This window comes from Martes martes, assembly GCF_963455335.1.
Source record: "Martes martes genome assembly, chromosome: 8".
Taxonomy (NCBI): domain Eukaryota; kingdom Metazoa; phylum Chordata; class Mammalia; order Carnivora; family Mustelidae; genus Martes; species Martes martes.
This window is the reverse complement of record NC_137895.1, coordinates 129,329,196-129,401,284: the sequence shown is the minus strand read 5'-3', so window position 1 is coordinate 129,401,284 and position 72,089 is coordinate 129,329,196. Positions and strand designations below refer to the sequence as shown.

General features: G+C 37.5%; 1 protein-coding gene across 1 annotated transcript; it reads right to left on the bottom strand.

The window, feature by feature from the left end:
- Nucleotides 1–30,454: 30,454 nt before the first annotated feature.
- Nucleotides 30,455–67,228, bottom strand: RAB18 (RAB18, member RAS oncogene family). The gene is made up of 7 exons (XM_080811756.1): nucleotides 66,972–67,228; nucleotides 61,565–61,620; nucleotides 40,974–41,035; nucleotides 37,542–37,614; nucleotides 36,000–36,118; nucleotides 35,861–35,927; nucleotides 30,455–32,427 (listed from the first exon to the last, which is right to left on the bottom strand). Exons 1-7 carry the CDS (start codon nucleotides 67,037–67,039, stop codon nucleotides 32,252–32,254), a joined length of 621 nt encoding a protein of 206 aa, XP_080667882.1. The 5' UTR covers nucleotides 67,040–67,228; the 3' UTR covers nucleotides 30,455–32,251.
- Nucleotides 67,229–72,089: the final 4,861 nt, after the last annotated feature.

The following is a 72,089-nucleotide window of genomic DNA, read 5'->3' as shown; positions in this document are numbered from 1 at the left end:
AAAACAGCCATTAGGACCCTCAGAGAGATGAGAGGCTATCACAAGCCAAAGTTTGTAGAAAAAAGTGATCAGAGTGGTTGAAACGACTGTCATCCCTCAACTCCACAAATAAATTTCAGTATGTGAGTTGGAATTAATAGAAATAAGTAAGTAAACTGGTAACCTGGAAATGCAAGCTGGGGATTCTTCTGGAATAGAGTGCAAAATAAAAAGTAATGAATTATGGGGGAAATGTTAAGAAGCAAGGAAAATAAACATAAGAGCCCACTGAAAGTCTAGGAGGAGTTGTGGGGGTGGACAGCAGACTAGATATAGCTAATTGAAAATTTTGATGAGGAGAAAGTTATTTAGGTGTGAAGGAAGAAAAGAGAAGGGAGGAAGGAAGAAGGGGGAGGAGGGAGGTAGGGCAAACAAAGTGCGAAGTTACTTATTAAAGTATATAAGTACACTTGCCTAAGACGATATATCTTCAAGGAATCAGAGTAATATTATCTCTAGTAAAATAATTTTAAATTTAGGATCAAATATAAAACCAAACCATCATATAATTTTAAAGGTCAAAGAAAAAGATATTTTCAAATTACAGAGATTCTGAAAGTTTACTTCTCATGGAACATATTCCTAAGGAATTACTAGATACTATACTTCACTAAAAATTAACCAAAAAAGTTGGAAAAAAGCCATCATGGCTTTTTTATATAATAATGGAAATAATGGAAAGAAACCAGTAAAATTTTTTATGGCATTTCATTCTATACTATATATACTTAAGAAACCACTTCCCTAAAAGTAGAGGAATCATGGTTTTAAATAATAAAACTCTGCAACTACAGTCTCACAGAAAGTAAATGCAGTGGGTAGGCAAAGGGGATATTGAACTACACTAAGATCCCTGACTTTTCAGGCTCTAAAAGAGGCAGGTAAAAAAGATGGATTCACAATGGTGATAGAAAAATCTAAGGTTACCAATTTAAAGAAGAAGAAGATATATAACTTTCAAATCACAAAAGTATTTTAAAAGGAAGGACAAGAGTGATGAAGAGATGGGGGAGAGGGAAAAAGGAGACAGGATAAGAAATAAGAGCACTTGATTGATAGGTTAAAAAGAAAGTACAATAAATGGGAAACATACACCAAGGTCAGAGCTTTAAGACTACGTCAATCACTGCAGTAAAAATGAATGGGTTAAATGCAGAAAAAAAAAATTCTTTGACCTAAAAAATAGAAACAAATTAAAATCAGCTGTATGCTGTTTACAGAAAATGTGCCATAAATCAAAATGACACAAAAACGGATAACAGAGTTGAAACTGATAAACGAGGTGAATGCTCACACTCTGGCACTATTAATGTCAGCCTAAACATAATCAAAGCAGAAAACACATTTAGTTCAAAAGATACAAATAAGAGAAGTGCCTTCTGTGTAACATGGAGAGTCATAAAGTAAAAAGAACAGGAAGCTCTGTGGAACAAGTTACCAGTGGGCGAATGAGGACAAAAAAGTGAGGAGTTATCCACACACCAGTGGCACACTAGGAAGGTTCCCACTGCGGGGGGAGGTGGCTGAAAGGATATAGGCAGATAATTACAGACTATGTCCTGCTAAGGAATCTAGGCTGAGCAGTTTTACGTGAGAAAAGAGAGACATCACTTTTTTCCTGAGGTCTTACTGATTTGTGTGTTTCTTCTATTGAGATCACTGAAAACATAGTCTGTAAGATTTCATTCTCTTGAAATCCACTGAGACTTGTTTCATGGCTCAGGATATGACCCATTTTTGGTGACTATTCCATGTGGGTTTCTTTTTTAAGATTGTATTTTGAAAGAGAGTGCACATGCGAGTGGGGGGAGGGGCAGAGGGAGAGAGAGAAAGAGACTCTGAAGCAGAATCCATGCTAAGTGCACATGCACAGCCTGGTGCAGGGCTCAGTCTCATGACCCTGAGATCATGACCTGAGCTGAAACAGCTATAGAATAGAGACAAATGTAAATGAAAACAGAACATACCAAAATCTATGACACAGTGAGAGAGTGTTAAGGGGGAAATTTATATGTATAAATTATATTTATATAATTATATAAATATATAATATATAATTATAAATATATAAATTACATATAATTTATAATTTATACATATAAATTATATTTATATGTATAAATTATAAATTATATGTATAAATGCTACCATTAAAATATACAAGAGGGGCACCTGGGTGGCTCAATCGTTAAGCCTCTGCCTTCATGATCTCAGGGTCCTGGGATCAAGCCCTGCATCAGACTCCCGCTCAGCGGGAAGCCTGCTTCTCCCTCTCCCACTTCCTCTGCTTGTGTTCCCTCTCTCATTGTCTCTCTGTCAAATAAATAAATAAAAATCTTAAAAAAAAAAACTGAAAAATACAAGAAAGATCTCAAATCAACAATCTAATTTAGAAGGCACTTCTCTTTGGAGAATTGGCATTAAAATAAAAGCAGGGAGAGCATTATCAAAATACTGTAATTGTGTATATTTACTCAGATGAAACTTATCCAAGAGCTGGAGCTCAAAGTTGCTGCTGGTGCTGCAGAAATAAACTTACATAGAACTTCTCTACTAGATGTTCTCTTAATAGAACTACCATTTAAGAAACTAAAAAAAAGAAGGAAAAATTAAACACTGAGCTAGCAGAAGGAAATAATAAATACTGGAGCAGAGAACAATAAAATCGAGAATAGAAAAAAAAATAGAGGAAGTCAACCTAACAAAAAATCAGTTCTTTGAAAAAAATCAACAAACTCGACAAACCTTTGGCTAAATGGGCTAAGAAAAAAAGAGGGAAGACTCAAATTATTAAAATCAGAAATGAAAGTGGGAACCTCACTACCAATTCTACAGAGTACTATGAATAACTATACAACAAACTGAATAACCTAAATGAAATAGACAAATTCCTAGAAACATAAAACCTACCAAGTCTACCTTATGAGACATAGAACATCTGAATAGACCTATTACTAGTAAAAAGATTGACTCAGAATCCAAAATCTGCCAAGGAAAAGCCCAGGAACAGATGGCTTCACTGGTGAATTCTACCAACATTTAAAGAACAACATCAGTACTTCTCAAACTTCTCCAAAAACGTGAAGACACTTCCAAGCTCATTCTGTAAAGCCAGCATTACTCTGACACCAAAGTCACATAAAGACACTACAAGAAAACTACAGAACCATATCCTTTATGAACATCGATGTGCCTATCCCCCCAAAATACTAGCAAACCACATTCAGCAGTAGAGTAAAAGGATTATACACCATGACCAAGTGGTACTTATTCTTGGGTGTAAAGATGTTCAGAATACAAAAACCGATCAATATAATATACCACATTAACAAAATGAAAGACAAAACCCATATGATCATCTCAACTGATGCGGCAAAAGCTTTCAAAAAAATTCAGTACCCTTTCATGAGAAAACACACATGCTCAACAAACTAGGAATGGAAGGAAACTATCTCAACATAATCAAAGCCATCTGTGAAAAATCCACAATGAACATCATACCCTTGAACAGGAACAAGGCAGAGAAGCCCATTTTTACCACTTCTGTTCTACATAGTACTGTAAGTTCTAGCCAGAGCAATTAGGCAAAAATAAATAAGTAAATAAATAAATAGTATTCAAATTGAAAGGAAAATAAAAGTATTTCTGTTCACAGATGATATGATCTTCTATGTAGAAAACCCTAAAGATTTTACACATGCACTCACACACCAAGCTATTAAAATAAATGAATTCAGTAAGGAGCTGAATAAATGTATAGAGTTAACACAGAAAGCAGTTGTATTATATGTATAAGCAATGAAAAATCTGAAATGGAAATTATAAGAACTATTCCATTTTCAAACATCAAGAAGAATAAAATTCTTAGGAATTAACCAAGAAGATGAAAGACTTGTACAATGAAAACTATAAAATATTGTTGAAAGAAGATAAAGATATAAATAAATGGAGATATATTCCATATTCATGGATAACAAAACCTAATATTATTAAGATGACAATACCACCCAAAGCAATAGACAGATTCAGTGCAATCCCCATCAAAATCCCAAAGTCATTTTTTTGTAGAAAAAGAAAAACTTATCCTAAAATTCCTATACCACTCAAGGGACCTCATGTAGCCAAAACAGTCGTTTAAAAGAACAAAGCTATAGGACTCACATGTCCTGATTTCAAAGCTTACTACAAAGTTATGGTAATCAAAGCAGCCTGGTACTGGCATAAAAACAGACATGTAGAATAGAGAGCCAAAAAATAAACCCTTGCATATATGAGCAAATGATTTTTGACACAGCTGCCAAGAACATTCAATGGGGAATAAAAGTCTTTTTTTTTTTTTTTAAGATTTTATGTATTTATTTGAGCAAGAGAGAGAGACCATGGACACAAGCAGGGAGAGGAGCAGAGGGGAAGGGAGGAGGATGGGGAAAGAATCTCAAGCAGACTCCCTGCTGAGCAGAGCCCAAGGTGGGGCTCAATCTCACCACAAGCCTGAGATCATGACCTGAAGCAAAACTGAGTCAGAGGCTTAACTGACTGAGCCACCAGGTGTCCCAAAACAGTCTTTTTAAATAAATGATGCTGGGAGGGATGCCTCGGCGGCTCAGTCGAGTAAGTGGCTGTTTTCGGCTTGGGTGGTGATCCCTAGGTCCTGGGATCGAGTCCCACATCAGGCTCCTTGCTAACTGGGGAGCCTGCTTCTCTGTCTGCCTGCCGTTCCCCCTTGCTTGTGCTCTAACAAATTAAAAAAAAAAAATGGTGCTGCGAAAATTGGATATCCACATGCAAAAGAATAGTTGGATCCTTACCTAACATCATATACAAAAATTAACTCAAAATGGATCAAAAAGCCTAAATGAAGATCTAATACTATAAAACAGAGAAAAAAACATAGGGCAAAACCTTATCAACACTGGATTTGGCAATGATTTCTTGAATATAACACCAAAGGAAAATATGTAAATTGAACTTTGTGAAAAATTTAAAAATTTATGGATCAAAAGACATTATCAATAGAGTAAAAAGACAGCTGACAGAATGAGAGGAAATATCTCCAAGTCAAAAATCTGATAAGGAGTTAATATCCAGAATAGATTCTGAACTCCTAAAATCCAACAATATAAAAAGAAACAACATGATTCAACAATGGGCAAAAGACTTGAATTTACATTTCTTTGAAGAAGACAGACAAATAACCAATAAACACATGAAAATAGGGGCGCCTGGGTGGCTCAGTGGGTTAAAGCCTCTGCCTTCAGCTCAAGTCATGATCCCAGGGTCCTGGGCTCGAGCCCTGCATTGGGCTCTCTGCTCCGCGGACAGCCTGCTTCCTCCTCTCTCTGCCTGCCTCCCTGCCTACTTGTGATCTCTCTCTCTCTCTGTCAAAAAAAAAAAAAAGTTTGAAACACATGAAAATATGCTCACCATCACTAATTATCAGGGAAATACAAATCAAAACTGAGATGCCACTTCACACCCATTAAGATGTCTAGTATTTAAAACACAGGAATTAAGTGTTGACAATGATGTGGAGACATTGAAACCCTTGTGCATGGATAATGGGGAACAGCCATTGTAGAAAACAATACAGTGGTTCCTCAAAAATTAAAAATAGAATTACCATATCTTCTAGCAATTCCAGTTCTCAGTATATACCCAGAAGAATTGAAAGTAGGGTATTAAAGAGACATTTGTAGACTCATGTTAATAGCAACATTACTTACAATAAGCTAAAACTTGGAAACAACCAATGTGTTCACTGGCAAATAAATGGATAAATTTAATGCGGTATACCTACATAATGGAATATTACTCAGACTTAACAAGGAAGGAAATTCTGTATTGTGCTTCAACATGAATGAACCTTGAGGACATTTTGCTAAATAAAATATGCCAGTCAAAAAAAGACAAATACTTTATGATTTCACTTATGTTAATTAAATTAGTCAAAATCATAGAGATAGAAATTAGAATGGTGATTGCTAGGACTGGGGAAAGTGGGTTGTCGGGAATGAGGAGTTACTATTTAATGGATATAGGACTTCAGTATTATAAGATGGAAAGTGTTGTGGAGATGAATGGTAGTTATGTTACACAACATTGTGAATGTAATTCATACCACTAAACTCTATACTTAAAAAGGGTTAAGTTGGTAAATTTTATGTTATGTATATTTTGCCACAATGAAATTGAAAAAGAAATTTTTTAAAATGCTCAATTTCCTTTATAATTAATCAAATATAACAAAAACAAAAAAAGCTAAAGATCAAAAACACCGTAACAGAAATAATGCCTTTGATGTGTTCATGAGTAGACTAGACACTGAGACTAAATTCAGAGAAAAGAATCACTGAGATTGAGGATATGTCAATAGAAACTTCCAAAACACAAAAACAAAGAGAAAAAATAATGAAATAAAGTGGAACTGTGGGACAAATAAGTATAACACACACATAGTGGAAATGCTGTAGGAGAAGAGAGAGGGGTACAGAAGAAATATCTGAAACAATAATGACCAAAACTTCTCCCAAATTAAAGTCAGACACCAAACCACAGATCAGGAAACTCAACAACAGCAGGCAGAATAAATGCAAAAATAAAACAACAATAACAAAAGCTAACTACACCTAGCTGTATCATTTTCAAACTGCAGAAAATAAAAAAGAAAGATAAAATCTTGAAAGAAATCAGAAGGAAAAACCTTACCTATAAAGGAACAAAGATAAGAATTAAATCAACTTCTCCTCAGAAACCATGCGAACAAGAAGATAATAGAGCGAAATATTTACAGTGTTGAAAGAAAAAAACACCGCCCACAATTGTGTATCTTATAAAATTATCCTTTAAAAGTGCTGGGAAAATAGAACTTTTCAAACAGAAATTGAGAGAATCTGTTGCCAGTAGACCTGCCTTGCCAGAAATGTTAAAAGAAGTTCTTTAGAAAGAAAGAAAAAATATTATGGGTTGAAAACAGATCTACAGGGTTGCCTGGCTGGCTCAGTCAGTACAGCATGCCACTCTTGATCTTGGGGTTGTGAATTCAAGCCCCATGTTGAGCATAGAGCTTAAATTAAAAAACTAAGTAAGTAAGTAAGATCTACATAAAGAAAGGAAGAAATGAGAGAATGAATACGTGCAGGTAAAATAAAAACTTTCATTTTTTTATTCTTATTCTAATAGGAACATTTGTTCAAAATCATAATAGCAACAATGTATTTGATGATGTATGCTTCTGTGTATACTTGTGTTTAAGTGAAATGAATGACAGCAGTGACACAGGGATGAGAGCAAAGAATTGGGAATATTTTGTTTTTATAAAATACTTGTACTACTCATAAGTGGTACAATATTATTCAAAGGTGGACTTGGATTAGTTGTAAGTGTATATTACAAACTCTAGGGCAAACACTGAAAAGATTTTTTTACAAAAGCATAATTAGGGCAGCTGGTTCAGTCGGTAGAGCATGTGACTCTTGATCTCAGGGTTATGAGTTTGAGCCTAGTGTTAGGCACAGAGCTCACCTAAAAACAGTAACAACAACAACAAAGAGTACACTTATGAGGAGCACTGAGTAATGTATAGTCCTGCGGAATCACTACATTGTACACCTGAAACTAACATGACACTGTATATTAATTAGACTGGAATTTAAAATAATCTTTTAAAAAAGTATAGTTGAGGGGCGCCTGGGTGGCTCAGTGGGTTAAAGCCTCTGCCTTCGGCTCAGATCGTGATCCCAGGGTTCTGGGATTGAGCCCCACATCGGGCTCTCTGCTCAGCAGGGAGCCTACTTCCTCCTCTCTCTCTCTCTGCCTGCCTCTCTGCCTACTTGTGATCTCTATCAAATAAATAAATAAAATCTTTATTTAAAAAAAGTATAATTGAAAGGCTAAGAAAGGAGAGAAAATGGAATCATATAAAATGTTCAATTAAGCCCACAAAAGGCAGAAAAAGAGTGAAAAGAAAGTAAGAACAAAGAGCCAGGGCAACAAATAGAAAACAGTACAAATATAAAGACATTAAACTGTATCACTAATTGCTTTGAATGCCAATAATCTAAACGTACTACACAGAATTGTCGGAGTGGATCAAAAACAAAACCCAACTTTGTGTTGTCTACAAGTGACCCTCTTTAAAGGTAAAGCCACAGGGCTGCCTGCTGACTTGGTAGAACATGTGACTCTTGATCTTGGGGTTGAATTTGAGCCTCACGTTAGGTGTAGAGATTACTTAAAAATAAAATCTTTAAAAAAGAGAGACATAGCTAACACTAATTAAAAAATGGGAGTAGCTTTATTAATTTCAGACAGATCAGTCTTCCCAGAGTAAGAAAAGTTATTAAGGATAAATAGAGATATTAAATAATAACAGGGGAGTCAGTTATTTAAGAAGACATAACAATTCTTAATGTGTATGTACCTGACAACACCACATTGAAATGCATAAGCCAAAAACTGGTAGATTTGCAAGGAGAAATAGATGAATTCACAATCACAGCGGAGCTCTCAGCATCCCTGCATCAGAAATAGATCAGCAGGCAGAACACAAAAAACACAGCTGAACTCAACAGAACCATCAATCAACTGGTTATAACTCACTATAACAACGAAATACATATATTCTCCTCAAACTTATGTGGAACATTCACCAACTTAGATATTCTGAGCCACAAAAAGAGACCATAACAAATCTGAGAGAACAGAAATCATATATGCTCTCAGATGACAATGGTATTAATCTGGAAATCAGTAATAGGAAGGGCGCCTGGGTGGCTCAGTCAGTTAAGCCTCTGCCTTCAGCTCAGGTCGTGATCCCAGGGTCCTGGGGCCGAGCCCCATGTCCTCTCTGCTCAGCCAGGAGCCCACTTCTCCTTCTCCTTCTCCCTCTGCTGCTGCTCCTGCTTGTGCTCACTCATGCTCTGTATCAAATAAATAAATAAAATCTTAAAAAAAAGAAGAAGAAATCAATAATGGGAAAACAGCTGGTGTGGGATGTTGATAGGGGGAGGCTGTGTATCTGTAGGATGGGGCCTGTATGGGAACCCTGTTCTTTGACTCAATTTTGCTCTGAACTTACGAGTGCTAAATAAACAAAGTCAACTTCTTAAGAGTAGAGGGAAGAGTTAATACAGAAACAGAAATTAAGTAGAAATGTTACTGATAAAAAATGTAGACGTTATCAATAAAACCAACACCTTGAAAGTGGCAAGTTGATCAAGAACATTAATGGAAAAAAGACTTCTAAGGCATCTAAAAATGACTCTACCATTATGAACACATATTTATATCAAGCACGTCTGTCATTACTCAGACCAGAAATAGTGTCATTTAAGCAAAGTAAGCAGAGAAAGAGAGGTAGTGCCAGATTCTGATGAAGAATACAATGACAGAATTGTCTCATAATTTGAAACATTTGGGGAAGGAAGCCTATTAGAATTAAATGTATTCAATATACTGTAGTCAAAATCATTGAACAATTTAGTTTTAAAAGTTTGGTGGAAAATGAAGTGCAATTTTAAATCCTTTATTTTAACTGAGTGTTTCCAGAAAACAGTTCCTTCCTCACAAAAAGACTAATATAATATAAATTTTAATCTCTAAAATTATTTTAAAGCAAAAAATATAAAAGTAAATAAATCATTTTAAAGCCTTAAATTAACTGTTTAACAAAACATCGATGGCATCCACATTTTATCTGTAATGCCTCTATCTAATCCTCAGAAACTTCTCTTTAAAAAGATAAATGCATATCCCCGGAAGGAAGCAATCCTCTCCTCTAAAATGCAAGATCAATTATGTTCCCATTTTCTCAGTCTCCAGCCAAGTCAACCTCTGTGGATGCTGAACTGTATGTAATTTGGCCCTGAAGACTGTTGTGAAGTCTGCCTGTTGACTTCCCATAACTAGGCCATTTCAGAAGAGGAAGGCTCAGAGCTAATAAAAAGGTGATCCATGGCTGAATTTGCCCCCCCCCCCCAAAAAAAAAAAAAAGCAAGAATGAGAAAGAGAGACAGAGCAAAGAAAGGACAAGAAAAGAAATCTGGCAACAACAAAAAAGCGCAACCTGTAAAAATTCTCAGTTGGACAGTTAAAGCCTCCTAAGGGTTTGAACGTGACCGGCCCGGCAGGATTTCTCAGATAACTGAAGGGCTGCTGCCACCTCGTGGACAACTGGAAGATCTCATTTACAGATCTTGATGCTGCCGTCACACATTTACATATCGCCTCTCCTCTTTTAATGAGCTCTTTCCTAAAAAAGCAACCACCACAAACATTTTCTTTTTTTAAGATTTTTTAAATTTATTTGACAGGCAGAGATCACCAGTAAGCAGAGAGGCAGACAGAGAGAGGAGGAAGCAGGCCCCCCGCTGAGCAGAGAGCCCGATGTGGGGCTCGATCCCAGGACGCTGGGATCACGACCTGAGCTGAAGGCAGAGGCTTTAACCCACTGAGCCACCCAGGTGCCCCCACAAACATTTCTTATAGAAAATGCCCATTCTTCTTGATAAGTAATTTTCCTTTAAAAGTAACTGGTTCCAGGCACCTGGGTGGTTCAGGTGGTTAAGAGTCTGACTTCAGCTCAGGTCATGGTCTTGGGGTCCTGGGATCCAGCCCCATTGATGGGCTCCCTGCTCAGCGGGGAATCTGCTTGTCCCTTTCCCTCTCTCTCTCTGACCCTCCTCCCACTCGTACTCTCTCAAATAAATAAAACTTTAAAAAAAATTTTTTTAAATAAAATAACTGGTTCAAATTTTGATGGCCATAGTTACATAGTGTATACAAAAGAAAAGAATAAAATACTGAGTCTCACTTTAAGTTACCGTTCCTTGGATTTAGATGTATCATCAAATTCTGTTCTCTAAACATGACTATGCAGAAAAATTGACATGGCAGGCTACAGTTTTGCCCTGAACACACACTTTACAAATCTTAATAGCTCAGTTTCAAAATTTAGAGAACAGCAAAGTCGAAATTATCTTGGTGCTCCATGTCTACCCTCCCTGCAACATCCTCACTGAAAACCTGCTATCGTTCCTTACTTTTTGTATTCTGTCTCTCCAGTTTTGGGTTTTATCTCAAGCCATGCAATCCTAGCCATAGAAATGGTCAGGCTCAAGAGTTAACATACAATAATAAATTCATTTCCAAGAAACTTTCCTGTTTAGTGGCATGTGGCAAACAGTGTGCCCTTTTTTGCAAGAGAACATGCAATAGTGTGGATTTTGATAAAGAAAAAAGTGATGTCAAAGCCCAAATGTACTTTTTTAATCGTTCCTCTTGTCCCATAAGAATATAAATTCCATGAATGTAGGGAACTTGTCTGTCTTGTCCTGGGTTATAGGCAATTAAAAATATTTCTTAAATTTTTTTAAAATAAAAAATTAAAATATTTGTGAGTGAGAAAATTAAAACTGGTTTACACAGGAACTGCCACTTTTTTTTTTAAAATCCAGCAACTGTTATCTTCCTCAGATCCCCATGTTTATCAAAACATTTGATGCTATGGGGATGGAAATTTCTCTACCCATCCAAAATATAAGATTGGCTTTCTTTTAAAATCAAAAAGAATCTAGAATTCAATATAGCTTTCGAATCTACTGCATTTATTTCAACTCTGTTTTCAAATACTAACCTAGGAACAGTAATATTTATCCTTTGTAAGTCAAGACCCATTCTTGGAAAAAAAGAAAAGTTTTTTACTCCATTTTATTGAGGTATAATTGGCTAATAAAGATATTTAAAGCATACATCATGATGAGTTGGTATACATATACATTGTGAAAGTATTCCTATTTAATTGACATATCTAAGATATAATTTATAGAAATTACATTAATCTGTGGAGACTGAAATGGTATTTCCAATAGTTGCATCTTAATTATTTGGAACTAAGTAAGTTTCATTATTTTTATGTCCTTCCCTTTGAGTGTTTTAACCACTTCCTTTTCTCCATTAAATTTGTATATAAAAGTAAGATTTTTATAATATTGTTCACCTATCTTTGACCTCGCTCCTAATCCTGTACACTTTTGAGCTCATTTAGACCTGAAACCCGTTTGAAAACAAATCTTAATTCCTGTATTTTGCATGTTCTTCAAGTTTTTCCAAACTTGGAAGCAAAAATCTAAAGGTAAATTCCTGCTTTTGATTTTATCACCAAGGCTGATGTTTACAAAAATTGGAATTTCCAAAATTAAATTATACTTCCACACACACAACTAGTAGGACTTGAACATGCATTCATATTATTCTTTGTAACATAACTACATTATCTAGATTCTTTATTATGAAGATGGAAAAAAAAAGTAATGAACTAAACATATAAGAATCAGATCAAATCCGCCAAAACTCAAGACCTCAACTAACTAAACAGGACAAAAAGGGAGTATTACACAAGGATAATAGATAGAATCATAAAGATTATATACATTGTGTTTCCTTAAAACTGAGCATAAAGCTAAAACTTCTAGAGTTAGTTATAGGAACTTGCTAGAACCATCCATCATGATAATATATGTAATACGACTCTTAGAATTTGACAGCTCAAATAGACAAAAGAACAGCAATGCCATAGAAGATGTGAGTGATACACATCTTACTTAATAGAAGCGTATGTATAAAACTTTGTTTTCTATAAATTATTCTAAATATCTTATATCCATGAAATATTTTTAAAAATCAGTTAAAATCCCAACTCTCTTATTAGCTTTGTGACCTTGGAAGTTACTTAATCTGAGTTTCCATTCCCTTCTCTGTAAAATAAAAAATTTCACACCTACTCACTGGATTTTAAGAGTGTAATGGTTTGTTTTTCTAGTGCTCCTATAAACATCTTTAATACACGTGTTTTAACATAATGTATTCCATACAGTACACCGTGGTGAACACAATTAAAGGCCTAATGATTAGTACAACCGAAAGCCAAGCACGGGAGTTAGCATCTCTGAGACAGTAAATTGTAGAGTTTTTTCTCTCTGTAATTATGTTTCTTCTTGGTCTCCATCTTCCCTGACTTGAGTACTAAGCACCTTTTGGTCCCTCTTCCTAGGACAGCTCTTCTCTACTTAGAAAAACTTCAGATGCCCCAAACTGAACAACCCAACAGAGTGCATCACTGCAGCATGCCAGATGACCTAACTGCTCTTGCCCTTGGCTGCCCTGGTCTATCCAACTGCAAGTTTAAAATAGTAATGATAAAATATAAACCAACCAGAAAAAATAAGTCAGATTCTCGGTCATCAAGAAAACCCTAATGAATTCCAAAAAGTAAGAGAGATTTGTATATTCTACATTTAGATATAGAGAATATTTCTATATTCTCTAACCATAATTGAATTGAAAACTAGAAGTTTACAAGAAGATGAAAAAATAACCTCCAGGGAAAGAAAGAAAAGAGTCCTTAAATATGAAATCAAGTCACACTCCTTGAACTAGCTCTTACCCAAAGACATAATTAAAACTAATATTACAAATAAAAAGAATCCTTGATATCAAAATAAACCATCCACAGGAGAAAAGAGCTTACATGTTTCTATTACTTAGAGATTGCCAATAAAATAAGTATGCAACTAAAGAACAGTTTTAAATATTATAACAAAACAGAGTCACAGAGAATTATGAATCAAGGAGAATGGCAAAGCACCCACACTCTTTGACACTTCCATCCACACAGAGTGTAAACAATTGTTCACGGCAGCATAGCCTGAAACTGCAAACGACTGAAAATGCCCTACAACAGGTTAATAGATAAACTGTGTACATGCATACTATTACTACTCAGCAAGAAAAAGGAAAAAACTGCTGATACCCACAACAACTCACGTAGATGAAGGACCTATGAAGAATGAAAAAAAAGCTTATCTTAAAAGGTCACACATGATATGAGTCCATTTATATAACATTCTTGTAATGACAAAATTCTGTAGATGGAGAACAAAGTACTGGTTGCAAGGGGTCAGGGGTGGTGGGGGAAAGGGGGCAACTATGACAAAACGGGATAGGACAAGAGAGATCTTTGTAGGATAGAATTGTCCACATCTTTGATATGGTTTCCATATCCCACATGATAATGTAGCATAGAAATATATACACACGCATTTAATCGATGTAAATCTCCTGCTTTAGATATTGTACCATAGTTACGTGAGATATAACCACTGAGGGGAAACTAGGTGAAGGGTACAAGGGACCCGTCTGCACTATCTTCACAACTACTTGCAAATCTATAATTATTCTAAAACAAAAAGTGTAAGAAGAAAAAAAAAGAATGAAATTTTAAAATAGAAAATAAAAATAAATTCTTGTTCTTTGAAAATACAAATAAAATAAATACCTAAGTTGGGGCGCCTGGGTGGCTCAGTGGGTTAAGCCTCTGCCTTCAGCTCAGGTCATGATCTCAGGGTCCTGGGATCGAGCCCCGCATGGGGCTCTCTGCTCAGCGGGGAGCCTGCTTCCTCCTCTCTCTGCCTGCCTCTCGGCCTACTTGTGATCTCTCTCTGTGACAAATAAATAAATAAAATCTTTAAAAAAATAAATAAATAAATACCTAAGTCTGACCAAGAGGGAAAAAGGAAGTAAATAAAAATATACAATTAAGAATAAGAAATAAGAATAACAAACAAGGTATACCCCCAAATATAGAAGGAATTAAGAGATCTTAATTAGCAATTAACTTGAAAATTAGAGTAAAATGATCTACTATGAGTCACTTTTCTATAGAGGGTTTCTCCGGATAGCCATGGAGTTGCGCTCCCTGAATCCATTTCCATAAAACACAATGGAATACCTAGAGGTCTACAGGGCAGAGGAGAGAAGCTTCATTGAATGTATGAACTGCCCTTTTCAATTTTCTAAAGACAGATACATTCACAAGCATTATCCATGTCTTCATGTCGCTTATAGATGCAAAAGTTATAAGTAAACATATAAGTTGAATCCAGTAGAGTATTTTTTAACAAAACACTTCTGACAAGTAATACATACTCCAAGACTATAAAGATGGTTTTGCAATAGGAAATCTTCAACATAATTCATTATATTAAACCAAGCAACAACAACAAAATTTACTTATATTACTAGGTGGTTAAAAAAAAAAAAAAGAATTTGAAAAAAAATTCAGCTGCCATTCCAAATAAGATTGAGGTAAAATATTAAAAGAATGAAGCTGCATCAACATTCTAAAATAGACTGTTTCTTGAAGTAAAAAAGCAAATAGTACATTAAAAGGCAAAACAGTAAAGCTATTGCCATAAAATCAGTAACAAAATTATCTTTACTCACACATATAATTATGAATCTAGAAATACACTAAGGAGAGAATATTAATAGCAAATTTGGTAAGATGCTATTTATAAGAAATATATGCACTGATTTTTATTCATTACTGAGAACAATTAATGAAAAATGAAAAATATTAAAAATACTTGGTACACTGTAGTAACAATAAAATGATGAAATGCCCAGGAATATATTTTTTTAAACTTTTTTGAAGATTTCCTTTATTTATTTGACAGAAAGCACAAACAGGGGGAGTAGCAGAGGCAGAGGGAGAAGCAGGCTCCCTGATTAGCAGGAAGCCTGATGTGGGGCTCGATCCCAGGACCCTGGGATCATGACCCAAGCCGAAGGCAGCCACTTAACCAACTGATCTACCCAGGCACCCCTGCCCAGCAATATATTAACAAATGTAGCTAAAGGATATATATGAAGCAGATTCTAAAATTATACTGAAGGATATAAAATAAGAACTGAAACAATGGAAAGATATGCCATGTGTCTGGGTAGGAAGACTTTTTAAAATGTGAGTTTATAAATTAATACATCTATTTAATACAGCTCACGTCAGAATTCCAAAAGATTTTATTTTGTACCTGGATGAAATGATTGGCAAAATAAGTTGTTATAAAAAGCAGTAAGGGGGAGAACTTGATTTACATTCTGTAAATCTAAATGGTTGACTTTGGCATAGCACTACATCGTTGGAACAGAATCAAATCTAGAAATAGATTAAACTGTTTATCTATTGACTGAAAAAAAAATCCACGATCCATCTAGCATCGTGGCCTCCCCATCTCCAACCATCTATTCTTCCACTCCCCTAGGTGCCCACACATGGTTATAATTTTGATTTACTCCCCAAATCTCAAAGTCAAGCATTTCTCTGACATTGCCGATCTTTCTAGCTCACTTACCTTCATATGCCCACCTCTTGATTCTACCTTTTTATTTTCCTGTCAACAGTTTCTTATTGACCTCACTAGTTAAAAGACCAATGACTACTCTAGCTTAGGAGATACACGTACAAGCACATGTTTCTGTGCCCTCTCAAGAACATCTTAAAAATAAAGGAATTAGGGGCGCCTGGGTGGCTCAGTGGGTTAAAGCCTCTGCCTTCGGCTCAGGTCATGATTCCCAGGGTCCTGGGATCGAGCCCCACATCAGGCTCTCTGCTCCGGGAGCTTGCTTCCCCCTCTCTCTCTGCCTGCCTGTCTGCCTACTTGTGATCTCTGTCTGTCAAATAAATAAATAAAATCTTTAAAAAAAAAATTAAAAAAAATAAAGGAATTAAAGAATAAATCTTAATACTGAAGGCAGTGAAGTACATTATCATATTTCTGCAGATCTATGCAAAATGGAGAAAAGCTGGATGACTTTAATGGATAAAAGGAGAGGAAAAGGAAGTCTAGAATATCCAGGTATAGACTATAAGAGAGGCCAGAGTCCATCCGCCTGGGGTCCACAGAGAAAGCCCCGAGCAGCACTGGGTATGGTAGAAGTGGGAAGAAGAAGGGAACCAGACATTATATACAAGAGGAACTTTTGGTAATACACATGTTCCATATCTTTATTGTGATAGTGATTATACAAGTGTTTGTGTCTATGAAAACTCATCAAAATGTGATCCTAAAATGAGTGCTTTTCATATTATGTAAAATATACTTCAATAAGCATTTTAAAAATTGATTTAGGAAGCTACCCAGAGAAATGAAATGCATAGTCATTCACTGTCCATTCATGGGCCACAGGTTGAACAAGTTGTCCAATCTGTAACAGAGTACTGGCAACCATTAAAAAAAAGAGAGAGAGAGAGAGAATGAGGAAGATCTCCATGGACCAATGATATGTAGAAAGATTTCTTCAGGTTACATTGTTAGGTTAAAAAGGAAGATTCAAAAGAGTGTATGTTGTATGCTAACTTTTCTATAAGAAATGGCGGGGGTGTGCCTGGGTGGCACAATGGGTTAAGCCTCTGCCTTCAGCTCGGGTCATGATCTTGGGGTCCTGGGGTCGAGCCCCACATCGGGCTCTCTGCTCAGCAGGGAGCCTGCTTCCCCCTCTTTCTCTCTGCCTGCCTCTCTGCCTACTTGTGATTTCTCTCTTTGTCAGATAAATAAATAAAATCATTTAAAAAAAAAAGAAATGGGGGTAAAAAGAATACTGCATAGAGTATTAAAAGAAACACTGGAGGAATAAATCAGAACTTAGTGATAATGACTACATATGGTGAGGGCAAGAGATCAGGATGGCATCCATAGGAATAGGAAAAAATCAAAAGAAAGATGAAAAAGAAAGCCCTAAAATTGAATATAAATAGGAGCAAAGGAACTTGTATCAAATAGATAATAAACCTAATCCCTAATAAACCAAAGAGGAAAGTATTCAAGTAATGTGAACACTTGATTGTATGTCCTTGGCGAAATTACGCCTAAGGACAAAAAGAATGCGAATGAAGCTCTACTCTCTCTTACTCTCTCTCTCTGACTGGTAATTCTATTGGTATTGTAACTCCAACCATTTTGTAAGAGTGATTTAATTGTATTTCCATTACTGTGAAGTGAGCTGTGCAAGAGGTAAGTGTCAACAGACAAGTTTATAAATGTACATGGTTAAGTTATCTGGTACAAGATTTATTAGTGTTGGGGCACCTGGGTGGCTCAGTGGTTTAAGCCGCTGCCTTCGGCTCGGGTCATGATCTCGGGGTCCTGGGATCGAGCCCCGCATCGGGCTCTCTGCTCAGCAGGGAGCCTGCTTCACTCTCACTCTCTCTGCCTGCCTCTCTGCCTACTTGTGATCTCTCTCTGTCAAAATAAATAAATAAAATCTTTTAAAAAAAAAAAAAAAAAAAAAAAAAAGATTTATTAGTGTTGTGTTACAGAAAACTTGGATGTCAGTTGTGTTTAACCTAAAATAGGTGGTATGAGTGTGACATGTGGGAATATTTAACCAGCTTAAAATTCCTAGTGAGGAAATTATAGCTAAAGGAACATGAAGCTAAAAAGAGCAAATGTCTTGTGGCAGGAGGCATGGCAAGTTGAATGCTTGGAGCTCCTGTGGTGGGTGTAGACACATGCGATGTCATGTAGCCTGAGGGGAGGCCTGTCAATAGAAGGCCTCGATAGGCGTTGGCAATAGAAGAACCTGGCAGTGTTCCCAGTAAGTACCTTATCTGCATTTATCTACTCTACCTAGAAATCATTATATCATTTATTTCCCATTCACTGTCGTAGACTACTGTTTTGCCTGTTTTAAAAGACCACAGAGGGGCACCTGGGTGGCTGAGTTACGTATCTGCCTTTAGCTCAGGTCATAATTCCAGGGTCCTGGGATGGAGCCCTGCATCAGGCTCTCTGCTCAGCAGTGAGTCTGCTTCTCCCTCTCCCTCTGTGATCTTGCTCCCTATTGCTCTCTCTCAAATAAATAAATGAAATCTTAAAAATAAAAAAAAAAAGACCACAGAGACAAAATGCTTGCAAAACAATAAAGGAAAATACATATGAATGAGAAACTGTAATTTCAGAAAAATAATTGTCACATGAGTATGTCCAATTTTGTTCCAAAAATTTTTTAACCCTCAAAAGAAAAAAAAATGTATTGTTTTCTCTCTGGGAAATATAAAAATTGACTTAAGGAACAACAGAAAAACTGAGGCAGCTAATAACCAGGATACGCTATGGTAAGAGCTAACACTCACTGAACCACACTGTGTCAAGCTTTGTGCTCCGGAGGGGAGGAGCAAGATGGCAGCGGAGGAGGAGGCCTCATATCATCGGTCCCAGGAGTTCAGCTCGATGGTTATCAAACCATTCTGAGCAGCTACACACTCAACAGGAGATCAAAGAGACGAAGAGCAGCAATTCTAGGAACAGAAAAGCGACCACTTTCTGGAACACAGGACGTGCAGAGAAGAGACTCGGAGACGTGGGGAAGAGAGACCGTGGGGGGAGGGGCCGGCTCCCGGGAAGCGGTGGAGCCGCGGAGCACAACATCGGAACTCTGAGAAGTCGCCTCCACTGAGGGACTTCGCTCCGGAGGCTAACCAGGGGGTGGAGCCCTCACAGGGACAGCGTGGTCTCAGGTCCTGCCGGGTCACAGGAAGACCAGGGGTATCTGAGTGTGACAGAGCTCCCAAGCATCGGAGCGGGGAAGCTGGCTACAGGGACGGAGCCGAGGAGGGGCTCTCAGCTCGGGCTTACCTTCAACCGTGACCCGAGGCACAGTCCAGGCTGCTCTTCGAGTGGCAGATCCGGGGAGACTCACCTTCCTTCCTCTTCCGGGAGGACAGCATGAAGGTGCGGCAGCAACGGGCTGGGTTTGGAGACTCCAAATGGGGCTGTGCTGGAGACAGAAATGCTTGGTCACAGGCTGGGGGAGCTCGGAGTGTGGCGGGAGACCAGGGAGCTGGGAAGGATTGACGGCTTATCTCTGAGGGCGCACTGAGGAGTGGGGCCCCGAGCTCTGGGCTCCTTCCGCGCCGGAGACTGGGCAGCCGCCATCTTCCTTCCCGTCCTCCAAAGCTCTACGGAAAGCGTTCAGGGAACAAAAGCTACAAGACCAAAACCTCGCAGATTACTTAGCTTGGCCCCTGGCAAGGGCGGGTCAATTCCACCTCAGGCAAAGACATTTGACAATCAGGGAAATAGGCCCCTTCCCGAGAACATCAGCAAGAACGTCCAGCCGAGCCCAAATTCACCAATCAATGTTAGGGGAAAGCAACACATAGAATTCATGGCTTTCTTCCCCATGACTCTTGTCTTTCAAAGTTAAATTTTTTTAATTTTATTTTTTTCTTATTCAATTTTTATATTTTCCCTCATTCCTATTTTAACCTTTTCTTAACTATTTTATCTTATCAATACCTTTTTAAAAAATCTTTTTAAATTTTCATGGTTATAGTTATAGTCTATCCTTTCATTGTATTTAACCTTATTTTTTGTATACATATAGGTTTTTCTTTCTTTAAAATTGTGAGATACAGTTTCTTCTAATACATCAAAATATATCCCAAGTCTAGTGCATGGCTTTGTTCTAGTTTCCAGCCTGATCACATTCTTTCCTTTTTTTTCTTTTTTCAACCAACTTAGCAATTCCTTTTTTGAATCTTTTTAAATTTTCATCTTTACAGTCATATTCCATCCCTTCATTCTGTTTACTCTTATTTGTGTGTGTGTGTGTGTGTGTGTGTGTGTGTATATATATGTAAGATTTTCTTTCTTTAAAATTTTGGAGGTAGTTTCTTCTAAGAAACTAAAATATACCCAAAATCAAGGGTGTGGCTCTGTTCTATTCACCAGTCACGTGTGTGTGTGTGTGTGTGTGTGTGTGTGTGTATTTTATAATATAAATATTATGTTATTTTTTTTTCCTTCTTTCTTCTCTGCCCAGTTTCAGGTCTCTTCCAGGTTGGATAGTATATATACTTCTGCGGTTGTTGCTACCCTTTTAGTATTTTGTTCTCTCATTCATCTATTCTTATCTGGATAAAATGACAAGGCAGAAACACTCACCTCAAAAAACAACAACAACAACAATAAAAAAAAAAACCCAAAAACAAAAAAAAAAAAAAAAACAAGAGGCAGGACCAACGGCTGGGGACCTAATCAATACAAATATTAATAAGATGTCAGATCTAGAATTCAGAATGATGGTTATCAAGGTGCTAGCTGGGCTCAAAAAAAGCATGGAAGATACTGCAGAATCCCCTTCTGGAGAAATAAATCCATCTCTGGAGAAACAAACAAACAAACAAAAACAAAATCAAACCAGGCTGAAATAAAAAAAGCTCTTAATGAGGTACAATAAAAAATGGAGGCTGGGGTGGCAATCCTTACATCAGATAAATTAGGTTTTAAGCCAAAGACTATAATAAGAGATGAGGAAGCGCACTCTATCATACGTAAAGGGTCTGTCTGACAAGAAGATCTAATAATTGTAAATATCTATGCCCCTAACAAGGGAGCACCCAATTATATAAACCAATTGATAACAAAATCAAAGAAACATATCAACAATAATACAATAATAGTAGGGGACTTTAACACCCCCTCACTGAAATGGACAGATCATCTAAGAAAAGAACAACAAGGAAATAAAGGCTTTAAATGACACACTGGGCCAAATGGACACCACAGATCTATTCAGAACATTCCATCCCAAAGGAACAGAATATACATTCTTCTCTAGTGCACATGGAACATTCTCCAGAATAGATCACATCCTGGGTCACAAATTAGGTCTCAAGTGGTACCAAAAGAATGGGATCATTCCCTGCATATTTTCAGACCACAATGTCTTGAAACTAGAACTCAACCACAAGAGGAGAGTTTGAAAGAACTCAAATACATGGAGGCTAAAGAGCATCCCACTAAAGAATAAATGGGTCAACCAGGAAATTAAAGAAGAGTTTAAAAAAATCCATAGTAACAAATGAAAATGAAAGCACAACTATTCAAAATCTTTGGGACACAACAAAGGCAGTCCTGAGAGGAAGTACATAGCTATACAAGCCTTTCTCAAGAAACAAGAAGATCTCCAGTACACAACCTAACCCTACACCTAAAGGAGCTGGAGAAAGGACAACAAAGAAAGCCTAAACCCAGCAGGAGAAGAGAAATCATAAAGATCAGAGCAGAAATCAATGAAATAGAAACCTAAAGAACGACAGAACAAATCAACAAAACTAGGAGCTGGTTCTTTGAAAGAATTAATAGGATTGATAAAGCCCTGGCAGAGTTATCAAAAAGAAAAGAGAAAGGACCCAGATTAATAAAATCATGAATGAAAGAGGAGAGATCACAACTAACACCAGAGAAATACAAACAACTCTAAGAACATATTATGAGCAACTATACACCAGGAAATTTGACAATTTGGAAGAAATGGATGCATTCCTAGAGACATATAAACTACCACAACTGAACCAGGAAGAAACAGAAAACCTGAACAGACCCATTGAAGCTGTCATCAAAAATCTCCCAACAAACAAGAGCCCAGGGCCAGATGGCTTCCCAGGGGAATTCTACCAAACATTTAAAGATGAATTAATTCCTATTCTCCCGAAACTGTTCCAAAAAACGGAAATAGAAGGAAAACTTCCAAACTCATTTTATGAGGGCAGCATTACCTTGATCCCCAAACCAGACAAACACCCCATCAAATAGGAGAATTACAGACCAATATCCTTGATGAACACTGATATGAAAATTCTCACCAAAATACTAGCCAATAGGACCCAACAGTACATTAAAAGGATTATTCACCACAACCAAGTGGGATTTATTCCTGGGCTGCAAGGGTGGTTCAACATCCGCAAATCAATCAGTGTGACACAATACATTAATAAAAGAAAGAACAAGAATCATATGATACTCTCAATAGATGCAGAAAAAACATTTGACAAAGTACAGCATCCTTTCTTGATCAAAACTCTTCACAGTGTAGGGTTAGAGGGTACATATGTCAATATCATAAAAGCCATCTACAAATATCATTCTCAATGGGGAAAAACTGAGAGCCTTTCCCCTAAGGTCAGGAACACGGCAGGGATGTCCACTATCACCACTGCTATTCAACATAGTACTAGAAGTCCTAGCCTCAGCAATCAGACAACAAAAAGAAATAAAAGGCATCCAAACTGAAAGATGAAGTCAAACTCTCATTCTCTGCAGATGATATGATACTTTAAGTGGAAAACCCAAAAGACTCCACTGCAAAACTGCAAGAACTCATACAGGAATTTAGTAAAGTGTCAGGATATAAAATCAATGCACAGAAATCAGTTGCATTTCTACACACCAACAACAAGACAGAAGAAAGAGAAATTCAGGAGTTGATCCCAGTTACACTTGCACCCCAAACCATAAGATACCTAGGAATAAACCTAACAAAAGAGGCAAAAAATTTGTACTCAGAAAATTATAAAGTACCCATGAAGGAAATTGAGGAAGACACAAAGAAATGGAAAAATATTTCATGCTCATAGATTGGAATAGCAAATACTGTGAAAATGTCTATGCTACCTAAAGCAATCTACATATTTAATGCAATTCTTATCAAAACATCATCAATTTATTTTTCAAAGAAATGGAACAAATAATCCTAAAATTTATATGGAACCAGAAAAGACCCCAAATAGCCAGAGGAAGGTTGAAGAAGAAAACCAAAGTTGGCAGCATCACAATTCCAGACTTCAAGCTCTATGACAAAGCTGTCATCATCAAGACAGTATGGTACTGGCACAAAAACTGACACATAGATCAATGGAACAAAATAGAGAACCCAGAAATGGACCCTCGACTCTATGGTCAACTAATCTTTGATAAAGCAGGAAAAAATGTCCAATGGAAAAAAGACAGTCTCTTCAACAAATGGTGTTGGGAAAATTGGACAGCCACATGCAGAAGAATGAAATTGGACCATTTCCTTACACCACACACAAAAATAGACTCAAAATGGATGAAAGACCTCAATGTGAGACAGGAATCCATCAAAATCCTTGAAGAGAACACAAACAGCAACCTCTTTGACCTCAGCTGCAGCAACTTCTTCCTAGAAACATCACCAAAGGCAAGGGGAGCAAGGGCAAAAATGAACACTGTGACTTCATCAAGATCAAAAGCTTTTGCACAGCAAAGGAAACAGTCAACACAACCAAAAGATAACTGACTGAATGGGAGAAGACATTTGCAAATGACATATCAGATAAAGGGGCAGTATCCAAAATCTCTAAAGAACTTATCAAGCTCAACACCCAAAGAACAAATAATCCAATCAGAGAATGGGCAGAAGACATCAACAGATATTTCTGCAAAGAAGACATTCAGATGGCCAAAAGACACATGACAAAGTACTCAACATCACTTGGCATCAGGGAAATACAAATCAAAACCACAATGAGATACCACCTCACACCAGTCAGAATGGCTAAAATTAACAAGTCAGGAAACGACAGGTATTGGCGAGGATGCGGAGAGAGGGGAACCCTCCTACACTGTTGGTGGGAATGCAAGCTGGTGCAACCACTCTGGAAAACAGCACGGAGGTTCCTCACAAAGTTGAAAATAGAGCTATCCTATGACCCAGCAATCGCACTACTGGGTATTTACTCTAAAGATACAAATGTAGTGATCCAAAGGGGCATGTGCACCTGAATGTTTATAGCAGCAATGCCCACAATAGCCAAACTATGGAAAGAACCTAGATGTCCATCAACAGATGAATGGATAAAGAAGATGTGGTACACACACACACACACACACACACACACACACACACACACACAACGGAGTACTATGCAGCCACCAAAATACACGAAATCTTGCCATTTGCAATGACGTGGATGGAACTAGAGGGTATTAGGCTAAGCGAAGTAAGTCAATTAGAGAAAGACAATTATCATATGATCTCTCTTATATGAGGAATTTGAGAGGCAGGGCATGGGTTCATGGGGGGTAGGGAGGGAAAAAATGAAACAAGATGTGACCGGGGAGGGAGACAGACCATAAGAGACTCTTATTCTCAGTAAAGAAACTGAGAGTTGTTGGGGGGACGGGGGGGGAGGTGGGGTGGAGGGGGATAGGATGGTTGGGTTATAGACACTGGGGAGGATATGTGCTATGGTGAGTGTTGTGAATTGTGTAGGACTGATGAATCACAGACCTGTACCCTTGAAGCAAATAATATATTACATGCTAGTAAAAAAATTTTTAAAAGGCTTTATACTTCCTTGTTCATTTAATGCTTACAACCCAACACAGTTGTGAAGACTATTACCCCATTTTCTTCTTCTTCTTCTTTTTTTTTTTGAGAGCCCACACACACAGGGGGAGGGGCAAAGAGAGAGAGAATCCCAAACAGACTCTACACCCAGTGCAGCCCAATGTGAAGATTGACCTCACAACCCTAAGATCATGACCTAAGCAGAAATCAAGAGTCGAATGCTTAACCAGCTGAGCCACCCAGGTGCCCCTATCCCAATTTCAGTATGAAGAAAATGAGACCCAAAAAGGTTAAGTAATTGGCCCAAGATCATTCAGCAGTAAAATAACTGAGCTGGAATATGAACATACTCTGATGCCAAGTGGCCCCACCCTTAACCAGTTTGCTATACTGACTTCTAGGAATCCTGCAATGAACAGAAAATCTCCCTTTTTAAAATTAAGTATTTCAGCATGTAGAAAAACATAGGAAAATCTTCCCAATTTTATGAATCTCACAAAACACAAAGTCATCAACAACAGAAAGGACAGCCCAGTCTCACTATTACATTAGAAAAAGTCAAAATGGTGGATCCCAGGGAGAGCTTGGCCCAGGGAAATCCAAGAAAAGCTATGGCCTGGAGACAGCTGGGAGATCTGGGCAGTGCTGGCCAAGGAGCAGCACAGGAGCGGCCTCTACAGGAGGCTGGGGTAGGCAAACCTTAACAGCTGGTGTGAAATGGGAGGTTTTCTCTACCCGCTTTGCCAGGGCACGGACTCAAAGTATCAAAACAAGATGCCTGCAGCTTCCTCTAGATAATACACATTTTCAAATAAATTACGTAATTGTTAGTTTACCTAAAAAAAAAAAAAAAAATAGAAGCTCCAGTTTAAACCGAAGGAGCAAGCTGATTTGGCACCTGGATAGACAGAAAAGCAACTACACAGATTCTGAAATGAGAAAACCAATTCTATTCACACTAATGAAAAAAAGAATTCCTGAGAATAACTTTTAAGAAAGTTCAGGACGTATGCAAAAAAAAAAAAAAAAAAAAATCAGTTTTTAAAATGGTAAAAAATCTGGACAGACATAAAGATATCCTTATGTTTCCCAATGGCAAGTAAAAATGTCATTCCAATTAGATTCCCAGTTTTTACAACATTGATGAAAATGACTAAATTTCTGGTTTAAAATATTTTAATTATGCAATATTTCAAACAAATCCAAAAGAGAAATCATGACTTGAGAGAAGACTTCAGCAATATATACTAATGGTAAAGGATTAGTATCTATACCATATTTTAGAAAAAAACTCTGTTATTTAAAAAAAAAAACACAAAAAGGAAAAATGGGCAAAGGATAAAGTGATCTTTAAGACTCATATGTAAAAAACAAATTGAAAAAGATGAGAAAAAGCTCACCCTACTAGCCAAAAACACATTATAGAGCCATTAACATCAAAACTACTGCCTGAGACAGTCTGATGAAAGCTGCAGAGCCCTTCTAAGAATGTTTTTTAAAGCATGAAACAATATGCACAGGATTAAAGAAAACCAATTACACTGAAATGCATTAACTTCCAAGGTTAAGAGACCCTAGAATAGGCCAAAGAAGATTCCAGTACTTAAGGGAATTTAATCTAGGACAAAACTGGTATTTCAGCTCAGTGGGGAAAATAAAATGTATTTAATGTGTAGTGCAGGCACACTGGATATCCATATGGAGAATGCGATGGCTCCCTATCTTATGACATAAACAAAAGTAATTCCAAGTTTTTAGTGGTTCAGAAAGAAGAAACAAAACCATGATCTCAGAAGAGGCTAAGGAGACTGCATGTACAATCTGAGAGCTGGAGAACCCAGAAGGTATAAAGTACAAATAATAATAATAATAATAATAATAATAATAATAACTTGTATGAAAAGTCACAGCATCATTAGAGCGAAAAAACAAACACAGGTCAGAAAAAAAATGCTTAAAACATACACAAATGGGTTAATAGCTATACTACACAAAGAGCTTATGGAAGATAAAACCCCCAAAACTGACAGAAAAACTGGCAAAGAATATGAATAATCATTTCAAAAAAGAGCAAATCCAAATGGCCCACAGACACGAAAACATGCTCTATAGAAAATGTGAACTAAAGTAAGTTACACATTGCAAATACTAGATAACGAAAATTAAAATTTGAGAACACTTCCTGTGGCTGATGGGGAATGCTGGTGGAAATGTTCTCTGTTACACATTTTCGGAAAGCCATCTATAGAATGTATCAAAACTAAAAAATACAATTTTGTTTGACCCATGGATCCAACTCTTAAGATACATATCCCACAGAAACAAAAAGATCTGTGCAGAGAATATTTATTGCAGTACCATCTGCAAAAGCGATAAATGGAAACAATATGAGCACCCATTACTACGGTAGTAGTTACACCCTGGTAATCCATACCCCAAACCATGGAATATTAATATTGCACAATCACTGAAATAGATGTTAGATGCCTATCAACTGGTCTGTAGGGATTTTCACAATCTATGGTAAGGTAAGAAAGGTAAATACACAGATGATGCCATTTGTTGTATAACAATGTATATATACATACTGCATATGATTTAGGAGGCAACTACGGAGGCATGGAGAAATGCAAGAGGGGATACACGCCAGATTGTAACAGATTAGCTCAGGGAAGAGAGGTAAGAACTGAGTATTCATGTGACAAAGGAAACTAAACCAAAAAACATGAGACCCTATAAACCAAGAGGTCCTTAAAATCACATGTATGAATAGAACTCATTTATATGAATGTCTATAAAGAAACATATGAAAGTAACCTCACTAAAATATTGTTATTTAAGAGTAATAGCTTTTCAAGTGATAGCTTTACCTTTTTCTTCCCTATGCAAATAAGTATCAACATACTGAACTCGGTGCACAGAGAGCCCTTACAAAATAAGAACATATATACTCATGTGGCATACATTTGGTTGCAAGAAAAAAGAAAATCCAACTCACACTGGCTTAAACAAAAATGGAATTTATTGGCTCACATCAGTAAAAGGTCCATAAGTAGGGCTGATTTCAGGTCCAACTTGATCCAAATGTTCCAGATTGCATCAGGGCTCCAATTTAGACTCCCTCTCATTTTTTTTTTTTTTGGTACAGCCCTGAGTCCAGCTCCTTTTGTATTAGAAAAACTAGTTGCAGCAAGTTCGAATGTGAACCTTCACACCACACTATCTTCCAAGAAGGTGTCTTCTTTCAGCCGTTCCTATGGAGGCCTCTTGTATCTAAGCAGCCTGAGCTGGGTCAGGTGCCTATCCTTGAATCACTTATTTTGGGGGTGGGGGAAGAGGGACAGTTAGTAGCAATGGTTAAAGGTAACCAGGCCAGCCCTACCTAGAGCTGGGGGTGTGACAAGCCCATTATCCAAAGAAAACGTGGGTGGAAGTGAATGTTATATGGGCGACCACAACATATAGGAGCAAGGAATTAAAGAAAATACAAACATCCAATAAAATACTGAAAGTGCCAATCTCACTAGTAATCAAAGAAATACAAATAAATTACATAATTTGTCTCTTATCACAGGTTAATTAAAAAAAAAGAATTAAGTGTGAGAGATGTGGGGGGGTGCAAGACTGAGAACAGGTGTGCACACAGTTGGAAATGTATGTGTAACACAACAGCTCTACAGCTTTATACCACAATCAGAAACAACATGGATTCCTAAATATGAAACAAAAAGCTAACAAAAAATAGTAAAATTTAACGCCCCAACAGAAGTTGACTCCTTTTTGTTGTTGTTGTTGTTCAAACTGGTAAGATGCTCCCATTTGGGGGGAAAAAAATCAGAGATCCCTGGGCAAATCTGTATTTATATTCCTTAGCTCCAAGTCTTGACTTAGCCTGTTTCTTCCTATTTACTTCTTTCAACATTCTTAGACAAAACCCACGACAGAGTCTCTAGTTAATTACCCAAGGAATAGCTGGGGTCAGAACTAGGGTAATGTCTTCCGGAAACGGATTAAAGGCTTTTTCCCTCTATCTAAACAGACAAAAAACTTTCAAAGTATGACTAATGAAATGGAACCCAAGATAAAGAAGCATAATACTTAAATACTGAGAAGAACTACAATCCAGAGTACCTAGAGAATTATCCCAGTTTGCTTGAAAATACAAAAAACTATACACTAAATTGTGTTTAAAGATATTATGGAAATGAGGTAGGTCTGTGCCATCCCACAGAGAGAAAACGTAGTGATATAAGGATTCTTTTATGAATTATGGGGTCACAGTTCCAAACTTGTGCAGAATCACATATACTTCTTTGAGTATGCCAAGTACAATGAATCAAAATCAAGTTCAGTTCCAGTGTGTTCAATTATAAAGTCAACTCCAAGTGTGAATCTGTAGATACAGCGATTAAGTACTTCAAACGAAAACATTCCCCCAGTCCTCCAGATTTCAATTTTGAGCAAAAGACTATTCTAAACAAACAAACAAAAAAAGAGCCTATTCCCAGATTTAATTTTTCTCAGGTCCAATTACAAAATTAAGGTCCCATACATCTCCCAATTTTGTATCTTTCCGAAGTCAGGGATTTTCTTTCCATTCCAAGAAGGAAAAGGACTAAGGGACCAGTCTCTCTACTGCCTTAACTTTTAGATCAAATGACTTACCTGGTTAGTTTATATCAGTGGAATTTACTTTATAACCAAGAAATCTGACCTACTCTTATTACACTTAACAAAAAAATGACTAAAAACACATGACAGAATGTGTTTAATCCTGTTGTGTTAAAACAAAAGAGCTAGTAGGCAGCCTTAGCAAAAGGAACGGTGGTTGAGACCATGGACATATGAAAAATGCCTTCACTGGAATCCAGCTCCATCACTGATGAAGCTCTGTGATCTTCGGGGAGTTACCTAGCAAACCTATGTGTCATTATCGTCATCTTTAAAATGAGCATAGTAGCTGTACAAAGCAATCTCTTAAGGTTGCTGTGAGGTTTAATGAAATAAAAATAATCCAGCTCTTGGAACAACACCTGCTCTAAGGAAGCTTCCAATAAATGTTAACTATGATTCTAATATAAACTGAGTATTTATTTGTTCGTTTAGGTCTGTGTCAGTACCCCTACAATTCAAAACATGACATTCCAACTGTTCCAATTTGCACCATCTGCAAAAGGCACTTTTAAACTACTTCAAATAATTTGGAAATGAAGAATTAACAAAATCCTCCGCTATCCAAGTGACTAATTTCAGATACCATAACTACTTCAGTTAGGAAACCTCCACTAGGAAATAAGCTTGCAACAAAACAGGAGAGTGAAAGCCACATAATCGATGAGAATCTGAGTAACACTATATTCAGATGTTCCTCACCCCATGAGAGTAACAGGGAAACGTAGAATACCTCCTGCACAAATGCATCTAGGGAAAGCAGGCTGTATTTATTTCGAAAACTATAAAAGGTTACAATATAAATCTATCAAACAAAATTAGTTTTTTAAAAGTGACTCATATGTATCCAAATTTTGACCAAATCAACACAACAATCCAATGCACAAAAAGATTATTATATAGCTCAAGGAGCAAAAAGCAATAAAGAGAAATAAATGTCTTGTCAATACAGACACAACATAAATATACAAATCTACAGCTTTAATGTAACACAAACAAATCGTAAGTACATGTGTTAGCTACCTTTCTCCAACAGTAAAGGAGTAAATGCTTTATATTTAGTAAATACATATATAATGTATAAAACCTTTAATCATATGTAGTCTCACAAGCGTGAACCAAGTAGAATGCAAGGTTTTCTTACGTGGAAGATGTACAGTTCATAAAAGACCCAACTTGAAGTAAACCCACTATCATAAGTTATTGCAAAGGTGACCCAGAAAAAGTCTATCATTTGCAACGTATACAAAGAACAAACTGCCCAGAAATTAGTATCAGAAATCTTACTGAAGAGTATCATGGTAACCTGCCTGAAAGGACATATAACTTACTTGGGGGCTTCATATAGCCGGTATCAATGTAAATTAAGTAACATACGAGTGAAAAAATATGTAATGTATAATAGCAAGAGGTTAGAAAACTGAATACTGTGGAAAAGATTTATTAGTCTGTACAACTTGGTTTTGATAAACTATTGGCTACTTGTTACAGTAAATTACCAAGATTTTCAATGCAACAGTATTTTCCCACACACATCAAAATCTGGAAGCAATACGTCTTTCTCATATTGTCATTTAGTGTTCTATTTTTCCCAACCCTCAAAACACAGATACAGGTTTCTGAATATCAACTAGCCATTTAGGGAAGTCATAAGATACAGATGTTCATAAACATTACACAAGCTACAACGGACATACCCGGACAAACGCCACCAACATTTATGGAAAAAGGTGTTGGTTTTTAAAGTGGTAAGTACTATATGGGTTACATAAACACGCTATTCTCGTCTTTCGGAAACCAAAATGGGGGAAAACCTTATTGCCATTCTGCCAAACACCACATAACTAAAAATGCTGCACAAAGGGTCAGAGTCCAATGTACATATCACAGAGTTAAAACTCCAGTTAACAACTGAGCTACTCATTGAAGAAAATTCAAAAGTAAGACCAAACTTCTTAACACATCAATGCTGTTTTAGAAGCATCATCAGAACAAACAGAGATTTAATTATAAATTGGCCTGAACTGCACCTTGTAGAGAATTTTGCTTAGTACTAAAAGAGAATCTGTCAGCAAACATCCTACAAAAGCTGTGGAATCATGCTCTGTGTTATTCCTGAAAGGAAATCTGCCAGGTTTGATGATACCTGAATATCTCCCAGTGGTTCTGGGAGTTCTACATACCAATTAATTCAGTAATTGATAGGAGTAGTTAAGCAAAGAGGAGACCAAAAGTAGACCTTGTATCAACATAGACTAGATAAGTGGATTTTTTAATCACATGATAAATGTAAATCATAAAATCAAATGTACTTTAAAAAGTACACCTATTTTATGTTACATAAAAAACTGTAGACTGCAAACTGTGCATGCTTACCATAACATTGTACCTGGGAAAGCTGATGAGTGGGATTTCTTGCAAATATTTACTGCCATGATACAAAACAAATATGTGCAAACTGCAAGGTCCCTAAAATAGCAGTTAGAGTTTATATACAGAAAGATGTCACTATCTGATCAAATATGCAAGAGATGGAGTTTCCCAGAGTTTATAACATAGAACAGTAACCACCACAGGCTCCTCCTCCAGGGCCTTCTTCCCTGTGTGTCAGTTTGACTCCTTTATTCTGGTTCTCACTTTCCCACAGTCCAGGCGTCTGAATGATCTTTTCAACAAGTTCCTCAAAGGCACACTGTACACCATCACAGGTTTTTGCACTTGCCTCTGAAAGTCAAGGAAAAAAATGTGAGAGGCTACTCTTTTACGATCCTATTCCTATGCCTTTCTGGAAAATTATTATGGCATAAATATCAGCCGGTAGTATATACAGAGGCAAATCAGCAGTTTCTTCCCACAGGTTTAATATTCGTGAACCTCCCCCAACTCTCAAAGTTGAGCTATTCAATTCTATCCACAAGAATAGTGGTATATAAACCCGGAATTTTGTGATATGTCAAAGTTCCTTCTTAATTTTTCAGTTAGTTCTTAAAGTCAACCCCCAAAAAACAGATTATTAGAATAAAGAATTTCAGAATAGGAATAAGAATAAGGAAATTCAGGCTCCCAGCTGAACAGTCTGGCTGTTCTGTACTGGCAATGAGACACAGATCTCCTTAAAGGAGCATTTATGCTCCTTCCCCATGAAACTCATGTGGGACAGTGAGCCCTGCCCCCCAAGCCTACCTTTCCCTCGTCATTACTTTTTTGACTACCTGAGATGACCCTCTTACTCCTTTATCATAAAACTCCTCTATCTCAGCTCTTCACCTAACTTTATGTTGAGAAAAACAGAAACGATCTGACAGGAGCTACTGATCTTCCCACCAAGAGGTTCACCAACCCGCCTGCACTTGTAACCTGAGGCTTGTCTTCGCTCCTGTGACAGCGGAAGAACTGTCCCGGCTGCGGTCTAGGCGCACCCCCTTTCCTAGCCCCTCGGATCCCACCCCTCCTCGGTCATTGCAGAATCACGGGCCCTCACTGCTGGATCGTATCAGTCAGCCTAAAAGCCCGCCGAGATTACTGTCCATCTTACTAACCAACTGAGCAACCGACCACCCTGCCTTCCAGCCCACACACCCGACCAGCAGCCACCAGGGCTCTCTATTCTCTTTCAAAGCAAAACTGTCATCAAGAGTTACCTACATAAGCTATTTCCCCTTTCTTATCTCACATTTTTTCTTCAAACTCTAAACAACCTTGAACACCACCAGTTTGAACTGTGCTGTTCCACTTACGCATGGGTTTTTTTCAACAAATACAGTACAGTACTGTAAAGGTATTTTCTCCTCCTCATGGTTTTAATAACATTTTCTCTAGCTTACTTTACTGTAAGAATACAGGACGTAAGACACAGAGCTTCCGGAGCAGGCGTTAACTGACTGTTTATCAGTAAGGCTCCAGATCAGCAGGAGGCTATTAGCAGCTCAGTCTGGGGGGAGGCAAAAGTCATATGCAGTTTTCAAGGTCAGGACCCCTAACCCCCCATTGTTCAAGGGTCAACTATACTCTAGGTTTTTGTTCTCATCACTCCACTGACATTTTCTTTTAAAAAATACCAACGTTCTCCATCTCGTCAAATCTACTGTCCTCCTCCTATTCAACATCTTCTAGCAGTTGACACAGCTGATCACTTTCTTCCTTTACATACTTTGTTCACTTGACTTTCAGGAAGGACACTGAACACTCCTCCTCTCACCGACATGTCATGCACAGCCTTGTTGGCTGACTCCTCCTCCTCCTGCTGACCTCTAACTGTCGGAGCACCCCAGGCTTCAATCGTCAGCTGTTTTCCACCCAGTGACCTGTTTCCCCCTGTGACCACTTTAATTCCATGACTTAAAATACCACCTAAATGCCAATGACCAGCATGTCCACAGGTTATCCAAAAAATGGTTCATCCTTATGCTAAGCAGAATTCCTGATTCCCCACTCCCTTACCCAAACCTGTTCTTACCTCAGGCTCTCACACACAGCTAATGGCAGCACAGTTCACCTAGTTTGCTCATGCCAGAGACTCAGAGTTATCCGTGATTGCTCTCTCTCTCCTTATCCTCAATACCCAATCTATCAGCAGAGCCTATCACCTTTGCCATCCAAATATCTCCTTCATCTGCCAACCTTCCAGAAGCTACCCACAACCACTCCCACAGTCAAAGGCACCAGCATTATTCATCTGGGCCACTATAAGAGAATGACAAGCCTCTTGCTTCTGCTTCTCAGGGGCCATTTTCTGTACAAACAGGTCTTTTTAAAAGAATATCAGATCACAGCACCACTCCCCTGCTTTCCACACTTAGAATAAAATTCATTTTTTTACCATACCCTATAAGGCCCAACAAGACCTTTTAAACTTCATCTCCCATTATCACCACCTTTCCCCCAACATACACTATACTCCAGCCCACAAGCTTTCTTCCTGTCCCTTAAACACACTAAACTCATTCCTACCTCAGGAAATATTTACTATTCTCTCAACCTGAGATGTCCTCCCTCTAGATCTTCATATTATGGATTCTTGGTCGAATGGCACACCTCAAAGAACTTCCCTGAATTACTTCCCACACCCATTCATACTCTCTCTCCTTCACAGCACTACTTATTCAAGTCTGTTTCCTCTACTAGAATGTAAGCTTCATGAGGTCAGGGACTTTGTCTATTTTGTTCATCTGTTTGTTATATTCTCACAGTCCAGTAGGTGTTTTCTGAACTAATGTATCAAAATGAAGGACACCCAGCGAGTAAGCAGAAGAGGTAGTACTCAATTCCTTTCTAAAATTCCCTATTACCTTCCACTTATAGCACCCAGCTTCTATCTATAGATGATGTTCTTTTATTTCCATTTCTTAATTCCTAGAAGAGTCTAACAGTGGAATAGCTAAATCAGTAATTCCTAAAGCTGGCTTCACATCAGAATCAACTAGGGTGTCGTTAGAAACTGTCTTCCAGGCCCAATTTCAGACCTGTGAAAAGGTCCAGGGAACCTGTAATGTGAAAAAAGCTCCAAAGTGATATAACCTGTCCACTTTTCTAGACAGAGGGTCAACAAACTTCTCCTATAAAGAGCCAGATGGTAAATATTTTAGGCTTTGAATGCCTTATGGTTTCTGCCATAACTACTGAACTCTGCCAGGAAGCACAAAAGCAGCCACAGACAGCGTGTGGATGACCGGGTAGGTAAGACTGTCTTCCAATACAAATGATGGAACGAGATTTGGCCCCGTGCTGTAGTTTGCTGAACCCTACACTTCACCCAGCTTCTCAAGTATTAATGTGCATACAAACCACATGAAGATCTTGTCAAAATATAGGTTCTAATTCAGAAAAGCTGAGTTGGGCCGAAATGAAGCATTTCTAACAAACTTCCAGGTGGTATCACTGCCATCAGCACAACGACCACACGCTGGGTGCCTGCCTTTACTGAATGCCATCACATCTGGAGAGGAAGGATCTGTGTCCTATGCAACTTCACATAATAAGATCTGATTTTTTTTTAACAGAAGGAAAAATGAACCTGGCTCTATAGTTAGATTTCACAGCACAAGAAAATGATGAACTAAGTACATATATTACACAGTTCATAAAGAGAAAAATGTAGCAAAAACTCCATTTAAAAATTCCTCTTTAATAATGAAAGGATAAATGTTCACACACCTACCTATAAATAACATGGAATGCTTTCGTGCAAATTTCAGGCCTTCATTTCTATCAACTTCACGATTTTCCTGAAAGGTAAATATAAAGATTAAGAAAAGCTACCAAAATACAGTCAAGATGCCAAGTGTCTGACTTCTTACCTTATCAATTTTATTTCCAACTAGCATGTTTACTATGTCATTTCTCGTGCAGTATGTTTCCAATTCATTTAACCAATTATCCAACTTAACAAAGGTATCTCTTCTTGTGACATCATAAACTGAAATAAAAAGGGTCACTTATTAAATAAGCATTAAAACTAAGAAGCAATGACGTTATATTTCTGATATGTGACTAAGAGCTAATATTTCCATGTAGGTAAGTCTGTTTCTAAGCCTTCAAATGTTTAACAATCAGTACCTACTCACCCAGATGGAAGAAACAAGTGTGTTAAAAAATAATAATAAACATACACATACACACATTTCAATTTTATTAAGACACACTCAGAGAAATTAAATTATATCCTGTGCAATAACTGAAAATTAACTTAAGCAAAACAACAGCTGTTCCCATTGGTAACTAAAAGACATTGATCCAAAAACCAAAACGTTCAGATCCAAATCTGTGGCAAAATACCAAATTTCTTTCATAGATTTAAACATCTATGACCCTTTTAACTTGTTTCTTATAAGAACCAGAATTTGCAACTTTTGAAAAAATATGAAAACTTAATGGACAGGATCCTGATTGTCTCCCTGTTATCACTTTTATCTTACATCCCACTGCATTTTAATATGTAAAGAGCTTATTAATATAAAGACCTTATTAATTTAAAGTGTCTTCTAGGGGCGCCTGGGTGGCTCAGTTGGTTAAGTGACTACCTTCAGCTAAGGTCATGATCCCAGGGTTCTGGGATTGAGTCCTCGATCTGGTTCCCTTCTCAGCCTGCTTCTCTCTCTCCCTCTGCCACTTCCACAGTCTGTGCTCTCCTACTCTCTCTCTGTCAAACAAATAAATAAAATCTTTAAAAAAAAAAAAAGTGTTTTCTAAACTTAAAGATGCTGAACCAAAATAAGAGTTGCTATTAAACCGATAAAATGAACCTAAAACCTCACAATTAATGACATAATATAAAAGGACAATTTTCCCTAAAATTGATCAATATTTATTTTTAAGAAGTTTCCCAGGAATATTAACAACAAGTACTTTTCAACAACTTACAGTAAGAATCCACATTTGGATTTTAAATTCTGTATGATTATGGATCAACGATGTTAAGTGCTTTGTGATACTCTTTAGGACTAATAAAAGAGATTCAACTAAGCAACTAGCACACTTCTTCCTTTATAAACGCACAGCAAATGTTAATACACTGCTGACTGAAGATCAGTTCCTGGTAACACTCTTAAGACAGACAATTATTTGTGGATTAATCCTCAATTATATCCTCATCAACACGTGCTTTTAAAACCAAATAAATTAATCTGATCTTTATCTTTCAATCGCTAGACAAAGAACTGAAAAGAAATTTTGAAAGTTTAAATATTCATTAATATTAAATGAACTTAATATAACTTCAAGTAATAAAGGGACCCTGAAGAAAAATAAAAACTTACTGACCTTCGCAGATAGGAAAAATCAGAAATTGCAATAATAAAACAACAATATTTTTAAAGCAGTATCATAAAGTAAAACCTTACCTAATATAACACCCTGCGCACCTCTGTAATAGCTGGGAGTTAATGTTCTGAACCTCTCTTGACCAGCAGTATCCTAAAAGTGACAATTATTATTAAATTCAAGAAGTCTAAAAAAAAGATCGTCAACATATCAAGAGTAGAAAGTCAAACAGCATTATTAAAAATATCCATGTACAAGCTCATTTAAAACTTGAAATTTAGGGGCGCCTGGGTGGCTTAGTCATTAAGCATCTGCCTTCAGCTCAGATCATGATCCCAGGGTCCTGGGATTGAGCCCTGCATCGGGCTGGAAGTCTGCTTTTCTCTCTCCCACTCCCCCTGCTTGTGTTCCCTCTCTCACTGTGTCTCTATCAAATAAATAAATAAAATCTTTAAAAAAAAATTGTAAAACTTGAAATTTAAATTAGATGTGTTCTCTTACTGACAAGTGTTACATAAAATAAAGTTAAGAAATACTGACTCATCTCTAGAAAAACAGATCTCAGTAAAGGGGTATTTTTTTAAGATTTTTATTACACATGAAACCTCTTTATTACACATGAAACCCATGGTTCTCAACTTCAGAAGCTCAATGAAATTTCCTGGAAATGAAAAATTCCAACCCCCAGTGATTCTGGTTTCACTGGTCTATGATAAAGACAAAAGTTTTCAAAGTCTCCCCAGGTGATTCTACTGTAGAATCAAGGTTTAAAACCACTTAACTTTGTTTTAAAAAGAGAATTACAGGAGTATCTTATTTTAGGTAAACAATTTTTAGGTTGGAAAGTATTTTCGGTGTATCCTCTTTTAGGAAAATGCATAAAACCAAACCACTTGCTATCACATGTTTCTGACTCATACTGGGGGAGAGGAACACAAGATGTACACCAGCCAGGAAGTGCAGGATCCTGGGATTGAGTACCATGTCAGGCTCCACGCTCAGTGGTGAGTCTGTTTCTCTATCGCCTTTACCCCTCCCCCGTTCATGCTTTCTTGCTCTCTCTCTCTCTCATAAATAAAATCCTTTAAAAAAAAAAGACTAGAGCAAAAAAATGTTTTAATGTTAAAATCAAAATAAAATACTGCACAATTGACACTTCACACACAAATATCTAAATCAGTCCAGTTATGCAGAGTCTTGATTTTTTTTTGGATCCACTTATAAAAATGTTTGAGTAGGTATGATAATTTGGGCAAAAACCCTGTGCCACAATACTGGATCAGGATTTATAACACCTATAAAATTTATATGCTTAAATACTCAAAAGTTAACATTTGCTTGTGTTTGTTTTCAAGATAGGAATTTGCAGTAACTGTAAAAGCATCCCTGGTAGGTAAGAAAAGCGCGCTTATTATCTGTGCTTTTCTTCTCTGACAAGAATGGAGGAAAGAGATTATTAAAGATAGAAATGAATAAAAGACTAGGAAGGATCTGGAAAGGCTAAATATTAAAATGTGGGAGTGGAAGTGAGGGCAAGATATAGAGAAAGCTTTAGAGGAGCCAAGTAGGTCGTGATGTGTGTGCAGCACTTTCTAGAGCAGTGGGAACAGGGCTGTACTCGACTATTCTATTTGACTGATCCTAGGAGGAGTGCCCAAGCTGGAGAGGAACTGATTTTACATATATATTTAAAAAACCACAGAAGAATCTGAGGAAGCAATGGTTTCATGTATTTCTATTAATGAGTGAGGAGGTCTTCCTAAATATGACCTAACACCCAAATTCATGGGGAAAAAATGGTTTGACCACATAAATATTAGAACCTTGGTATAGCAAGAACATCCCTCCTGACCCCATCCATACCCCATATACACTCTCATCCTAAACAAGCTTTGAAGGCAAATGACAAACAGGAAAAAAAACATCTGCAGCATATGACAGAGTTGGTATTATGCACACACACACACACGAAACAGACATTAACCTCTGAAGCACATGCATGGCTCAGTTGGTTGAGCGTCTAACTCTTGATTTCAGCTCAGGTCATGATCTTGGGGTTGTGAGATTGAGCCTCTTACTTAAAAGATATTTATATGCCTATGATAAAGATGTCACTTCGGTAATACCTGCCAACCTTTTTATTACACAGGAACTAAAAAGTAAATTTTAAAAACCTCTTGCATAAAAGAAAGATCTCATGTAAATCAATAAGCCTTAGATCCAACTCTAACACGCATATCTCATAGAACAGTAGCAAAGGCAGAAAGAAGTGATAAATTCAAACATGAAAAATATATGAAAAATCAGGCCCCCACTTTTGTACAGGAAGAAGCCAACATTCTTAAATTGTTCAATATATTTTATTATGGCCTAGTCCAACATTTTCCAAATTGTTTTCTGTTAGACACTACTATTCTGATTGATATCACAATTATATTTTGGGGAGGGGGCAAATAGGCTACCAATCATATGAAGTATTATATGTTAGAAAAAAATTAACAGAAAAACATAAGACACACTTACACAATTCCATGTTATTTGGGATAAAATGTGTATTAGAAATAATATGCTGTTCAGAGAATGCTAGGAAGATGAATCAGATCATACAGTGCATGAACAGTTGCTGTTTCAATCTGTAACTGATGCCCAAACATTTACTATTTAATCACCATGTTGAAGTACACCTCAACATTCTAATATTTATTAGAACCAGTTCTTATATTACCACAGGTAATAAAAACATATTTATATATTTAATTATCATAGTACATGTGGGAATCAGATATATAAGAGCATATTTTTATAAATTATATATGTAATATAATATGTTAGCAATCATTTAGATATATAGAGAGAAGTAGGCAGGTAGATAGATAAGAGTGGGGGAGAGACAGGCAGACAGAGATAGACATTGAGCATCCTGGATGTTTTTGACAATTAATGCTACTTTATTCAGTCAGCACTATCATGAAAAGGTCTAGTCAGGAAAGCAACATGCAGCAGAATGTTTGGGTTCTCAGGCAAATGAAAAGGAAGTAAGTAAAAACTGGGCACTGATATTAAAAAATAAATCCAAAGTTGGCAAAATCAAATTTCAAAAATATTTATACTAACAAACAGGAAAAATACTTTTTTTTTCCCCTAAGCATCACTTCATCCCCTTCTCCCCAACAACTGCCATCAGTGTGAGCTGAGTATACACTGTCTTCTTCAAAACTTTAAAGAAACATATTCAACAACAATAATCCTCTCTGGCAGACAAGATGATTTTTCTATATTCTGGTTTTAAATATTCTTCAGGGATTACACACTTTAAAATTTTGGGTAAGTAAAACAAGTCTCTGCCTCATTACCCAATTATAAGACATAATATTGTTTATCCCTTAACCAACAAATTGTCCAAGTTATTTAGTATAAACTGTTTACCTCTAGAACTCTATACACATCAATTTCTGCTTCTTTAAAAAATACAAGCTGAATATTTATACAAAATACATTTTTAAAATTCTTACCCAGATTGCAAGTTTAGCCTTATTTCCATCCACTGAAATTGTTTTCACCTTAAAGTCAACACCTTGAAAAAAATGAAAATGTTGATAAGCATCCCAGTAAAATAACCCTTTTAAAATCAATTACCAAGAAAACAGAAAAGCCACTTAATCGAACACTCAATTTCATACCCCAAATCCATGGAGTTATGGATGTGAAAATTTAAAGAAAAGTGTGCCTAAAGTTCAGCAGCTTAGGATTTAATCAGGATAAATGAAAACCAAATGCTTGCAGAATTCAAACACTTACCTACCTGTACTTGCTTGAAAAAAAAAATAAACACTTTAATGGAAAAATAAACTTCAATGTAAGGTGATTAACGACGCATATTAAAAGCCAAGTGCTGGCATTCAAGGAGCTCATGCAGAGAAGACTATCCAGGCTGACCCTGGATCAGGGCCGTTTTCTAAGGGGCTCCAAACACCATCTACACTCCGTCATTGAGGGTGCTGTCCACAGCCAGCCAATCCCCTAACTCAGATTCCGACTGTCAGCAGCTTGGTAAAAACAGAAAAAGGCCACTTACTTCTTGTCTTATGAATTCTTTGTTTTTATCCTAAAAAAAAGTATTCGTTCTATATAACTTTATCAATGATCCCTTGCTACTGCACAACTGCAAAAGAATTTACACACAAAAACATCTGTGCCCAATCCTCTAAGAATCTTTATAAGTGAAAAGGAGGAGTGCTCAAAGTGCTATGAAAATCTGCTGTAAATACTAATTTATGTAAAGAGAAGAGTTCCATAAGAAGACACATAAGGTTTTACTACAGTGCCCCCACCTCCCAAAAAAAAAAAAAAAAAAAAAAAAAAAAACAAACCTTTCCAGGAAAAGGGGTTGACACAAGCCATTTGGCTTAAATGAACAGTAACTGCCCACACGTCTTTAAAGAGTATCAAAATTAATGTGCAGGCTACCCCACTGGCCAGAGGGAAAGCATTAGCTCAAGAAGCTTGGAAAGAAACTTTCAAAAGATCTTATTAGCTTGTCACAATTAATTCAGAACAGCCACAACTAAGATGAACAGCACCCTCATATACTAAATGCTTACAAGAACACCTGTCACCAATATGGAAATACATCAGTAATTCTTGGATGATTTCCGGTGATCCATTACAAACACAAAGTAGGTAATAAAAATGTGTTTCAAATATGCATTATATCAGGTATGCCAAAGATTAAGGAAAAAAAAAATGTTTGGTGTCTTGGGCTAGGATGATAAAGGAGCTGATAAAGCCACACCCTGTATCATGGGCAATTGTCTGTTAAAGGACAGTGCTAATAACATAGTCCAAGGAAAACTTAGTATTTCTTTGCAGCTAAACATACAAAAAAATCTCCTATTAAATAATCTTGTATCATTAGATCTAGATAACGAAATATTATGCCACACCACTTATATAAAAATTATGAAGGGCGCCTGGATGGCTCAGTCAGTTAAGCATCTGCCTTCGGCTCCGGTCATGTTCCCAGGGTCCAGGGATCGAGTCCCACATCGGGCTCCCTGCTCTGTGAGGAGCCTGCATCTTCCTCTGCCTCTGCCCCTCTTTGTCTCTCATGAAAAAAAAATAAAATCTTTCTTTAAAAAGTAGGAAATTATTTACATTTTATTTGTAATACTTTATTTTTTTTTTTTAAGATTTTATTTATTTATTTGACAGATCACAAGTAGGCAGAGAGGCAGGCAGAGAGAGAAGGGAGGAAGCAGGCTCCCCGCTGAGCAGAGAGCCCAATGCGGGGCTCGATCCCAGGACGCCGGGATCATGACCTGAGCTGAAGGCAGAGGCCTTAACCCACTGAGCCACCCAGGCGCCCCTATTTGTAATACTTTAAAAACAAAACCAAACCTGAGAAAATTCACATGAGGGAAATGGTTCTGACTTGGTACAGGTACTAAATTAAGGCCACTGTAGACAATATATAGAAATAACCCGTCATACATACTCTCCAGTTAAATTTTCAAAGTTTTTCAGAGAATAAAGAACTTTTTTTCCCTAATTACTCCAGACAACATGCTCAAGGGCAGACTGGCTTTTTGCTAGCTACCAGCCAGTGTACCCAAGAAAAGAAACTCATTGTTTCCAAAATGTTTGTGTTTACCTCCCCTCTCCCAATCTCCTTCATCTCTTTCACAATTTCCTGTTTTTCATATGTTTCTTGACAGTCTAATGACAGTCTCTGTCATATGTATCATTTACGTGTTGTTAACTGTTTCCAAGTTACTCTTCTGTGATATTAAATCTGAAAGTTACAGATAACATCCTTCGGAAACAATGTCCACTGACGTCCTATGTCAAAGTCAATACACACAGGCAGCCTGAAAGGGCCCCTCATCCGGCCCCAGGCCCTTCGTCCCTCTGGGGAATCTCCTACACAAACGCTGAGTTCTTCAGCTTTCATCTGCTCAAACTGCTTCTTCACCAAGTCTGGTTCTTCTGTTTTGCAAGTGGCTCTCAATTTCCTTTTAATGATAGCCACACTGGGAATCTTTTTAATAAACCTGATTTTGCCAACTTCTTAACTAGATTTGATTAAACGATCTTTTCAACTTCCTCATGTGGATGACAAGGAGCTTGTAACAGAAGCTGAACGTCTAGGGAAAAAAACAAAAAAAAACACTCCTGTGTATTTCTTCTACTCTCCTACAACACTGAACACTTCTGTGACCATATTGTGAGGGGTTTTACCACAAGCAATTCTCGACTCTCCGGGGACATCGGTGTCCTATAATTCAATTCAGTCTGATAGAGTCAGATCCCACAGGGGAAGGGCTAACTAATAGTAAGTCCTATAATACTACTGCCCTCCCATCTGAGATGCCATCCCAAATCCAGGTTGTTACCTGTGCTTCTGACCACCTGGCTATTAATCAAAGCTTCCCACAATCCCCTCCTTTGACTGGATTAATTTGTGGCTCACAGAATTCAGGAAAAGCTACTTACTAGAGTATCATTTTATTATAAAAGGATATAACCCAGGAACAGCCAGATGGAAGAGACAAATAAGGAAAAGTATGGGGAAGGCACAAAGCTCCCATGCCCTCTCCAAGTATGCCATCTTCCCAGAACTTCCATGTGTTTGCCAAAACAGAATTCTCAGAACCTGTAAATTTAGCATTTTTATGAAGGTTTCATTATTTAGGCATGACTGATTAAATCATTGTCCTTCAGTGACTGAATAAAATCTCCCAGCCCTCACCCCTCTCCCCTCCCCTAAGGTAGGAGAGGAAAGAGTAGGACTAAAAATTCCAACCCTCTAATCACATGGTTGATTCTTCAGGCAACCAGCCTCTACCCTTAGAGGCTTTCCAGAAGTCATAGCACCAGCATAAACTCAGGAATCACTGAAAGGGGCTAGTTATGAAAAACAAAAGACATCTTTACTGCGTTGATCAGTTAAGAAAATCAAAGGGTTTTAAAAACTCTGTCCCAGGAACCAAATATCTATTTCTTATAAATCAAAATATCCACAGAAGAACTGTCATTTTGGCTTTTTCTTGTTGTTCATTTGGGCTTGCACTTTTAATAGTTAACTCAGGTTTTTTAAAGTAGTCTTTTTAAGGCAGATGAGTATTTCAGTTAAAACTAGACATTACAGTCAATAAAACCTTTAAAACAAGCAGTAAATGGAACATGAAAGTTTACCAAAGGTAATATCAACTGTATTATACAGAGATACTCATCAGTGAGAAATCAGAACACATCAATGGAATCATCTGCCATGTCAGAAGTAAAAAGCAATCAACAGAAACTAACTCAAAACTAACAAAGATGGGGTGCCTGGGTGGCTCACTGGGTTAAGCCTCTGCCTTCGGCTCAGGTTGTGATCTCAGGGCCCTGGGATCGAGCCCCACATCAGGCTCTCTGCTCAGCAGGGAGCCTGCTTCCCCCTCTCTCTCTGCCCGCCTCTCTGCTTACTTGTGATCTCTCTCTCTCTGTGTCAAATAAATAAAATCTTAAAAAAAAAAAAAAACTAACAAAGATGCTGGAATTAGCAAACAGGAAATTAAAAACTAGTTTAAACGTACAGCACATGTTGAAAAAGTGAAGTAGACGTGAGAGATTAAAAAGACTCAAATCAAACATCTAGAGATGAAATGACAATGTCTGAGATGTAAATTACATGGGATGAGATTAACAAAAATCAGACATCACAGAATAAAACATAAGTGAATATGAAGACACAGCAATGAGTGCCTGGATGGCTCAGTCCGTTTAGCAGCTGCCTTCGGCTCAAGTTATGATCCTGGGGTTTGGGATCAAGCCCCATGTCAGGCTCCCTGCTCAGTGGGGATCGTGCTTCTCCCCTCCCTCGCTCTCCATCCCTCCCCCAAGCTTGTACTCTCTCATTCAAATAAATACATAAAATATTTTAAAATAAATGAGTAAAAATCAAAATCGATGAAACAAAAATAATTGGTTCTATAAGGAAAAAAATCAATACACTGATAAATTCTAGCCAAAGTGATCAGGAGAAACAAAAACAAAAACTGCCATTAAAAAAATGAGAAAGATCACATCACTACAGATGGCACAGAGGTTAAAAAGCTACCAAGGAAATGTTATAAACAAGTTCATACCAAAAAACTTGACAATCCAGATGAAATGTCAATTTCCTTCAAAGATTAAAAACTATCAGAACTGACTCAAAAAGAAATAGACCACAAAATACCTAAACAAAAGGAAATCAAAACATGTCCCTATAAAAAATCAGCTAAACCCAAAAGGCAGCAGTGATGGAGGAAACAAGGGAAAAAACTCTGTAAGACATACAGAAAACAAACAGTAAAAGGTCAGAAGTAAATCTTTCCTAATCAGTAATTATATTAAAGGCAGAGATTAGCAGAATATATATAAATATAATATATAAGTATATACATAAATATATATAAAAGATCCAACTGTATGCTGTCTATGAGAGACTCATACACCAAAGGAAAGATCCCAATAAATATGAAGCAAACATTTACATAACAGAAAGGAGAAATACAGTATTAGTTTTAGATTTTAATATGCCACTTTTAATAATAAATAAAACAACCAGAGAGATAAGACAGAAATAGGACTTTTGAACAACAATACAAACCAGTAAGACCCAATAGAACATTCTACCCAACAACATCAGAATAAAGTTTTCTCAAGCGCACATGAAACATTCTCCAGGACAGACCACAAGTTGTCTACAAAACAAGTATTAATAAATTTTAAAAGAGGGGCGCCTGGGTGGCTCAGTGAGTTAAAGCCTCTGCTTTCGGCTCAGGTCATGATCCCAGGGTCCTGGGATCGAGCCCCGCATCGGGCTCTCTGCTCTGCAGGGAGCCTGTTTCTCCCTCTCTCTCTGCCTGCCTCTCTACTTACTTGTGATCTCTGTCAAATAAATAAATAAAATCTTTAAAAAAACAAAAAAAAATAAATTTTAAGAGACTAAACTCATATGAAGTATTTTTTATCATAATGTAATGAAACTAGAAATTGGTAACAGAAAGAAAACTGGGAAATTCACAAACGTGTGCAAATTAAATAACACCCTTTTAAATAACAACTAATAGACTAAAGAAGAAATTATAAGAAAAATTAGAGCCTACTCTGAGACAAATGAAAACACAGTACACCAAAACTTGAGATGTAGCAAATGCAGTGCTAAGAGGGAAACTTATAGCTATAAACACATACATTATAAGAGAAGAAATACCTCAAATCAATAACCTAAGTTTATACCTTAAGGAACTAGAAAAGAAGAGCAAACTAAGTGCTATAAAAGGAAGGAAATAATAAAGATCAGAACCAAGATAAAGGACAAAGGGAACTGATACACAATAGAGAAAAATCCATGACCAAGGGCTGGGGTTTTTTTTTTTTTTTGGTTTGTTTTTACAAAAAGATCAAGAAAACTGACAAGCTTTTAACTAGATAAGGAGAAGAAGAAGATTCCAATTACAAAACTCAGATATAAAAATGGCGACATTACTACTAATTCTACAGACAAAAAAGATTATAAGAGAATATTATGGACAATTATATACCAATAAGCTGGATAAACTAGATGAACAAATTCCTGAAAACACATAATTGACAAAATTGACTTATCAAGGAAAAGAAAATCTGAAGAGACCATTAGTAATCAAAAACATCCCAACAAAGAAAAGCCCAGGACCAGAAAGTTTCACTGACAAATTCCACCAAATATTTAAAGAGTTAACACCAATCTTCACTTTTCAAAAAACGGAAGAGAAAGGAACACTTTCAAGCTCATTCTAAGAGGCTAGCACTATTCTGATACCAGAACCAAAGATGTCACAAATAAAGAAAACTACAGACCAATATCCCAGAGGAATACTGAAGCAAAAATCCCCAGCAAAATACTAGCAAACTTAATTGAGCAGCCTACTAAAAGGATTACACACCATAATAAAGTGAGTTGTATTTTTGTAATATAAGACTGGTAGATTACGAGCAAATCTATCAAAATAATATATCCCATTAAAGAATGAATGGGGGGGAAAACACATGATCATCCCAATTCATGCAGAAAAAGCATCTGACAAAACTCAACATCCTTTTATGATTTAAAAAAAAACAAAAACAATCAACAAACTAAGAACAGAACAAAATTTCCCTAACGTGATAAAGGCTATATAAAACTCATAACTAGGGCTCCTGGGTGGGTCAGTGAGTTAAGCCTCTGCCTTCAGCTCAGGTCATGGTCTTAGGGTCCTGGGATTGAGTCCCGCATCGGGCTTTCTGCTCAGCGGGGAGCCTGCTTCCCTCTCCCTCTGCCTGCCTCTCTGCCCACCTGTGATCTCTCTCTGTTGGATAAATAAATAAAATCTTAAAAAAAAACAAAAACCTCATAACTAACATATTCACTGGTGAAGGACTGACAGCTTTCCCCACAGATCAGAACAAGACAAGGACATCTACTCTCACCTCTTCTATTTTACAGATTACTGGAAGTTCTCGTCAGAGCAATCAGGCAAGAAAAGGAAATAAAAGGCATCCGTATTGGAAAGGAAAAAATAAAATGACTTCTGTTCAAAAACATGATCTTATATACAGAAAATCCTAATTCTAATACATACATACATACACACACACACACAAACACACACCCCAAACAAACAAAAAAACCTGTTAGAACAAATGAATTTAGCAAAGTTGCAGGATATAAAATCAACATGCAAAAATCAATTGCATTTCTATACACTAGCAATGAACAATCCAAAAAGAAAAATTTTAAAAACCAATCCATTTACAGTAGCATCAAAAAGAAAATAATTGGGAATAAATTTAACCAAGGACTTTTAGGCCTGTACACTGAAAACTACAAAACACTGCTGAAAGAAATAAAAGAAGACATAAGTAGAAAAAGTGTATTTATGAGTTGGAAGACTAAATATTGTTAAGATGACAATACTACCCAAAGCAATCTACAGTTTCAACACAATACCTATAAAAATTCCAACAACTTTTTTTGCAGAGAAGAAAAAACTGATATTCAAATTAATATAGAGCAAGCAGTACTGAATAGCAAAACAATACTGAAAAAGAAGAATGCAGTCTAAAGACTCACACTTTCCAACCTCAAAACTTACTACACAACTACAATAATTAAAGCAGATGGTACTAGCATAAGGACAGACATTTAAACCAATGGAACAGAAGAGATAGCCTAGAAAAAACCCCTAACATAGAAAGCCAATTGATTTCCAGCGAAGGAGCCAAGACCATTCAATGGGGAAAGGACGGTCTTTTCAACAAATGGTCCTGGCAACAGTGAATATCCATATATAAAAGAATGAAGTTGGACCCTTACCTTCTACCACATGCAAAAGTTTACACAAAATGAAAAAGACATGAATGTAAGAACTAAATCTTTAAAATTCTTAAAAGAAATTATTGGGAAAATTTTTCATGACACAGGATGCAGAAATGATTTTTTGGGTATGACACCAAAAGCACGGGCAACAACAACAACAACAAAAAGATAAACTGGACTTCATCAAATTTACAAACTTATGTGCATCAGAAGACACTATCAAGAGGACAAGACAAACCACAGAGTAGGAACTATTTGCAAATCATATAGCTGACAAGAGATTAGTATCACTAATATATGAAAAACTATAATTCAAAAACAGTAACAAAATAACCTAATTCAAAAATGGGGAAAGGATTTGAATAGACATATATACAAATGGCCAATAAGCACATGAAAAGATGCTAAACATCATTACCCATTAGGAAAATGCAAATCAAAAATCAAAACTACATGAGATACCATTCTTCATACCCATTAAGATAGCTATTAAAAAAAAATAACAAAAGGTGACAAGGATATAGAGAAACTGGAACCCCTGTGCGTTGCTTGTTGGAATGTAAAATGGTAGAGTCACTGTGAAAAATAAGTCTGATGTTTCCTCAAAAAGCTAAAAATACAATTACCATATCATGCAGCAATTTCACTCTTAGGTATATACCCAAAAAGAAGTAATAGCAGAAACTCAAAAGATACTTGCATAACAATGTTGATAGCAGTATTACTCACACCACAAGGCTGAAGCAACTCAAGTGCTCATGAATAGATGAAGATAAACAAAATGTGGTTTTTACATATCATGGAACGTTATTCAGTCATAAAATGGAATGAAATTCTGATATATGCTACAACATAGATGAACCTTGAAAACATTAAGCTAAGTGAAATAAGCTACTCATAAAAGGACAAATATTGTGTAATTCTAGAATAGGCAAATTCATAAAAGCAGAAGACAGAACAAAGGTTACCACAGGCTGAGGGGAAAGTGGAGTGAAAGCTATTGTTTAATTGGTACAGAGCTCCTGTCTGAGGTGATGAAAAAGTTCTGAAAACAGACAGTGGTGATGGTTGCAAAACAAAGCAAATGTACTTACTGACACTGAACTGTAAACTTAAAAATGGTTAAAATGGTAAATTTTATGTTTATTTTACCACAATAAAAAATAAATAGGTAACTGGAGAGTCCTGCATCTATTAAAGAAATTGAATCTGTGATTAAAAACCTTTCCATGAAAAAAATTTCAGGCCCAGAGTGAATTCTACTGAACATTTAAATAATAATCCATTCTAAACAAACTCCTCCAGAAACATGAAGAAGGGTGAATACTTTCTTAGTCACTCTATCAATTGTACATTACCGTGATACCAAAACCAAAGACATTATAATTAAAAGCTATATAGACTAATATTCTTCATGACTCAGATGAAAATCCTAAACAAAATTTTATCGTAACTAATCCAAATATGTATAAGAGAACAACACATCACAACCAAGTGAGTGTTATCCTAGGAACAAAAGGCTGACTTAACACTGAAAAAAATCAATAGGGACTTTACTACATTAAACTAAAAAAAGAAATTTCATATGATCATCATCAAATGCAGGAAATGCACTTAACAAAATCCAACATGCATTCCTGATAACACCTCTCAGCAAACTAGAAACTGAAGGGTAATTTCTCAACCTGATAAAGGGCATCTATGAAAAACATACAGCTAACATCATACTTAATGGTAAAAGACTGAATATTTTTCCTCTTCATACCAGGAATAAAAGACAAATACCAGCCCTCTTCACTTTTTTAAGAAAAACAAAAACAAACCAAAACACCTTTTTTTAAAAGCCAGGGCAGTAAGACAAGAAATAAAAAGAACCCAGATTGGGACAAACCATAAAAGACTCAATCTCAAAAAACAGACTGAGGGTTGCTGGGGTTGGGGGGACGGGAGAGGGTGGTGGGGATATGGACATCGGGGAGGGTATGTGCTATGATGAGTGCTGTGAAATGTGTAAACCTGGCGATTCACAGACCTGTACCGCTGGGGATAAAAATACATTATGTTTATTAAAATAAATAAATAAATTAAAAAAAAAAAAAAGGAACCCAGATTGGAAAGAAAAAAAACGTAGAAATTCAATGGAACCTACAGGATTAAAAAAAATTAAATAAAAAAAACTCCTAGAACTAATAAGCAAGTTTAGCAAGGTTGGAGGATAGAAACTAAATGTTTAAAAAAAATCTATTGTATTTCTATATATCATCAATGAATAAAGGATTTTTTTTATTTTAACATTTTTAATAAAACTCTATTAAATACTTAGGGCTAAATCTGACAAAAGATGTAAAAGACATATAACCACTCTGAAAGAAATTTTGAAAGACCCAAATGACTGGAGACACATAATTTGTTCTGTGATTTTAAGACTCAGTGTTGTTAAAAGGTCAATTCTCCCCCAATTGATCTATATAGAATCAATGCAACCCCTATAAAAATCCTAGAAGGCTTTTATTTATTTATTTATTTAAAGATTTTATTTATTTATTTGACAGAGATCACAAGCAGGCAGAGAGGCAGGCAGAGAGAGAGAGGAAGGGAAGCAGGCTCCCCGCTGAGCAGAGAGCCCAACGCGGGGCTCGATACCAGGACCCTGGGATCATGACCTGAGCCAAAAGCAGAGGCTTTAACCCACTGAGCCACCCAGGCGCCCCGAAGGCTTTTATTTTTTAATCAACAAACTGATTCTAAAATTCATTGGGAAATACAGACACTAGAGTCAAAATAACTCTGAAAAGAGTAACAGAATCGGTAGACTAAGAATACATGATTTCTAGGCCTACTATAAAGCTACAGAAATCAGGACAATGAGTCACTGACACAGACAAATAGATTAATGGGATAGAATAGAGTCCAGAAATAGACTCACCATATATAAACAACCAAGTTTTTAGAAAGGCGCAAAAGCTATGCAGTGCAGAAAGGACAGTCTTTTCAACGAATAGTTTTAGAACATATAAGGGGGAAAAAAAAGGAAAAGAACAGAACTTCGATTCATATGCTTTACACTGTATACAAAAATTAATTCAAAATGAATCACAGACCTAATGTAACACATGAAACTATACAACTTCTAGAAGAAAACACAGAGAAAAATCACTGCAACGCTCTGTTAAGCAGAAAATATAACACTGAAAACATTCATTAGAAAAAACTGACAAATTGGATTTATCAAAATAATAAACTTCTGCTTTTAGAAATAAACTGTTAAAGAGAATGACAAGAGGAGCCACAGTCCAAGAAAATATCAGCAAAGCATATATCATGTAATAAGGGGTTCATATGCATAATATAAAAAGAACTCTCAAAACTCAACAATAAGAAAAAATAAAAAATGAACAAAAGATTTATTCATATCACACACACTCAAAATACAGCTCAATAGATAGCAAATAAGAACTTTTAAAAAGACTTTTATTTTTATTTTTACTTACTTATTTGTTTGACAGAGAGAGACAAAATACAAGCAGGCAGAGCAGCAGACAGAGGAAGAGGGACAAGCAGGCTCCCTATGAGCAGGGAGCCCGATGCAGGGCTTGATGCCCGGACCCTGGGATCATGACCTGAGCTGAAGACAGATGCTTAACGGACTGAGCCAACCAGGCGCCCCAGCAAATAAGAACTTTAAAGACACTCAACATCACTGGTCATTAGACAATGCAAATTAAACCACAATGAGACTACCAACACATACACACCTATCAGAATGGTTAAATTTTTAAAGTCTAATCATGCTAGGTATATCAGGTGAGGATGTGGAAACAGGAACTTTTATATACTGCTAGTGGATATGTAAAATGACACGATCACTTTATTAAGAAATGGATGAACTATTTTCCAAACTTAAACATGCATTTACCATATGATCCAGCAATCCTATTACTGGGTATTTACTCTAAAGAAATAAAAATTTATATTCATATAAAACCCTGTACCTAAATGTTTACTACAGGTCTATTCATAACCACCAAAAAGTGGAAACAATCCAATGTCCTATAAAAAGTGGATGTGAGACATCCACAAAATGGAATATAACCCAGCAGTAAAAAGAAACAAACTACTGGCATGCAAGAGCTTGGATACAGCTCAAAGGCAATATGCTAAGTGAAAAAAAGTCTGAAAAGTTTACATTAGATATTCCATTTATAGGACATTCTCAAAAAGATAAAGTTATGGTGATGAAGACTGGCCAGTGGTTGCCAGAGGCTAGAGGCAGGGGAAAAGTATGACTAAAAAGACACTAGTTTTTTAGAATGATGGACTGCTTCATATCCTGACTGTAGTAATGATTAAATAACTATATACATTTGTATAACACATGTTAAAATTCAAAAAACTATATACCAGAAAGAGGTCAGTTTTACTGTACGGTAATTAAAAAAAAACAAAAACACTGTCTACTCTTATGCTACGAATATAAAATATAAAAAAATATTTTCTAAAAGAATAAATTACCAGAGAACATGTATTACAAAATTTCTGCTTCTTTCTGATTTATGATTTACTTTGCTACTAAGTCCAAGATTGATTCTGTAAAACTGTTCCATGCGCTTTTGAAGTAATGAGTTCTTCACTCAAAAGATTTGATTGGGGCACCTTGATGGCCCAGTTGGTTAAGCGACCAACTCTTGGTTTCCGCTCAGGTCATGATCTCAGAGTCATGAGATTTGAGCCTTGTGTCAGACTCCACATTTAGCACAGAGTCTGCTTAAGACCCTCTCCCTCTCCTTCTGTCTCTTCCACCCCCATCCTATCCCCCTACCCCAGCCAGGATCTCTATCTCGATTAAATAAATAAATCTTTAAAAAAAAAAAAAAAAGTGTTGACTAAGGGGTGTCTAGCTGGCTCTGTCAATAGAGCATGCAACTCCTGACCTTGGAATGGCAAGTTCAAGCCCCACGGTGGATGTAGGGATTTTTAAAATTAAAAAAAAAAAAAAAAAAAAAAGATTTATCAATTGTGTTATTCTATTTTCCTATGGTCTCATTTGTGTCTTCTGGATTTATTTAATTATGAAAGAGATTTAACAAGTCTCCTAATACAACTGTATTTTCATCAAACTCTCATGTTTTGAACAGGTTTTGCTCTTATACATAACATCTATGTTTGGTGCCTACTTGTTATGATTGTTACAGCTACTTTGTTAATTAACTGGGCCTCTCATTATTACATACTATCTTATTTCATTATATCCAGTGCATTAACCTTAAATTCTACTCTAAATTACATTATATCACCACCTCTGTTTTTATATTGTTTGCATTTGCCTGGCTCATCCCTTTATTTTCAACCTTTCATTATTTAAGTACTCTTCAATTCCATCTGACAATGTGAGTTACTAGAATTGGACCTATTCACATGTAATTAACTGACATATTTTAATTCTGTTGCTTCCTTCTTCTGTTCAACATTTTTGACATTCTGTTCAAATCTGTGTTTGATCCTTTTTATTTCTGTATTACTACGTCGTGATTAAAAGAATACCAAGTTAGGGACATCTGGGTGGCTCAGTTGGTTAAGCGGCTGCCTTCAGCTCATGTCATGATCCCAGCGTCTTGGGATCGAGTCCCACATCCGGCTCCTTGCTCGGTGGGGAGCCTGCTTCTCCCTCTGCCTCTGCCTACCACTCTGTCTGCCTGTGCTCGCTCTCTCTCTCTAACAAATAAATAAATTTTTTTAAAAAATTAAAAAAAAAAAAAAGAATACCAAGTTAGAAGTTAGGAGGCTGGGTTTAGTATCTGCTCTCTTACTGAGGTCTAGACAGGCAGAAGCTTAACCTCCTTAAGTCAGTTTCCTCCTTCTCATCAAGGAATATAAAAATTCCTGCTTTACCTGCTAGTTATTTTGGAAGGAGGGAGGGTGAGAACATCAGGGTAAGATGGCATCAAGAGGGGTACTATAAAAGCTTTAAGGATCCCATGGAGAAACAATTATGAGGACCTAGATCCCCAAAACTGAGTTTACAAACTTTAAAAGTATCAACAATAAAATAAGGTAAGTGCTCTGCTACCCCAGAGGACAGAGTAAATATATTTTAAGAGTTGAGAAGGAAGGAAAGCTGGGCGTGAGAAAAGATGTACAAAACCTTATGAAGATTAAAGTTTCTGAGATGAAGAATAACGTGGGAAGCCAGGGATTTTTTGATGACTACTTAAAGGGAGATATACAGTATGATAGTTTTATAGCAAAAAGTAACAGCGAGATAAAAAATGTTTAGGGGGGCACCTGGGTGGCTCAGTGGGTTAAGCTGCTGCCTTCGGCTCAGGTCATGATCCCAGGGTCCTGGGATCGAGTCCCGCATCGGGCTCCTTGCTCGACAGGGAGCCTGCTTCTCTCTCTGCCTCTGCCTGCCTCTCTGTCTACTTGTGTGCGTGTGCTCTCTCTATCTCTCTTACAAATAAATAAATAAAATCTTAAAAAAAAATACTATTAAAAAAATGTTTAGGGAGGGGCACTTGGGTAGCTCAGTTGTTAAGCAGCTGCCTTCGGCTCAGGTCATGATCCTAGGGTCCTCAGATTGAGCCCCCCATCGAGCTCCCTGCTCAGCAGGAAACCTACTTCTCCCTCTCTACTGCCCCTGCTTGTGTTCTCTCTCTCTCTCTCTGTCAAATAAATAAATAAATAATCTTTAAAAAAAAATAACAAGCCAAAAGTAGAAAGGAGAGAAAGAAAAAATAAAGCAATTTCTCAAACAATTAAATAAATATATTCCTCAGGGTGCCAGGGTGGCTCAGTCAGTTAATGTCCAACTCTGATTTCAGTTCAGGTCATGATATCAGGGTTGTGAGATCAAGTCCTGTATCGGGCTCTCCACTGAGTGTGGAGCCTGCCTAAGATTTTCTCCCTCTCCCTCTGCTCCTCCCCCCACTTGCATGTGCTCTCTCTTCTCTCTCTCTCAAACAAATAAAAAAAAACTTTAAAGAAAAAGTAGAGAACTTGTTTCAAATTTTAATTTAAAGAAATAAATTTTCTAATTTTTTTTATTTGAAAAATGTTTTACTCAAAGCACTTTTTATTCTCAGTCACCTAAAACAAGGTACATTAAAAAATAAAAAACTTTTAAAAAGTAAATAAAAACTTTAACATGAAGCAAATTTTGCCAATTTAATAAGCTTATATAAAATCAGTGTAACTAATTTCCATAAGCAGAAAAAGAAACCTGATGCCTTTTGTTTTTCCAAACATCCCCTTGAAGCAAAAACAAAAAACCCAGTCAAAATATTCTTATAATTGTGTGTGTCTGTGTGTGTTGTGTATGTGTGTGTGTATTTTTATGTCAGAAATATTATCTTAGATTATACGTTTAAATATTTGTTGTCTCATTCTATTTCTTCTTCTGAGATTCAAATATACATATGCTGAATTTCCTTTTCTAATTTCCATATCATTTTTTTTCTCCAATGTGTTTTAACATTTTCATTCATTCTGGTAAATTCTACCCACTTTTTCCATTTTCAGCTTCTATTGTCTTTTATTTTGTTTTTCACAGTCTCTACTATCCCTTGTGATCCTTCTAATTTCACCTTTATTTCAGTGATGGTTTTATTTTCTTACCTTATTTTTCTTTCCTCTCCATCAGCCTACACTGCATTTTCTCATGCAGTCTCACTATCTCTTCTCGAACTCTTGTACCACTGCTTTGTGCTTTCAGTGGTAAATACTTCCAAAAACTGTTTTACATTCATAGCAAAACAGCTAGGCATGATTTTCATCTTCTCTACAGAAATATTTTTTCTGCTGAGTATTCATCTGTCTGTTGTTTTTCTGCTACTTTCTTTCTTTTTGATTCTTGAGTGGTCGGGGTGGCCTAAAGCTGAAATCCTTTTCATAATTCATCTTTAAAGGAGGTGAAGTTTTTCTGGACAAGCTATTTGTAAGAGATTCATGCAGAAGGCTACAGTGGTTCTAGTTCTTGACCATCAAAACTATGTTTTGGTTCAAGGTTTCATATGAGAATCATTTAAGTTTTTCTATTTGTTAGTTTTTTTACTTTTCAACAACCAATGGAGATAGGCAGTCTTGAGGTTTTCAAAATGAAAAGCCATTACTTCCCATACTGCTTCAGAGACAGACAAATGTAAAAATGTCTTGTTTGTGTGATTCTTTGTTTGGCTTCATCTCAACTTCTTAGAATCAAACCAGGTGCAGGAAAACTCCTGCCATTAGCTTAAAAAAACAAAACAAAACAAAACAAACAAACAAATAAGAAAACCCATTCTGCTTTCGCAAATAAGGGATTTAGGCTTTGCATCTCAGGGTGGGCCTCTCAGGTTCGTGAAGCGTCTCTTGCTGGTTCCAGGCTCTGCGGCTGTGGCATCCTCACTCTACTTCTTCCCACAGACAGCCTGCTTAGACTCATTGCGTTTGGCAGCCATTCCACCTATTTTGTGGCCTAGGGTTTTTAGCTTTCTTCTATTTTAGTGGAATATGGGGTTTGTGTTTTAGTTTGTCCCTCTCTTTGTTGTTATTCTAGTTAACCACCAGAAAGCAAAAGAAGAAAATGCCAACTTTACTGTACTGTCCTCGGATTCAAAATCCAACAATTATGTTAAAAGAGTATTTTATACAAGACTGAAACTTGAATGTCTCGCTATATTACTGAAAGATAAAGGTGTGTCTTCCTATTGGACAGCTCTGTATAGAAGAATGAAGCTTGACCATTCTCTTACACCATACACAAAGATAAACTTGAAATGGATAAAAGACCTCAACGTGAGGCAGAAATCTATCAAAATCCTAGAGGAGAACGCAGGCAGTAACCTCTTCGACATCGACCTCAGCAACTTCTTTTAAGACATATCTCCAAAGGCAAAGGAAACAAAAGCAAAAATGAACTTTTAGGACTTGATCAAGATAAAAAGCTTCTGCACAGCAAAGGAAACAGTCAACAAAACAAAGCGGCAACCCATGGAATGGGACAGGATATTCGCAAGTGACACTACAGACAACGGGCTGGTATCCAAGATCTATAAAGAACTCCTCAAACTCAACACCCCAAAAACAGATAATCATATGAAAAAATGGGCAGAAGACATGAACAGACACTTCTCCAAAGAAGATATACAAATGGCTATCAGACACATGAAAAAATGTTCATCATCATTAGCCATTAGGGAGATTGAAATCAAAACCACATTGAGATACCACCTTACACCAAGTTAGAATGGCCAAAATCAACAAGACAGTAAACAACAAGTGTTGAAGATATGGAGAAAGGGGAACCCTGTTATACTGTTGGTGGGAATGCAAGTTGGTGTAGCCACTTTGGAAAACAGTGTGGAGATACCTTAAGGAATTAAAAATAAAGCTACCCTAGGACCCTGCAATTGCACTACTGGGTATTTATGCCAAAGATACAGATGTAGTGAAAAGAAGGGCCATCTGTACCCCAACGTTCATAGCAGCAATGGCCACAGTTGACAAACTGTGGAAAGAGCCAAGATGCTCTTCAACAGACGAACGGATAAAGAAGATATGGTCCATGTATACTATGGAATATTATGCCTCCATCAAAAAGGGTGAATACCCAACTTTTGTATCAACATAGACAGGACTGGAGGAGATTATGCTGAGTGAAAAAAGTCAGGCAGTGAGAGTCAATTATCATATGGTTTCACTTAGTTATGGAGCATAAGGAATAACATGGAGGACATGGGGAGAAGGAAAGGAGAAGGGAGTTGGGGGAAATCAGGAGGGGGAAATGAACCATGAGAGACTGTGGACTCTTGAGAAACAAACTGAGAGTTTTGGAGGGGAGGGGAGGCTGAGCCTGGTGGTGGGTATTAAGGAGGGCACGTACTGCATGGAGCACTGGGTTTGGTGCATAAACAATGAATTTTGGTACACTGAAAAAATAAAATAAAATTTAAAAATATAATAAAAAAAAGAAAGAAAGAAAAAAGAAAAAAAAGGTGTGCTTTCCTTACTATTTTATAAGTAAAATACTAATTTTCCACAAAACGCTGATTTTTACAAGGCCATTAGCAACTGAACTAATTGTTTTAGTTTAAGAGTTCATGTATATATTAGTTATAACCTCAGGCAGAAAATAATCTGATGCCTAAATGTAAAAGATACCTTCCAAGACCCAGAGCCCATTTGGGGAACAAATTATGTACATCATTAGTAAGCCACAATCTTCGACAAAAAGACAAAGCCTTTTTAATAATGAGGACAATACATAATTTGTCATTGTCCAACTCTCCAGATTTCATTTGGGTTTGAAATGAAGACAGATAACTTTATATCATATATTGATCATTCCCTTAGTAAAATTTTAACTCTAGGCAAATTCATTTTCCTGCCAGTTACTACTCTTCTACTCCTTGCTATCCATTGCTAGGCATGTACTGAGTGAAATGAAGTTTTATTACAAATTGTTTAAAAAACAAATAATAGGGCTCCCTGCTCAGCGGGGAGCCTGCTTCCTCCTCTCTCTCTCTCTGCCTGCCTCTCTGCCTGCTTGTGATCTCTGTCAAATAAAAAAAAAAAAGAATCTTAAAGAACAAATAATATATCAAAGCCAAATTAAAATAGATTTTAAATTACTAGTGTTTTAAATGATTCCTTTTCACACACATAAATGTAAATCTGTAAAAGTTTATATGCCACACAAAAGCTAAATAATGCCTGGTATAACCTATTAAACATTTAGAGGCACTATGAATTCATATTGATAAAAAGAAACAAAAAAGACCTCTTCCTTGCAGAATTCTAAATAAGAAATATAGACAGAATGATGGAATCTAAAAAATCACTGTTTGACAACCACCATAGTTAGAATGACAGGGTGACATTTTAAAGAAATTTAGCATGTATCACCTTAAGTAACAAAAGTCCCATCACCAATCATGGTACAAATATATGGTACAAATACACACCATGCTCTGAGAAGCACTTTGTGGAATTCCCACCAAAAATCCATAAACTGAATCTAACCACAAGGACATTTTTGACAGATGCAACTGAAGGATGCTCTACACAACTGAGCTGGTGTGTACTCAAAAAACGTCAAGGCCAGGAAAGACAAAGAAAGATCAAAGAACTGCCCAGATTAAGACACTGAAGAGAAATAACAACTAAACTCAGTTGTGATCATGGACTGGATCCTGGACCAGAAACAATTTTTTTTCTTTTGCTAAGTAAGACATTAGGGGGACAATTAATGAAATCTGTCTGTATACAGCAGAACTACATCCATGTTCATTCAGGAAATACACATTAAAGTATTTAGAGGTTAATCTTGTCTGCAATTTTACTCTCAATTCAAAAAAACCAAGAACACTGTGTGTGTGTGTGTGTGTGTGTGTGTATTTAGAGAGAGCATGATAAAGCATATGTGATAAATATTAACATTTGGGGACATATAAGAATTCTTGTACTATTTTTACAACTTTTCTCTAGTACGAAATTACTTAACATTTGAAAAAAAGAAAAAAATACAAATCCACACACATAATAAATGAAAACAAAGCCAGTTAAGAGAAACTCTTTATTTTCCCTAATAATAATGCTAGGATCATATTTATTACATTCCACTCAACAGATCATGAAATTTTAGAACTGTAAGAAAAACACATTGTCTCTCACCAAAACTCTTCCATTTATCGGTGAAAACAGTGAGATTAAAGGACTTCCTCAAGATCTAGACAACTGGTTTAAGGCAGAGCCAAGACGACGCCCCTACTCTGACTCAGCTGTTTCACAATGCAAGCTGTCTCTTGATACCTTTATATTGTCATCTACTCCCTGAACATGGTATACACACACTAAATAGCTCAATCTTCTCATATATTCTAGTGAGCTAATGGGGCAAACCACTTTCCAGCAATCTAAATTTCATTTTAAAAAGGCATTTAGGGGGGCGCCTGGGTGGCTCAGTGGGCTAAAGCCTCTGCCTTCGGCTCAGGTCGTGATCCCAAGATCCTAGGATCAAGCCCCACATTGGGCTCTCTGCTCAGCGGGGAGCCTGCTTCCTCCTCTCTCTGCCTGCCTCTCTGCCTACTTGTGATCTCTGTCTGTCAAATAAATAAATAATAATTAAAAAAATAAAATAAAAAATCCTCTATGGTCTGCCTGTTCATTCCTCCCTCCCCCACAACCCCCGGCAACCACTGATCTTTGTACATTTTAAATAAATAAATAAATAAATAAATAGGCATTTAGGTATTATTGCTCCTAATGATATTTAATAACTAATGTCAGTAAACATGTGAGTTCACAATATACACAGGATATAGTAGCAAATGCTAAAAATGCAGAATTAACACACTCTACTATTAGGTGATACTGGTAGGTCCTTGATGATAGACACCAAGTCCATATTATTCATCATTATAACCCCACCCTTAGGAGAGTGCCTGACAGATAATAAATACTCAGATAACTGCATGTTGCTAAATGAAAGGGAATCCATAGTACAAGAAAAAAATGTACGTACAGACAATCGTAATATCCGCGGCGTTAACCAAGTGCCATGAAACAACAAATGAGTTATTTTTGCTTGATGAGATCTACAAAGACTCCAGAAATGCAATGAAACTAGTTAAGCCTCAAAAGACAAAGAATTCAAAAGACATGGAAGCAATGGGGTGGTAGATGGAAGGTAGAAAAAATTAAATAAAACATACTGAAGGCAAGAAAATACCTGGCATTTCTACTGAACTTTAAACACAGGCTTACCTATCGTTGCGGCAAGTTCTGGATCAAAAGTATCATCTGTGAACCTCAAGAGCAGGCTAAAAAAGATGTTAAAAAGAGAGATTAGAAATTTGTCTTTTCTCCTAACCATTTTGCAAATGTTCACGATTATTACATTTTGTCACAAATTAGACACAGATAATGGGCGCCTGAGTGGCTTAGTCGTGATCCCAGAGTTCTGGGATCGACCTCCACATTGGGCTCCCTGCTCAGTAGGGAGTCTGCTTCTCCCTCTGCCCCTCACCCCATTCGTGCTTGCTCTCTCGCTCAAACAAATAAAATCCAAAGAAAAAAGGGCCTCCTTTAAAAAATAAATTAGACACAGATAAGAATAGCTGATGTAGGTCTGCTCCCACAAATACTACCTCACTGCAGGTACATAAAGAGGGTTTAAATTATTGGAAAGGCAATGAAAGAATCCCAAGAGCAAAGCAGTTTACTTAGTACACTCCCCATGCTCTCCTACACAATTCCCAAGTGTGAAAAGATTTGGGTTTGGGTTTGATTTTTAACTATAATGGTATATCCTTGTGAGAAAATTGAATCAGCAACACATCATACTGCAACATGGACAAAACGGGTGAAAATCAGTCTCCTGGAATGCAACAAATTAATTTTTTGTTCAAATCTGATGTGCACTATACTCTGAATTCAAGTGAGACAGAAAGCTGTGAAAATCTATCATTTGGTAACAAGTAGTAATAGGACTACTATTACTATTACTAAGCGGGAAGAAAACATAGTTAAAAGTGAAGGTAGATCACATGAGAGCCAGAGGAGGTACACTCTAGCAAATGCTAGGTAGGGTGTATGAAATCAAGTACGAAGGGAGTTCTGAAAGCTTTTATTTAAAAAAAAAAAAAAAAAAAAGAATGGAAAGAACTGCTCCGCATTTTGAAAAGTTAATGCCAGCAAAAAAAATGCAAGAAAATTAATCGAAGACAACTGCCATGGTTATGGTGAGAGAGATAAGAAGGACTAACCCTAGGAAATAGCAAAGGAACTAGAAAGAAAGAGATGAAATAATAGCAAAAGACACCGTATGAGCAGGAATTTAAGAAACAAGACAGAGGATCACAGGGGAAGAGAGGAAAAAGTGAAACAAGAAGAAACCAGAGAGGGAGACAAACCATAAGAGACTCTTAATCATAGGAAACAAACTGCGGGTCACTGGGCAGAAGGGGAATGAAGAGATGGGTAACTGGGTGAAGGGCACTGGGGAAGGTATGTGTTGTAATGAGCACATACAATAAGACTGATGAATCGCAGACCTGTATCCCTGAAACAAATAATACATTATATGTTACTTAATTGAATTTAAATTTTTTTTTTAAAAAGACATCATATGAGGGCGCCTGGGTGGCTCAGTGGGTTAAGCCTCTGCCTTCGGCTCGGGTCACGATCTCAGGATCCTGGGATCAAGTATATTCCAGAATTATTTATTTAATATAAGGTGGAAGTGTCAATTATTAGACGCCCTTCAAAAATGCAGTTTAAGCTTTTGTTAAAGCCCTAGATTTATAAAATTAATCAATCTTTGTTCACATTATCTCCTTCAATAGGACAAGACTGTTCTATCGACCTGCATGCATTAACAAAATCAAGGATATAGCTATCAGATGTCTGAAATGCAAAAAAATTTATGCATATTTCTGTAGGTTGTAATTATTACTGCTAGAGATTTTTTTTTCCCCCAGAGTATAATACAACACATAATGGCCTTTTGGTATTCAAAATCCAGTGCCATTAATTGTATTTAAAAGATTAACTCTCCCTTTTTTGGTTTTGCTTTCTTGGGTCTATCATGAAACCAGCACCACCAGATTTTCCACTTAACATTGTACCCTCTTGACTATAACTTTGTTTATTCCAATGTGAGTCAGGTGACAACACTAACAAGAATCTTAAAAGACTGCACTTGTAAAAAATTTTCTTCTCTCCCCAACAGTAAGTTTTTAAATTAACAAAAGTAAAAATTTCACTAAAAATTTAGTTACTCATATTTAAGAATGGAAAAGGTAAGTATCCATTCGTAGTCACCACACTAAATAGTATTACATAAAAGAAACTTGCAGAGTAGCAGTGGCAGTAGTAATAATAATACCAGAATAATACAAATAATAACAATGGTATTGGCCATTATTTATTGAACATCAACAATGTGCCAGACACTTGAGCCAGCGTTTCTTCTTACGTAATTGCTAATCCTTATGATAATCCTTGTCATTAAAGGTCCTTTGTCAGGAAAGGCAGGGAACTGATAACGGTACAAAGCAACAAATTTTAATACTGGCTCTAAATGTAAGGAGATCTTAGCCAGGGGTATACTGTTAGCTGGAAATGTATTCAAAACTCTATGTGATGGTTTTTTCTAGGCAGAGTCTATTTCTCTGTTAAACTTTTTAAAGACTCCACAACCAGAAAATGATTAAGAACCATGCTTTAAAGGATATATAGTTAAGCATTCATATTTTCAAAGTCAAAGGAACAAAACACTCTCCACACAGAGCTACAGGTAGAAGGAGTAACTACCTCCGTATCATTTAGAGGAAACCAAATTTATAATAAACAGTGTGATCATAAATAGTCTGCGTTTCTTAATTTACACCTGAAATTGGCCAAAAAGGATGTGGACACACAGAGACACAGAAGGACAGCAATTTAATTAACAGAAAGGTCTCTATAACCCCTCCCAGTTTCTGAAACACTTTGCTACTTCTTTACTTCACCATGGCTAGCCACAGTTAAATCTTACACATTTAACGTTAGATAAGGTTTGAGGGATTTCTATTCCAACCTCATTTTTCAAATAAAAAAGAAGACCTAGAGTGTTCAAGTATCACACACAAGGTCACACAAGTGGCAACACCAGTTTCATAATCTTGATCTCCTGGCTGCTACCACACATGCTCATCACACTCCAACAGTCTGAAATAAACTGGAAAAATAACCCACTAATTTGAATCACTTAAGATGTCCTTTCTTGTGCAACAATACAAATGGTATTTCACTTCCCTTAACTCTAGATCTGTAAAGAAACAAACTTACTGGTCAGAACAACCCTCAGAGATTATATCCCGGACAAATGTTTGTGTACTAACTCATCTTAAAAAGAACAGGCTTCTATGTTAGTAGAGTCATTTATTCTCATCATACCCAGAAAGAGTAAGTGTTCAAGGTTGTTTTCCATAGCAGAGCACATGCACCAATAATGTTCACCTAGCTAGAAAAATAAGCCTACTTTCTCCCTAAACATAATCCTTTCTTGAAAGAGGTAAAGGTTAAAATTTTGCAGTGAGTAGCTGAAAATTCACCATTAAGTACTGAGAAAAGTTTGGAGCAGATTAGATCCAAACAAGTTTGTCTGAAGGGAGGGAACTAAGGAAACCAATAAATCCGCCTAACTGATTTAACACTAAAGGAAGAACCTCAATTACGTAAACACTCTAAACTTCCAGAAAATTTACCACAGTTAACTGGTCATCCATCCAATACCTTTAGGAAAATGCTGCCAACCAAACTTGGATTGGGCTGAACCACGTGAAATGACATTCAACCATTCCTGACTTCAAAATCAGCCATTTCATATGCCTTAACCTAAATGAGGATCACATCTCAAGAAAGAAAGATCACGAGGCTATAGAAGTCCTATTAAGACAATGCTCAAAATATTAACTTTTTAACCCTCAAACAGTGATCATGAAAAGTACTTTATTCAGTCCTTTATTTTTTTAAAAATTTTATTTATTTCTCTGAGAGAGAGAGAGAGAGAGCATGAGCCAGGGGAGGGGCAGAGAAGGAGACTCCCCTCCGAGCAGGGAGCCTAAGGCAAGGCCAATCCCACAGCTCTGGGATCATGAACTCTAGGATCAAGGACTGAGCCAAAGGCAGACACTTAACTAACTAAGCCACCCAGGTGCCCTATTCAGTCCTTTAAATAATGCATACATACACACACATACACACTCCCCATACTATTTTGCTATCCCACAGTATTTCATTAATTCATTCCTTGTTATGTACAAGTCCCTCACTCCAATATACACTGAGGTAAATGAGAAAAAGTAGAAAATTATTAAATGAGGAAAAATTAGAAAGCATACTGTCACACTTTTAAAGTATAAAAAATTGCAGAACATATTACAGAACAAAATTCAAATTAAAGAAGTACAACTTGGGGCATCTGGGTGACTCAGTAGCTAAGTGTCCGCCTTCGGATCAGGTCATGATCCCAGGGTCCTAGGATCGAGCCCCGTATAGGGCTCCCTGCTCAGCGGGAAGCCTGCTTTTCCCTCTCCCACTCCCCCCTGCTTGTGCTCCCTCTCTTGGTGTATCTCTATCAAATAAAGAAACAAAGTCTTTAAAAAAAAAAAAAGGTACAACTTGATGAAGCGATCTGAAAGATAAGTTTAGCAGCAGATGTAGCTAAAATATGAAATTACAGCTCCTGGAATTGGAATACTGTTTAAAAATCAAGACAGCCAAGAACAGAACCTAGTGATCATCATCATCATCATCATCATCATCATAAGATGACAAGGAGAACTTTACCTGGAGAACTTTGTTCTAAGGCTTGGATGAAATCACAACCCGCTTGCAACACTCACTGGGCGTCATTGTTCTTACCTGATACTCAACTACTGTCAATTATTCTTTTCCCTCCAGAAAAAGTCAAGAAAGAATACACCAAACACTAATTGGCTCTTTCACCTCTACACGATGCGGCAGAATGCGAAGGAACAATGACACTTTATTCTCAAAGGCGGTCCAGAGCTTAAACTCTAGCATCTCCGACTAAAGCGAATTACTCAAGTAGTCAGAAGACCAAAGAGTTCTTTCACAGCTGACTCAGAGGCAGAGAGAGAAGCGGCAATGGGCGGCACCGAAACAGGCCAGGAATGTGACCCACGGCGTCGCGAAACTTCCTGAGTGGAATACTACGTAGTCAGAGAAAGCCTGACAGAAGAACCAAAGTGCTGAAGTTACAACTCAACTCGCGGGGTGACAGTGAACCTGAACCCCAGGGCCGAGTCCGGGCTCCGCTCCCGGCCACACTCGGGCCCGAACCCGCCCGCCACGCCCTGAGCTCCTCGGCAGCGAAGCCGCCGACCGAGAGGCGGTCCTCGGAATTGTTTTTGTCTTTGGTACGACAGGACGGGAACGTATCCAGACAAGTCGGGCCTGCCAGGGGCCGACAACCAGGCGGGCGCTGGGGGCAGGGGCTGCAGGACCGCGCGGCGGAGAGGCCCGGGAGAAGCAGCAGAGCCCGCCCCCAGCCCGGCCCGCACCGGCCGCCGCCTTTACCGTTCCCGACGCGGCCCAGCAGACAGCGGCCACGGAGGCAGAGAGCGCCCCGCCGCCCTCGTCACCGCCCGCAGACCCGCCTCACCTAGACTTGCCCACGCCACTCTCGCCGATGATAAGGATCTTCAGGGTGGTCAGCACGTCCTCGTCCATCCTGACGCTGCTCCGCTCTGAGCCCAGCTGGCCACCCCGTTCCGGTTCTCAACCCTTCACCGGAGAGAGGGGCCCGCGCATGCGCAGCGCTGCACGTCTGCCACCTTCCTTTCTCCCCGGGTGTTTAGGTTGCAGAAGCCCCGGTCGCCCCAGTTCCGCCTTGGGGAAGCTCTGCGTCTGCGCAAACTCAGTGTCCCAGGCGTCTTTCCGGAGAGCTTATTCCATCCTCTGCGCAAGCGCAGATGGGGAGGGCCGCGTGTGATTTGCTCTCTGTTGTAGGCGGTTACGCCTCCCCTGCCCTAACCTAACCCTCCTTCAGTGGTGTATTTGGGAAAGGACTGAGCTGGCAGAGCATAACGCTCTTTTATTTCAGCAGCTGCTCGTAACAGGTGCATTGCAATAGGAAAAGCTTGTGCTTGAAGGCAGATATCTTAAATTTAGGTCCCAATGCTACCTGATGAGGGATTGAAGCAGGAAAATGTTCACCCTTAGACCAAAAGGCTGACCTGCGGCCTGCATAGTTTTGATAGGGTTCAAATATGTGCTGCTTGCTATAGTCTTATGACTATATGTATGTCTTACTGGTGGCTAATATTGAACTGAATGATAAGCACCAGAAAAATCTTGTAAAAGTAGTTCCAGGAGTAGAAACAGGAAGAAAACATTTATGATCTAGTATTCTCTGCACGTCTCTCCTCCCTCTTGAGCACGAAGCATACAACCACCAGCATCATACAGCAAAAAGTACAGCCCTTTCTGCTCACGGGTCCTGTCCCCATGCTACTTAAATAAACTCCTTACGCTGCACCATACAACTCCTCAAGAATTCTCTCTTGACTGTTGTGCTCAGAAACCCCACACCATACCATACAACATTAGATACATTATCTAGCCTTCTGAGCCTATTTCCTGTCTCACAGTCAAACCCAATGATACTTCTTCGAATAATATTGACTTTTAAAATTGTTGCAAAAATTAAATGAGATAATTAATGAACACACTTTGTAAACTCAAGTGCTCTGTAAAAGGTGCAATTGGGTGTTATTAACCTCCTGGCTTAGCTTCTGTTAGGTTAAAGACTAGTACCTGTCACATGTCAGTTCACTGTGAAAGGGAGATGTAAATGTCAGATCAGGTGCATACAAACCTCTGTTGGTGCAACTTCAAGCCAACTACTGCTCCTCATTAGAACTGCTACCCCTATAACTGCAGGAATTGTAGGTACATGCTTTGTCTTCTTCACTAATCTGCAAATCTTCGTGAAAGTACCAACCCTCGCATATGTTTAGCAAAGTGCCTGGTACATGGCAGACACTAAATGAACATTAGCTCTCAAATCTTATTTTCTTTTTTTTTAAAGATTTTATTTATTTATTTGACAGACAGAGATCACAAGTAGGCAGAGAAGCAGTCAGAGAGAGAGGAAGGGAAGCAGGCTCCCCGCTGAGCAGACAGCCCGCTGTGGGGCTCGATCCCAGGATCCTAGGATCATGACCTGAATCGAAGGCAGAGGCTTTAACCCACTGAGCCACCCAGGCACCCCCAAATCTTGTTTTCTTAATACTTGCAGCTAATGCCAGATAACAATAGATATCTCATTAGAGAATATATAAATAAAATTTAGAATAAATTTTAAAAACTAATTTTTTCAAATACCTAGAAAAGCTTTTCTGCCAGACAACCAAATGGCTCCCTCATTTCCTTCAGGTCTTTGCTGGAATGTTGCCTTTGCTCAAATGAGTCCTTCTCCGTCCCTACTACTGAAATGTGCAAATCCTTCCAACAATCCCTATACCTTTTTGCATTATTCTTCTGCAGAGTCCTTACCATGCTCCTGTGCCCTATATATTTTACTATTTTGTTGACTGTGTAGTCTTACCCAACAGAAGGGAAGCTTCATGAAGGCGATTTTTGTCTGTTTATTGTTACATCTTTTGCATCTGAAAGTTACTGGCATAGAATATGTGCTAAATAAATATTTGGGTTTATTTAAAAGATTTATTTATTTATTTATGAGAGAAGCGTATCTGCATGAGTGGGGGGGAGGGGGGTTAGAGAGGGAGGGCGTGGGAGAGAGGATCCCAGATTCCATGCTGAGCACTGAGTCCGACATATGACTCGATCTCAGGACCCCACGACCATGACCTGAGCCAAAACTAAGAGTCCCACACTCAACCTACTGAGCCACCCAGGCACCCCTAAATAAATATTTGTTGAGTGAATTCACTGAGTGAACATTCTCGAATCCATTCCTAACTTTGGAAGGTAGTACCAACCCGGTAACCTCAACCTCTCACAAAATAGCCCTTGAAAACTCAGTCGACTCTATCTGCCTTACTTTTGACTATAGTATCAAGAGTTTATTTGTGACGCTCACAGTATTGTCAAGCTTTCCCACTCTGGAGCAGTTAAATATAATCCCCAGAGCCCTAGAGGTCCCTCTCAAGGAGTAAGCAAAGCAGTCAAACTCTTTTTATAATTATTTAGGATGTCATTTACTTTTGGGGCGCCTGGGTGGCTCAGTTGTTTGAGCCTTTGCCTTCGGCTCAGGTCATGATCTCAGGGTCCTGGGATCGAGCCCCGCCATCGTGCTTTCTGCTCAGCGGGGAGCCTGCTTCCCCCTCTCAGCCTGCTTCCCCCTTTCTCTCTCTGCCCGCCTCCCTGCCTTCTTGTGATCTCTGTCACATAAACAAATAAAATCTTAAAAAAAAAAAGATGTTACTTATTTTTTTCACTCTTGCTCTCTCATGATAATACAGTAGAATTTTCCAGAGGCTACACAAAACGTGTGACAGCAAAACAGACTGAAGACAGACGAGATAGGAGAATCCAGCTGTTTTCTATTAAGCCAGACATTAAAGAGGTTTGCCAAAATGTAAAATAATGCCATTGTCCTAAGTTTTTTGTTTTAAAATAGTTACTTCTATAAACACATTAACTAGTAATCAATAGGTTTATTATTTGTTAATTAATTAATATGTTTAAAGTTTTGTTTTAATTTCTAGTGGAGTAAATATTAATAGATATAGCCACAAAATCAGCTCTGAGTGCTCAATAATTTGTAAGAGTGTACAATCATTTGTACAACCAAAAAGTTTGAGAACTGTTGCACTATAGTATTCACACCAAGGTAAAAACAAAAAACCTTCTCATAAATAAGAGGCCTGGATTAATTGATACTGTATGTAACATTGTTGACCTACTTAGGCAACACCATGTTTTCTTAGATATCCTCCTACCTCTGGGCCACTTTTCAGGTTTGTTTGTTTTTTTTTAAATGACATCCTCTTGCTTGTCTTTTAAACATTTTGTTCCCTGGGTTTTAGGGCTTGGGTCTGGTTTTATCTCTTTACTTTACACACACTTCTTACTCTACGCTACTCTATACATACACTGTGTTCTCAGACTTATACAGCTTCCTTATCCCACTTGCTTGGAGTAGTCCCAAAGTTATATCTCTGGCCGAGATTTCTGTCCTGAGATTTAGGCCAGTGTACACAGCTGCCACAACATATCCATATGGGTCTACCCAGGTGCAGAATACCAAGCTAAACATGCCTGACACCAAATGAATTATCTTCTCCTCCAGACTAGCTTTTTCTCCTGATTTTCTTCTTCTTCTTCTTCTTCTTTTTTTTAAAAGATTTTATTTACTTATTTGACAAATACAGATCACAAATAGGCAGAGAGGCAGGCAGAGAGAGAGAGATGGGAAGCAGGCTCCCTGCTGGGCAGAGAGCCCGATGTGGGGCTCGATCCCAGGGCCCTGGAATCATGACCCAAGCCGAAGGCAGAGGTTTTAACCCACTGAGCCACCCAGGCGCCCCACTCCTGATTTTCTTCTTATGACACGGCACTAGCATCCGTTTAACTCTCTCTCTCTCACTCACTCACTCCCTACACCCACTTAGTCCTCGCAGTTCTACCATAAGCATCCTTGAAATTTATCCACTTTTTCATCTCCACCAACACTGCTATGATTAGGTCATCCTCAACTTTTTGCTGGATTACCTACCATTAGCAGCAGCCCAGCTGGCCTGCCTGCCTCCGCTCTCCTGACCCCTCAGGCTACTCTCAACGCTGCAAGCAATGTGGTGTTCCCAAAATACGAATCTAGTGTAGTCACTCAGCCTTCAGTCCACTCCTCACTGCCCTCGCAAGTGTTTACTATCTTATCATAAGCCCTGATTGTCCCTCCAACCTCATCTCTTGCTTTCCCATGCCTTGTACTTTGTGTTCCAGCCGAATTAAACGCCCTTCATATTTTCAACAAACCAAATTTTGCTTGTCTCCAGGCCCCTGCACGTGTTGTTCCTTCTGCCTGGAAGTAATCTTCTGTCCCCCATTCCCCACCCCATTACTGCATATGCACTCACGCGCACTTTCACGTGGGCAACTTCTACTCATTCCCCACGTTCCTGTTTTGGGATCCCTTTCTCTGGGACAACTTCTGTGGCCTCCCAGGTTGGCACTACATGTTCCTCTTATGTGTTCTGATAGTGCCTACACATCTATTGTGATGTGCACTCCACAGTATTATAATTGTGTTGAATTGTTTGTTCCCTGGTCAGAACGTGCGTTACTGGAAAGCACTGACGGCTGTCCTTCATTGTTCCATCTTCAACATCTAGTATAATGTCTGGCATAGAGGCATAGAGTAGTTGCTCCAGAAAAATTATCAATTTAAAAACCCCAAGTGAACCTCAGGAAATTGGAATGATGTAAATCTGCTTGTTAGTTTCTTTTTATATAAATTGGGATGTCTCTTGACTCTCATCTTGAATATGAGGGAGAAACCTCAGTAACTCTTAATGCACAAAGATTACCAAGTACTGCTAGAAAGGAAGCCAGCATTCATGCACAGATAAGCCAAAGTAGCATTTTGTGTGTGTGTGTGTGTGTGTGTGTGTGTGTGTGTGTGCGTGCGCGTGCGCACGCGCGCGCACACGCGCTAAATGACTGATGCAGACAATACATGCTCTGGAAAGTCAAATCAGAGGAATTGGACACTGAAACTTAGAACAACCAGAAAAGGCTTCACAAAGAAAGC

What these genes read in the sequence shown, in the direction of transcription:
- RAB18 (XM_080811756.1), bottom strand. Translation starts at nt 67,039, where the DNA reads ATGGACGAGGACGTGCTGACCACCCTGAAGATCCTTATCATCGGCGAG. An exon ending in AGTGGCGTGGGCAAGTCTAG is followed by an intron (nt 61,621 to 66,971) that starts GTGAGGCGGGTC and finishes CATCTTTTTTAG; the next exon opens with CCTGCTCTTGAGGTTCACAG. An exon ending in TTGGAAATAAAATTGATAAG is followed by an intron (nt 35,928 to 35,999) that starts GTAAGAAGTCAG and finishes TTTACCTTTCAG; the next exon opens with GAAAATCGTGAAGTTGATAG.